The 55272-nt window shown below is 42.4% G+C and overlaps 2 protein-coding genes across 13 annotated transcripts; one reads left to right on the top strand and one right to left on the bottom strand.

Moving 5' to 3' along the window:
• The first annotated feature begins 9338 nt into the window (after positions 1–9338).
• On the top strand, positions 9339–20405 carry ccdc65 (coiled-coil domain containing 65). Its single transcript, XM_041180374.1, has 9 exons — positions 9339–9397; positions 10993–11144; positions 11796–11963; positions 12853–13022; positions 13293–13431; positions 16929–17126; positions 17845–18063; positions 19323–19475; positions 19938–20405. Exons 2-9 carry the CDS (start codon positions 11013–11015, stop codon positions 20241–20243), a joined length of 1485 nt encoding a protein of 494 aa, XP_041036308.1. The 5' UTR covers positions 9339–9397; positions 10993–11012; the 3' UTR covers positions 20244–20405.
• Positions 20406–27336: 6931 nt separating this feature from the next.
• fkbp11 (FKBP prolyl isomerase 11) lies at positions 27337–48380 on the bottom strand. Of its 12 annotated transcripts, none has more exons than XM_041180420.1 (7): positions 45379–45449; positions 33150–33199; positions 32962–33024; positions 31011–31098; positions 30696–30729; positions 29128–29198; positions 27338–27573 (listed from the first exon to the last, which is right to left on the bottom strand). In XM_041180420.1, exons 5-7 carry the CDS (start codon positions 30704–30706, stop codon positions 27356–27358), a joined length of 300 nt encoding a protein of 99 aa, XP_041036354.1. In that variant the 5' UTR covers positions 30707–30729; positions 31011–31098; positions 32962–33024; positions 33150–33199; positions 45379–45449; the 3' UTR covers positions 27338–27355. The 12 variants fall into 12 exon arrangements, with proteins under 12 accessions (XP_041036355.1, XP_041036354.1, XP_041036352.1 ...); XM_041180418.1 differs by lacking the exon at positions 45379–45449 and adding an exon at positions 38580–38709; XM_041180419.1 differs by lacking the exon at positions 45379–45449 and adding an exon at positions 33750–33899.
• Positions 48381–55272: the final 6892 nt, after the last annotated feature.

Raw genomic sequence — 55272 nt, 5'->3', positions numbered from 1 at the left:
TACAACAATCGACAATGGTTTCATGGTCATCATTAGACTTTTAATTCCAGATTTTTTTTAATTGAATTCAAATTCCACCATCTGCTGTGGTGGGATTTGAACCCAGATCCCTAGAGCATTATCCTGGGGTCTCTGGAATACCAGTCCAGTGACAATACCACTATACCACCGATCACTGAACTGCATTAATTATCATCTTAACAACGACTTGCATTTATGCAGCTTTGCAAAACACCCCAGGCGTGTTAGCAAACACAATTTGACACCGAGCGACACAAGGAGCTATTAGGACAGATGACTAAAAACTCGGACACAGGGGTAGATTTTAAAGAGCAGCTTCATAGATGAGAGAGAGAGGCGGAGAGGTTTAAGGAGGGAATTCCAGACCTTAGGGCCCTAGGCAGCCAAAGGCACGCCCGCCAATGGTGGAGCGATTAAAATCAGGGATGTGCAAGAGGCCAGAGTTGGAGAAATGCAGTGATTTCGGAGGGTTGTGGGGCTGGTGGAGATTAGGGAGGGGCAAGGCCATGATGGAATTTGAAAGCAAAGGTGAGGATTTGAAAATCGAGGCTGGACTCGGGTCATCCAAGAACTCGGAGAACCGCTTTGTACACATATGACACTGCATATTCAGCTGCTCTGCCTGTCAATGGCATTTATGCTCCCTCTCCAATGTTCTGCTTTTCTTTCTCTCACAGCCACATCTCTGTCTCTATCCTTGTTTCTCTCTATTCCCATTTTCAGCTTGTCTACTTCAGTGGTTCTCCACTTTTTTTGGTTGAAGGACCCTTTTTCAAATGGATTAATAATCATGGACCCCTCCAAAGTAACTTCTAACAGTATATATATTTTTTAAAAATTATTCATTCATGGGATGTGGGTGTCACTGGCTGGGCCAGCATTTATTGCCCATCCCTAGTTGCCCTTGAGAAGGTGGTGGTGAGTTGCCTCCTTGAACCGCTGCAGTCCATGTGGTGTAGGTACACCCACAGTGCTATTAGGGAGGGAGTTCCAGGATTTTGACCCAGTGACAGTGAAGAAACAGCCGATATATTTCCAAGTCAGGATGGTGAGTGGCTTGGAGGGGAACTTCCAGGCGCTGGTGTTCCCATCGACCTGCTGCCCTTGTTCTTCTAGATGGTAGCAGTCGTGAGTTTGGAAGGTGCTGTCTAAGGAGCCTTGTGGTGAGTTGCTGCATTATAAAACTCATAATGCCATATAATACTCATCAGATGAAAGTAATGTATGCAAGGAGTGTTTTATTAACGCTTTTAAGAATTCACTTGCAGATTACTTCCAGATATAGTGATCTTTGTATCGTACTCAGTCACCCTTCCTGCACGTTCCTCTCTTACATGAGACAGTCTCCCCACTCTGCGCTGCAGACATTAAATCTGCGCTCCACTTTCATCTCCAGCCACCCTCATAAGACTGGTTCTGGTCGGTAAACACTCCTGGACCCCCTGGAAAGTCTCTGCGGAACACCCCAACCCCCGCAGTGGTCCGTGCACCCCAGTTTGAGAACCCACCTGCCTTTTTCCTCTCTTTGCCCTTATTTCAGATTCTGCCCTTCCTCACTCTATCTCTTTGTCTGGTTTCTTTCTCTGCTGGTCATTATACAGAGGAGCTAGGAACATGTGGCTGTGGCCACAGCAGTTGCCACAAGCAGCACATGCCCCTCTGATCAATATTGAAGTGCCTGGTTAACCCTTCACTAAATCTAAGAAAAGCTGCTGTGTGGTTTGCCATCACTGTACAGATTTTCTGCTGGGAAGAATATTCCATTGTATTGCTTAGGCTGAGGCTTGTTTCTTCAGTGCAACAGCGCGCTTTGCTCTGCTTAGACTGGTAGCTTCTCTGATTGACCTGTGCAGGTCTAAGAGAAAGGAAGAGAATGTGAAATAGTTCTTTATCTCCCAACCTTTTCTTTGGTCCTCTACTAAAGATTTTGATCATGCAGTTCTACACACCGTCTGGTAACAGATAGTGAGTGTTAGCACCAGGCGTTACTTCATTAATTATTTCCCTTCTCTAATTTAAGAGGTCACACAAGTGGGCTATCGACTAACTGGCTATGTTATGATTGGAAATCAAATTGAAGCAGCATTTTTGTTGTTGTTGTTGCCCGTGGGTTAATGAGCTATTTTGGAAGAAATAGCTTTTGGACCAAATAAGCACACCAAACTTCAGTCAAAAATCACACCATCCAACACCGATCCACTGCCGACCTCGGAGACACCTACCTCTGCGGCTGGAATACGAAGGAAGGGCTTCGGCCAAACTTCCCTGGGACGTGCACGATCGAGTCGATCAGCGAGCTCATTGTGTGGTCATTTCCCAACCTCCTCGCACTGCTCCCTTCCCCAGCCTGTCAAGGGCCAAACTCAAGCAGTTAGCAAACACAGCAGAGCAGGGGATACCGTTGGAAATTACAATATTCTCTTCGCATTCATTTGCGTCCAAATATTGAGAAAAGACCACGAGGAGGATTGTGATGCAGAATTTGACCCAAAAAAACCTCCTCAATCCTTGCCGGAATACCACCCTCACCATTTTCTCATGACATCGCCCCTACTGAACAAGCAGGTTAAATTATGAAGTTATATTGCAACTTGTCTAAATGAAGAGTATATTTACCTTGATCACATCTTTCAGTGGGCGGTTCTGGTTGTGCAGAAGCTCACCATAACTTTCAGCCCTTGGAAGTTAAGTACAAGTGTGTCTGCAACACTGCAGGTACCAATGCAATCCTTGCATTGAAAACAGTATGGACAGGGGTCTGTAATATGTACTTAGCGTTTAAGGGCATTAGGAACATGTATCGAATACAGCAGTGACTACCTGCAATACATCTCAAACATTACAGAGACACCTGGATGTTGCTACAGAGTTGTGACACTTTACTATGACAATAAGGAACTTGTGTTTTTAGTTGTGCAGATTCCATATTGATCACACTTGTCCTGACCATTGTGTAGTGTAGACAAGTGATTTCAAAGTGTAGCTGAAAGATGAAATGCATCAACTATAATGAACATCAGTCAGTAGAACAATCTGGTTTTTTTGTGTGTGGATGTGGACAGAGATCGCGCTGCACTCCACACAGACAACAGGGCACTAATTTGGACAGCTCGCCTAGCGCTTTCAGGAATAGATCTGCTGTCTAATGCAGCACTGAGACCCATGGACCCGGTGGCAATTTTAGGACTGCGCTGGGTTAGCTGAGCTCATAAAGAGCAACCACTTGACCAGTAACATTCGTCATAGGTGCCCTCTTACGTCCTACGATCCCTCGAGAAGAACAATCCGCTAGGCTGCCTGCTGAGGATTACTATGAAGAGGCCTTTGTATTGCTAAAAAGAGACACAGCAATACTCAAGCTCTGTGCTACCAAACGATCATTTGTATACCAGAGACCTCTCCTGCAAAGTGGGGACAGTCAGTCATATAATATTCTTGTTCTTGTTGTGCTAACACAGAATATTTTCAGAGTCTACCGAGGTAGAGAACATCAGCTTCAATGGAACAATCTCCTACTGTGGCTTCCTTGCCAAGAGGTCAGATCATGAGACAGTGCATCACTTCCTGTGATGATGTGTACTATGTCTCATTAGCATATCACGCAGTTAGAATGAACCCCTTATACTACACCCCCCCCCCCCACAAGTCTGTGATTCTCCCCATTATACTACAGGTCAGGACAGGGTTGGCTTAGTTATTGCTGACACATTCCCAGGGAGTCACACTGGACAGTGGGGTGGTGGGGGGACACCAGTTGGACTTTGAGGCACAACAGTGCATTGCTAATTCTCAACCTCTGCTGCCTTTGGCAACAAAAAAGAGACATGCATTTCTATAGCACCTTTCATGCCCTCAGAAGGACAGTTGTCAACTTTTTTTTGGATGTATTCCTGGAGGTTTTACCAGGTGACCTCCACTTCCAACCACCCTGGCCAGTCGTACGATCATTCACCCCCGCCCCGCCCCCTGCATATTCCATTATAATTAATACAGGAAAACGTTCAAAGGAAACAGAAAACCACACAACATTGTAATGTCCCTGTGATTTTCCTCCCAGTTTTGCTCGCAGCAGCCTGCATGAGATTAATCTTTAATTCCTGGAGACTCCAGGCAATCCTGGAAGGTTGGCAACCCTACGCCACCACCCAACCACTGCCCCGCACCCCACAAAAAAAGCACTTGGCAGCCAATGAAGTACTTCTTTTGAAGTGTAGTCACTGTTGTAATGTAGGAAAAGTGGCAGCCAATTGGCGCACAGCAAACTCCCACAAACAGCCACATTGCTGATCCACCAGATAATCTGAGGGATGAACATTGGGCTCGACACCCGAGGGATGCAGGTGTGTTTTCCCCGTGAGGTGAGGGCAGGCGACCTGGGGGTGAATGGCAGAGGCCAAGTACCCCAGAATAAGGCATGCAGCAAAGCGACTTGTCATCACACTCGGAGCATTCCCAGAATGGAAAAGGCAGACTACACTCACTGGGGTTTGGAAAGGGCTTCTTACCACAGCAGCCAGGATTCTACCGGGGAGACCGTCCTCATGATCTGCTTGATAGATAGCTTCGAACTGCCCTTCTTCAGTGCACCTGGCCAACTGCATGGAACCCAGCACCAAGGAACAGACTAGGAGCATTTTACTGTTCATCGTCGCGGGCGGTCGAATGCTGAAGAGGTGTGCTACTGACTTGCAAACGCTCCCAGCCTGCCTTTTTAAACAATCTCTTGAACTCCGCAGGGGCAAGTTTGCAAATGTAAAAGGCAATAAAGCAAAGATGTGATGCAAGCACAGGAAAGCTTCTTTCAGTGTTTAGGAGGATGATTTAAATGCGAAAGTGGGTACAACCGCTGTAAATGTGTTGCCATTAAGCGATTTAAAACAAGATAAACGGCGCACTGGGAGTGCTAAAGAGTTAGAGGACACGGACTGGGGCATCTGAGTCACATTTCCGTTTGGTTCGGGATTCGTTTGGTGTATTATTAGCAGAATGAATCTCACAAAGTGGTCCCTGAGGCTCTCCGAATCAACTGAAGTTAATCTGCTGTCACTGTCGAAAAGTAAATCATAAAAACTAACAGAATTTTCTAATGCACATTTCCATTTGTTACTCTGAATTATTCATTGTAACTGACCCCCCCCCAAATAAAAATAGTGCTTTTTCCAACCTTCTAAATATTAATATACATTGTTAATTGAAAGGCTTCAAATTCAAAATGTACACATTTCTCACAATTATCTTGTGCCCTGAAGCTAATGGTGATTCGAGAAAAGAAACTCCACTTGACCAGACATTGTGGGGAAGGATTTGGACACTGCAGAGAATAAAAGGAGGCGAGGCAGTTACCCACCCAACCTGGGCCTGACAGGAATCAGCCACTCTATCCTGGCCAGATCAATCGCTAGTTAATTCTTTTTCGATATATTCCTTCATGGGATGTGGGCGTCACTGGCCAGGGCAGCATTTATTGCCCATCCCTAATTGCCCCTTGAGATGGTGGTGCTGAGCTGCTTTCTTGAACCGCTGCAGTCCCTGTGGTGAAGGTACATCCACAGTGCTGTTAGGGAGTGAGTTCCAGGATTTTGACCCAGCGACAGTGAAGGAACGGCGGTATATTTTCAAGTCAGGATGGTAAGTGGCTTGGAGGTGGTGGTGTTCCCATGTGTCTGTTGCCCTTGTCCTTCTAGGTAGTTTGGAAAGTGCTGTCTAAGGAGCCTTGGTGAGTTCCTGCATTGCATCTTGTAGATGGTACACACTGTTGCTATGGTGCATCGGTGGTGGAGGGAGTGAATGTTTGTGGATGTGGTGACAATCAAGTGGGCTGCTTTGTCCTGGATCATGTCGAGCTTCTTGAGTGTTATGGGAGCTGCACTCATCCAGGCAAGTGGGGAGTATTCCATCACACTCCTGACTTGTACCTTGTAAATGGTGGACAGGCTTTGGGGAGTCAGGAGGTGAGTTATTCACCACAGGATTCCCAGCCTCTGACCTGTCACAGTGCTCTGGAACCCTGCAACAATTTATAAAAAGTGACTCCCAGACCCTGAACACCCAGAAACTCTCAATGAGCAAGTAGCCCCAGGCTTCTGACTATCCAGGGTCATAGGTCAAGCTCTTCTTCTGACCAGTTCTCTGAATCATCAGCTTTGCTCATAAAAAGGATGCCTAAACATTCAATGTGGATGCCATCCCTTAACAATGCATAGCTTCTATGATTTATAAAGACAAATCATGTGTCAACTGTGGCTTGGTTGGTAACACTCTTACCCCTGATTTACAACATTAGTAGGTTCAAGTCCCACTCCAGGACTTGAGCACAAAAATCCAACACACAACACTCCCAGTACAGTACTGAAGGAATGTGGCACTGTCAGATGTGCTGTTTTTCAGATGCGGTGTTAAACTGAGGCTGCATCAGCCTGCTTGGGTGGATGTAAAAGATCCCATGGCACTGTTTTGAAGGAGAGCAGGGGAGTTCTTCTCGGTGTCCTGGACAATATTTATCCCTCAATCAGCATCACAACCAACAGATTATCTGGTCATTATCACATTGCTGTATGTGGGAGCTTGCTGTGTACAAATTGGCTGCTGCGTTTCCTACATTACAACAGTGGCTACACTTCAGAGGTACTTCATTGGCTGTAAAGTGCTTTGAGATGTCTGGTGTTTGTGAAAGGTCCTCTAGAAGTGCAAGTTTTTCTTGAATATTTTCCATTATGGTTCATAATTTTAATGTAACTTTTTCCCAGTAAATTATTCCAACTCATCTTGAACAAAATCAAAGAATGTGTAAACAGAAAAAATAAATGTGGAATAGTTACCAGAACAAATCATTACCACTTCGTACTGATGTCTGACAGTGCATCAAACCTTCAGTTAAAAAAGCAAACATGATTGATGAATAATTTAATCTCTGATCTGTGTAATGTCACTTTGTGCACTGTGTCAGGTTGAATACAGTTTTATAACATTTATTTCGCTTCAAGCATCAAATCAGACTCTTGTTGCAAAGAAGAGCCTTAGATGTTGCCCTCTGAGGACTAGTAGATATATTTCAGAACCTGTTCTATTGGCAGGATCTTGAGGCAAAGTCTTTGACATAGTGAACAAACTGCTCTTAACTCAGACATTCTCAAGGTGGAACTATTTAGACTGAAATGATTTGGTATTAAATTGTGGGCAATGCTGAAGCAATTTAGAGAGGTAAGTTTGGAAAGAAAGTCAGGAGAATCACCCTAGGGATGTATTTACTGAAGCACTGAAGCACAGTGGGGCTCCAATAGACAGCAGTTGATGCTTCTTTTTTTAAACAAAGTTACGTCTAGCGGGTCTAATAGTGGTGGTCTCCGTACACAGGTAGGGGGTGATACTGAGAACTACAGAGGAATCTCTCTGGTAATAGTTGCTCTTTGGGTTGTCATGGCTGAGGGTTGAATGGGGTGCACGGGGAAGGGCAATTGGGTTTCAGGCTGTGAGGGAGCAATTGGTGGATGACCCTGCTCCTCCCAGCTCCATATTCAGGTTAAGTCAGGGGGTCCTTCCTGCTGTGCGGCTTCATCAAGTGGTGAGTGAAGTGTGAGGCTTTCGAGGATCAAGAACGGGTCCTGCAAAAAAGCACAGAACCCCAATTTAAATAAATTATGTCCAATTTTGAATGTTCCCAGCGTGCACTCCTGACGTACACAGCTCAACAGTATCCAATAGGATGGGTGCTTCTAATTGGAAATGCGCATGCATCCTGCAAGCCATACTAGGGGCCTAGGAGGTCATTTAGCACCTGAATAATGGGTGCTAACAGCCAAATTCCCAGACTACTGGTGGTTATGACAAGCTTGTGTCCTGCTGCACTCTCAGTGTGACTACTTGTTTTGACTTATAGGTAAGCTATTTTTCATAGAAAAACAGACCAATTGTGGCAAATATGATTCTCAGACACTGAAATCATAACTCAATGAAAACATCATTTAATTTATTCCATCACCATAAAGCAGGCCTATGAATTATGACTATATTCAGGCTGCTTTATGAATTATTCATTTTTTCAAGGCTGTAATTTTTGCTTTGAAGCTGTTTGACAATTCTTTGCTAGTTTTCTACGTTTTCAGTTGTAAGATTTGCTTGGTGTTGACGGCTCTGGGGTTTCTGACACTATTATTTCACACAATTTTGCCAAATGTTTTCCTCAGGCATATTATGCAAAATTATTTGCTGCATTATCCTTAACCCTCAATGTCTTTTTAAAAAATATTTTGATGACCTGTATGAGGTACTCTTTGTGATTTGGATTTGACTTAAGTCTTTTCACTATTGATTTGCTTGCAGAGTCAAGATTGTGCATTGATTTTGTCCAAAACAGGATTAAATGCAAAAGCAAAATACTGTGAATGCTGAAAATCTGAAATAGGAAGAGAAAATGTTGGAAATAGTCAGCAGGTCAGGCAGCATCTGTGGCGAGAGAAAGGGGGTTTCAGGTTCATGATCTTTAAAAAGTTAACTCTGTTTCCCTCTCCACAAGTAACTCACCAAGACTCTGTCGACAACACCTTCCATGACCACTACCATCTAGAAGGACAAGGGCAGCAGATAGATGGGAACACAACCACCTGGAAGGTCCCCTCCAAGCCACTCACCATCCTGACTTGGAAATATATCGGCCGTCCCTTCACTGTCGCTGAGTCAAAATCCTGGAACTCACTCCCTAACAGCACTGTGGGTGTACCTACATCACATGGACTGCAGTGGTTCAAGAAGGCAGCTCACCACCACCTTCTCAAGGGCAATTAGGGTTGGACAATAAATGCTGGACTAGCCAGCGAAGCCCATATCCCATGAAAGAATTAAAAGAAATGAAAGCAAAATACTGCGGATGCTGGAAATCTGAAATAAAAAACGAAAAATGCTGTAAAACTCAGCAGGTCTGACAGTATCTGTGGAGAGAGAAATAGAGTTAATGTTTCGAGTCTGTATAACTTCTTCAGAAAGGTCCACAGATGCTGTCAGGTCTGCTGAGTTTTTCCAGCATTTTCCGTTTTTATTTTATATTAAAAGATGAAGTCTAGTCTGCTGAGCGTTTCTAGCACTTTTTTTCTTCTTATTTCAGATTTGGACTAGCTTTCAAAATCATCTTAAAACTGCAAATTTCCACGCAGGCAGATTCAACGTTCGACTGAGAAAGGAAAAGAAGTCCTCCAAGCCTAAGGGTGGCGCTGCTGGGGGCGACGCCGGTGCGCTAGAGACCATCTTGTTCCCGCGGCTCCTTGTTCGCGGTTGCTGTGGCAGCAGGAGGGCGAGGGGTTGCTAGGTTACCGTCAGGCAGCAACAAGGCTCCCGCAGAGGGGGGGCGGGGGGAAGAAGAGGAGGATCGAGGAGGAAGAGCGGGGTGAGAGGCTCCTACTGTCTGCAGAGTCCGGGCCCAGCTCCCAGGCGACCTCAGGGACAAAAGGCCCCGGAGCTTGGCCTGTGGCAGCGCAACAACGACAAGCATTTCTATAGCGCCTTTCCCATCCTCGGGATACCCCCCCCCCCCACCCCAACCCCCATCCAAAGCGCTTCACAGCCACAATGAAGGAACTTTTTTTTTAAAGGAAAAACGTGATAACTGTTTTGCAGGTTAAAAAAGCAGCCAATTTGCGCACAGCAAGCTCCCATGTTAGGGAAAAGAAACACCCAACTCACCTTGATGATGTTGGCTCGGTGGGGTGGGGTGGGGTGGGGGGGGGGTGGCGGGAGGATAAATCAGTTTGTTGGGGTCTTTTCCAAGACAACCTGACATTTATATACTGCCGTCCAGACCCAAAGCGCTTTTTGAAGCGTTGTACATTACAAACACTGCTGTAATGTAGGAAATGCAGCTGCAAACTTATGCACAGCAACGTTCCGCAAATGGCAACATGATAATGGCCAGATAATCTGTCTTTGTGATGTCAGTTGGCATCCCCAGACCATAAGCCTGGACCTCTGGATTACCAGTCCTGTATCATAAGACCACCATGTCACCACCTCCCCTTTGATATATCAGGCCTGATTTTAACTCTGTGCAAGTGGATGGGTTTTGAATGGATTAAAATTGGGCCCATCACTATCCAAAGTTAGGCTGCAGCCAGAATTCTACCAATGGAATATCTGGCCATATCTATTTGGTAAAATCTGGGGTATCGCCTCCTTTTAATTTGCCACGATAAAGGAAAATAAAAAGGCTTGCATTGACCTGCACTGCCTTAAATGTGTCCACAAACACCTCATGTACAGTGAATTACATTTAAAAAATGACTTGTATGGGAGTGCATCCAGTAGCTTGGTGTTTATGGTGCTGGACTAATAACAGACCCTGAACTGATAGAAATCAAACTTAATAAATCTGGTCGTTTGCAGATTGACACCACGGAAGTGGTCAAAGAGGGTGTGTCACTTCTAGCCACTAATATGTACGTGCACATTTCTTTCTATCGGGCCTGTTATCAGGCAATTTATTTATCCACTGATAGATAATTCTTTCATGGCATTAATCATGGTAAGTAAAGATAGTTTATTAGGATAGGGGAACTGGGGAATCCTCAATTGCTTCTTGGGATGGGGTTGATTCAGATTCTTGGCTGCAGAGGCTTAAGGTTAAAAGCTTGAAGTTGAGCAGGTCTCCAGTAGTGAGCACAGTGTCACAGCACCAACCTGCTGTGAAGATCAGAGCTGGGAGGACTCCATCAAAGGCAAGTATAAATCAGTATAGTTTAGTCGTAATCTAAATAGCCATTACAGGTACATGTTACAAGATACACAAAACATGTAACATAGATTATAATAAAGGGCACTGACATTATAAAATGGAACTTGGAAGCCATTTTCTGTTGTTACATGTTCTAAAATGGCAGAGTTGTAAAAGTCAGAAGTCAGGACCCAATCTTTATAAAAGATTGCATTCTAACCTTGTATGGGTGGTCACATGCTTTTTTATGTTGGTAACTTGAAAATCTCCTTCAGAGTCCACAGATTGAGTCACCATGCCGAAGAAGAAGGCTAAAAAAATGGCCAAAATGACTGAGGAGGAGCAACTGCTGTACATGCAGCAGAAAATGCTGGAGGAGGAAGAGATGCAGAAGAAGAAAGAGGACATGTTGAATCAATTCTTAAAGGTGCTTCTTGTTTCAAATCTAAATGTTTTTCCAAAGAGTCATTTTTCTTTTTATTTGTACACGGGATGCAGGCGTCGCTGGCTGGGCCAGCATTTATTGCCCATCCCTAATTGCCCTTAAGAAGGTGGGGGTGAGCTGCCTTCTTGAACCGCTGCAGTCCATGTGGTGTAGGTACACCCACAGTGCTGTTAGGGAGGGAGTTCCAGGATTTTGACCCAGTGACAGTGAAGGACTGACGATATAGCTCCAAGTCAGGATGGTGTGTGGTTTGGTGGTGTTCCCATGCATCTGCTGCCCTTGCCCTTCTTGGTGGTAGAGGTAGCAAATTTGCAAGGTGGTGGTGGAGGGAGCGAATGTTGAAGGTGGTAGATGGGGTGCCAATCAAACGGGCTACTTTGTCCTGGATGGTGTCAAGCTTCTTGTGTGTTGTTGTAGCTGCAGGCAAGTGGAGAGTATTCCATCACACTCCTGACTTGTGCCTTGTAGACGGAGGACAGGCTTTGGGGAATCAGGAGGTGAGTTACTCACCACAGGATTCCTAGCCTCTGACTTACCCTTGTAGCCACAGTATTTATTTCGTGGTTCGACTAACACAATTGTGGCATGATTTACCTTGCTCTTTCTGCCTAAACATTAGTGTTCTTCTTACAGGATAAACTATCCAAGGAAGAGCACAACACCCGTCTCAACACACTGAAGCTAAATGAGAAGTGGCGCACTGTGATGCGGGAAGCAAAAGCCACAGACCTACGGAAGGACATTGAGATCTTGAGCCAAACCTTTGAAAGAATTGTAGACCGGAAAGACGGTGTCATCAGGGTGAGATGAGGAGAAGCTGCTGTTGTCCTAGGATTGTGTCAAGAGATGTAACTGTAGAGTAAGGAATTAAAGTGGGACCAGGCACAAACATTTTTCCCATTTTCATTTCTTTTTAAGATACAGGCCAGCCGCCAGTTAGACTCTGCACAGGTACAAAGGTTTTAGCACTTCTTACAAGTGTGACCTACTGGATACACTAGGTCACACGATCGACCCTAATGGCTTTGACAATGTCAGACCTGTGTGCCTTAATGACCATGTTATTTAACAATTCATGCTCGATATGTGACATTGCGCACGCGTAGGATCGTCAAATAATATTCAGATGTGAGTGAATATTTGGTGGATGAAGGCTGGAGTGGTGAACCATCTGTAGGGAGACTGCCTTCCTGTTAAAGTGAGAGATTTCCATGCTCTTGGAGGCAGTGACTTGCTGGCTGCCATTCCCCATCATCAGCATTCAGATTGCTGATGGCCACTAAATCCTCCCTTCAACATCATAACCAAAACAGCTAATACCTTTGCTTTGTTTTGCCTGCAGCACATCCCACGCACTGGCTGACAGGACAAATGGAACATCTGCAAAGCCTTGGCCACTGTTGCACTGCAAGCACCTGCACTTGCAAAGAACATCCCAGGGTGGTTTACCTTTCACCATGTCCACTCAATACCCTGCACTGATGCTGCTGCTGCTGCGATTGGGAGTGAGGGATCTCAAACCTGGATCTTATCCAGTCTGCAGCTTTTGTATTACAATAAAACGTTTCAGCTAATGTCAGGGTATGGAACTCAAGTTGCTAGATCAAAGAGGATGATGTTGCGTGGACTATTTAAATTCACTGAGCCATCTGCGGAACCAGTAATATATTTCCAATGCCTCTTCTTCCAGGCTTTAACGAAGGATTTGGAAGAGGCAGAGGAGCAGTATGCAACAGCCCTGCGGAACCATATTCAGAATGTAGATAAGCTGGTGGAGCTGCAGCGGAGTCGACTGCTCTTAATAGAGAATGAATTTGAGGCAGAGTTGGCTTCACTGAAGGAAGAATTTGATGCTGAGAGGTCAGTGTTCAACTCGCATGTTTACTGACAATAGACTTGGGATGCAAAGAGAGGTTGGCATATGCTGAACTCTGAAATGTAAGTTGTAACTCTTCCCTCAGTTCCTGTGGTCCATATTCACTTTGAAAAATTAAATTGGTTTTCAATTGCCTAACGCTCTTTTAAAATTATGTAACTGAGCAAAGTGTAGCGGGAGTGATCTGTTTAATGTGTTGTGGTTAAGAAGGTGGCTGTTATAGTAATGGTTGAATTCAATCTGCATCTCATCAGACAGCAGATGATTTTGCAGCATGAACAAGAGATGGCCAATCTGGAGGATATCATGTATGCCATGGACCAGATCTTTGGGGAGGTGGCAAACGAAGCACGACAAGAATTCAACAGCACGAGGGATGACCTCAAAAACAAGGTAAGGAAGCTTGGTCACCATCAGTGAAACAGGGCTATGGACGCCATGTGATCAAGTGCTATCAGTAATATAGGAAATAACTGAAAATCAACAAAATATATCATTTTGAATTTTTATCATTATGAGCTTTATATAATATGCAAAATTGAGGGAAGGCGGTGCCATAGCGGTATTGTCACTGGTGGTATTCCAGAGATCCAGGGTAATGATCTGGGGACCCAGGTTCAAATTCCACCACAGCAGATGGTGGAATTTGAATTCAATAAAAATTTGGAATTAAAAGTCTGATGATGACCATGAAACCATTGTCGATTGTTGTAAAAACCCATCTGGTTCACTAATGTCCTTTAGGGAAGGAAATCTGTTGTCCTTACCTGGTCTGGCCTACATGTGACTCCAGACCCACAGCAATATGGTTGACTCTTTAATTTCCCTTGTTCAGAGGGCATTTTGGGATGGGCAATAAATGCTGGCCTAGCCAGCAACACCCACATTCCATGAATGAATGAAAAAAAAAATTAAACCTTGAGTCAAGTTTGTGGGCGGTTGTTTCTGGGGCTAAGTGTTATTACAGAACTTTGAAGTGGTAAATGCTCTTTCATTTTCATACTGAAACTGCCATCCTCTTCTGAACACACTGCCTTACTAAAAGCATGCATTCTTCATGTGTGAAGCCCAGCAAGGCTTGGCAAGCTATTAAACTGTGGGGGTCCAATTCTGTTCTCTCCCAATGTGTGCGCACGCTTACTTTCCAATGGGAGGTTGTTGCTTAATGTTACTGGACCAGTGACCCTGGCCTAATGATTTGGGGCCATGATTCAAGACCGACCATGGGCACAAATGGGGAATTTAAATTCAGTTAATTAATAAAACTGGAACTTAAAAAAGAAAGCTACTCTCAGTAATGGTGGTCTTAAAGTACTGGGATTGTGTAAAAACCCATCTGGTTCATCAATGTCTTTTTTAAACTGTAAAAACCCATCTGGGTCACTAATGGCCTTTAGGGAAGGAAATCTGCCATCCTTATCTGGTCTTGCCTACCTGTGACTCCAGACCCACAGCAATGTGGTTGACTCTTAACTGCCCTCTGATATGGCCTAGCAAGCTACCTAGTTGCATCAAACTGCTACAGAAAAGTTAGCACAAGGGAAATTAGGGATGGACAATAAATGCTGACTTTGCCAGCGACGTTCACATCCCATGAATGAATAAAAAATGGAAATCAATCAGGATCTGGACACAGACTGATTTTTGTCTTTCCCAGCTGCCCACGGAGTGAAACAGCCAGGACATGGACCTGGGACATCCCTGACTAGTATGGCTCAGCTCGCTACAGACAGACCTTCAGGGAAATCTCAAGAAGATGTCTGAGGCTCGGATGTAAAGTCCTACATTCAAGCAGCTTGCTAAATATCACTGAAGAATGGCCACTAAGGTGGCAGGAACAGAATCTTAGCGAGAGCCAACAGCTGTCTAGACAGAGTAGATAGGGAGGAACTGTTCTTACTTGTGAAAGGATCAAGAATGAAAAGGCACAGATTTAAAGTAATTGATAAAAGAAGCAAAAGTGATATGAGAAAAACAAAGCGAGTGGTCAAGGTCTGGAATGCACTGCCGGAGACGGTGGTGGAGGCAGGTTCGATTGAAGCATTCAAAAGGGAATTAGGCTGTTATTTGGAAAGGAAGAATGTGCAGAGTTACAGGGAGAAGGCAGGAGAGTGGCCGTAAGGGAATCGCTCATTTGGACAGCCAATACAGACACAATGGGCCAAATGGCTTTCTCCGGCTCTGTAAAAAATCTGTGACTCTTTAATTGGGGAGTGGGGAAATTGGCAAGGAAGGAGGAATTTTAAAAATAAATATTTTGAACCGTCCAAAGAAAACCATTTCACATGTACCTTCGAGGGCATGAGATTCAGGGTATTCTGATGGCAAACAGCTCCATTGCTTAGGTGGTGGAGTCAAACCCCTTGACCAATATTAAATTCATTTTTTGTATCTTTTCACTATTTCAAAAGGTTCAATTTAAAAAGTGCAACAAACAAACAAGGATAGCCATGCTAATGAAACACCCAGCAGCAACTAGCAGACCAAGAGATCAGAAGATAGCAAACTACTCCTGCACTTTGTAGATCAGCAACAGTTCAGCCATACTGAATCGATTTTCAATCTGTTCATCATGTGCAGATAAAAGGGGCCATTTTATCAGCCTGTTGATCAGGAGCCTTGCCCTCTGGCAGGACGTAACCAAGATTTGGGTGCACGCTGAAGCAAAATGGTCAGAAAATTGTGGGCAGGCATGGCCTAACTTTCCAGAATGTGCTGCCAGGGATGAGGCTTCTCCCCAATCAGTGGAGTCAGTCTATAATTTACCACTTTTGAAAAGATAGTGAATGACAAATATTTTTGGACCTTTAATGACCACCATTCAAAATGGTGGATGAGTGCAATTTTTCCATGGCTTATTTCATGAAATAATGGCAGAAAACTGGCCAACCACAAAGGGTCTATGATAAACAGAGCTTGCCCATCTTCAAGCAGCACACAAACCAATGAACTCATTGAAATGATGATGAAGGGTTTGACCATCCAGTTGTGGAACATCCATGTGTGTCAGTGATGGCTCAGCACCAAAATGTGGAAAGACCTTTTCACCAAGCTGGCCGTGAAGAAACGGGATGTGCTTTTTGGTGAGTTGCACAGCCCACAAGTGCACCTCATAATGTGGCATTATATCGCAGAGCCTCTGAACTCTGCATTGACCCCTTAGTAACAAGGAATGAGGTCCAGTAAGGTGTATTTTGTCTTGAAAAATAGCTGCAAGCTGAGGAAGAATGTGACTGTAAAGTAATAGCCGAGAGTTGCTATTTCTGCACTCTCTGTGCCGTCTACATGTCCAGAGCGCACTCTCCTTCTGTTTCTGCTGAACTGCAAGATCTCAATGGGCAGTGCACCCAGGCTTTGAGACTGTAAACTCCTCCGTTATTCACTTCTGTTAATGCTGTGGTGATGTGACAAAATCTTAGCATTCATTCTAACTGGCAGTAGGTTAGCGCCCTGTTTTCCCCACCCCTATGAAAATCCTGCCTTTAAAAAGTTCTTAGCGGCCCTTATTGCACAGGTGTTTTGTTCTTTAGATTTTACAATGGTAGCATAACACCCATAGCTGTAGTACAAACAGATGAAGTCCATTGACACTTCCTACTGTTTATACACAGAGGCTTTTTGATGAAAATTAACTTAGAGCAAAATATGGCCTAAGATCACTTTCCTATTAAGACCGATTCATCAGTACTAATATTGTACTGTAGAAACTAAGACTGATTATTGTATTTTTGTGAATCTTACTAGAGTTGCTATCAAGCCAAAATTACTGCAGAACCTATGATTGGTTGACTGCAAAGACAATTATTTGTCATTTCTATTATTTCCAAATCACATAAGCAAACAGCACCTGAGAACTTGATGAGAGTTGTGGTGTATTTTGCTGCATTTAGAGCCTGGAGGAGAAGCATTCACTTCGAGTTAATCTGGAGGGGCTAGTGGAAGACTTGTGGCTGCAGTTTCAACATGCGTTAAAGAACTATATCGACTCAACTGAGGATCGGAAAATTGCATTTGAAACACTGAAGGCACGAGACGAAAAGAGTGCAAAAGAGATTGAAATGCAGATGAAAAAGCTGCAGAGAATGCAAGTAGGTCTAACTAAATACTGTACCTGTTGTACTGTACCATGATTATTGCAGAGATTAATTTGACCATATTTGAGAAGAGATGCCCAGTTATTAACTGAGAATTGTTACAGCTGCAACTTTCCTCAGGTTGAATTTGTATGCTGTTTCGATAGTTATTGTTTAGAATATTAACAACCCTCTTTTTCTCTCTGTTGTAGCCTTTCTTATAGCCCCTCAGTGTTATGAATAGTAGCTCCTCTGAATGTTCCTCTGTTGGGCCTTGTAAGCTCCAAATACACCATCTGACAACATTGTTCCCCAATAAATCCTCGCTGTCGAAATTGACGGGCGGATTTTACGAATGAGCACTGCCAGCGTGGAACTTAACAAATTGGGAAGTCACAGGCAAATTCATTTTAATGCATTAAACATTGTGAGGGCAAAAACCCTGTGACTGCACACCAGGTGCTCCTAGTGGAAAAATTTTGGAGAATGATTGTACAGTATCAGCACCTCAAAACTGTGCAGCTCTCTGCATCTGTCTGTGTACAGTCAAACTCAAGCTTGGTGTCACCTAATCACTACTTCCTGATTTTCTTTGCGTTCAGTCCTACACTTTTCAGTCTTGGTATGGCCTGTATTTATAGCCCTTAGTTCTCAGTTTGAAAAAATCAGTATAAAGTTTAATCCTTTCGCTGATAACTGGAATTTGGCTGTTCCATTTATTTTTTACTTATAGGATACAATAGCAGTGCTGAAGATCAAGATAGCAGCTAATTCAAGGAAGTGTGAGGCACAGAATAAAAAATTACGAGACGAAAAGGAAGCAATTAAGCAGCATTTCCTGATGCAGAAAAGCCAGATGAATTATCTCCGAGCACGTGAACATGAGCGGCTCATCAAACTAACCATTGAGAGCAATGCTGCGATCAAAACACTGAAGAACGTCTGTGATAAGGTAAAGTCGCAGGCCCCTGAATGAAACTTGTTAGAAAAAAGACTCCGATTCACACCAATGTTATCTATTAACAAGAGTGGATGGAGGAAAGTCTACCCGATTAATCTGCACAGGTAACAGGAGCCAGATTGTAATTTATCTGTTCCTTGAGAATCTCCTGTGGCCCCTTGTTGGCAGGGAGTGATGATAGTTTGGGATGTCCCCGACATTGGCAGAGCAGGTCTGTCTGCATGGTAAGACTGAGAAAGATAGAAGCAGGAGGGGGGGGGACTAGGGGAGTTTTAGTTCCAGGCTGAAGTCACCAAGGACGCAGAGTTGCTCAGTGCAGAGGCTAAGGAAGATGTTAGAATGAGGCTTGGGTTTATAACTGAAAAAAGATTTTTAATAAGGGACAGGAAAATAAAATGCTTAAAGGAAGAGTAGTGGGGAGAGACCAAGAGAGTGACTTGGCTATTCTGAAAGGTAATTCAGCAAATGGGGGGGCTGATTGGAGTTGGCTGGATGGCCATTGTGGATCAGATTGGTGTCAACAGCACAAGGTTTGATCCCCGTTCCAGCTGGGGTGGATTTGGGACCTGCCTCCTTGCCCTACCCGTCATGGAGATCATGGCACTGTGGGTTGGACCTGCCTTCAGGCAGAGAACTGAAGAACAATCAAGCATAGCACCAGAATATTTATCGTATCTGCACATTGTCAAATCTGCACATTGCCACAATTCACTTTGTAAGATTACTTATTATTACCTGATACTGGTTCTGTTCAACTAATTTAAGAATTCCCTTGTCCTTCCTGCTAAATCTAGCCTACTTTATGCACACTCTAGAAGCAACTACATGACATGATGTGTGATGATACCTGTGTCATTGTGCACCCTGTGTAACTTCAGCATACCACATCTTTTCAAATCATGTGAAGAAGAACTCAGTAATTTATCGCTTACCATTTTATTAATGTACCAATCCTCTCCAAACGAATTGTCTCTGTGTTTGAGTGTTGCTCCACTGCCCGAGGCCATGTTCAATGTTTCGTTGGCAAATTACCACCTCTGGTTACCAATGATTGTTGTATCACCTTGTTTATTGTACCTTGCTTCCACTCTGTTTAATATTTGTATAGTAGTAGGATCATGAGCGGTTAAACTTCAATGACCATTGTCACTGATCCCAGTGAGTTGTTACGAATGTAATTCTTTTGGAGTCAAACCTTGAATATTTGTCGTTCTTCACATGGTGAATGCTAACTCCTTTGATGTGTCCAGGGTGAACACATTTTGAAGATGGCAGAGATGTGCAGGAAACTGGAAACAGAAGAAGAGAAAGTCCTTCCATTCTATGCCTCCTCCCTGACTCCAGAAGAAGAGAATAAAGTTCAGCACCTGATGATCATGAGGCCATGTGAAGAGCTTGTTGAGGTGAGTGGTAAACAACTTCTAACGCAAGAACAAGGCTAGCTTAAGTTGGAATTTATTGGCAAGGTGAATTGACTAAAGTAAAGATGTGGATGAAGTTGGATGTGTCTCTGTTGGGTAGGAATGGGTGGATTAAAGATTGGATTTAGGATGAGATTAATTGATGTGAGAGGAGTTTGCCTCCAAAGAATATGTCTCTTGGAACCTCCCTGAGTTTCAGGATATGATGACTGTCCAACCGGATAGCAAACTAAATTCTGCATCATTGTAACTTTCATCATGTTGTAATGAAATGAAGGGTGAAAATTGAATTCTAGCTTACCTTAATTGGCAGCATTCCTGCCTGAAATGGATCCAGAGTGAGATCTGGATACAAAAAGCTGCAATTTTTCTTATATGGAGATATCTTTCCCAGATCTACTGCAAGTGATTCTCTAATTCAGTAAATATGCACTTTTTTTTAAGATGATGGTGGACTATGTGGCTCTGGAACAATTCTGGAAGCGCTATAATAAGGTTCTCTTGGACCAGATGGTTTTGCAGCAAGAGAAGTATACCTTACTACAGGAGAACAGACGTCTCCGGCAACTCCTGAAACAGTACTTGGATGGAATCTCTGTCAACGAGGAAATCCTGTCAAAACTGAACCCTCTCATTGTCATCAACAACAAAACAAATGTGAAAATGAGTATGCCTGTGATAGGATCTGCAGCCCCAGAGCCAGTTTACAATGTGATTGAAGCTGCGCATATCATTAATCATACAGTCTAATAATCACTGCAATTCATGTTGAAATGCCTGTTCTGTCTTTTACTTTGCTGACCAGTGACTAAACTGTGTCACCAAATGACAATTCCTTGCCTAGTTATTAAGTTAAATATCTACTCATCTGATCACTTAACATTCAATAAACAATATATAAATCCACAACTACCCCAATTAGTTGTCAAATTTTCGGTAGAAATATATATGCATAGCTATTGAAACAAAGCAAGTTTATTCAACAATGCATGTTTAAAAAAATTGTCTACCAAATTATCTTTCTTCTCTCAACTTAACAAAACTGCTTAATGTCCAACTCAGTAGCAGATTTACCCAACCTGTTGCTAATGGTTAATGTGAGTATAATAATAATAATAATGAGGGGTTGATGCAACATGGACCATATCTAAGATTCATAATGACCAAATTACAAAGTATTATCAGTGCAGAAACAGGCTATTCAGTCCAACTGGTCCATGCTGGTGTTTATGCTCCACATGAGCCTCCTCCCACCCCTCTTCATCTAATCCCATCAACATATCCTTCTATTCCTTTCTCCCTCATGTTTACCAGCTTCCCCTTAAATGCATCTACGTTATTAATCTCAACCACTCCCTGTGGTAGTGAGTTCCACATCCTCACCGTTCTGAGTAAAAAAGTTTCTCCTGAATTTTACAGTGGACTTATCAGTGACTGTCTTATATTTCTGGCAGCTACTTCTGGTCTTGTCTGCAAGCGGAAAGTCCTTTCATAATCTTTTGAATGGTGCAACAGAGGTGGCCACCCTACTAAGTCAGCTGACGGCCAGATACACACCAAGGGGAGAGCAAGGACACAGAGTAAGCAATGAAAATTATCTTTTTTAACTGGAGCGATATATGTTTCCCATCGCAACAGCATAAATCCTGCCTTTGCTGCTTTTAGATCCAGCTGTACCTAGACCAGCTGTCTTAAAAAATCACCTCTCTTGATTTCCGCAAGATTTGTGCATTTTTAAAATTCTTTCACAGGATGTGGGCTTCGCTGGCTAGGCCAGCATTTATTGCCCATCTGTAGTTGCCCTTGAGAAGGTGGTAGTGAGCTGCCTCCTTGAACTGCTGCAGTCCATGTGGTGTAGGTCCACCCACAGTGCTGTTAGGGAGCGAGTTCCAGGAGTTTGATCCAGTGACAGTGAAGGAATGGTGATATATTTCCAAGACAGCACTTGGGAACTTGTGGTGTTCCCATGCATCTGCTGCCCTTATCCTTCTAGGTGGTAGAGGTTGAGGGTTTGGAAGGTGCTGTCGAAGGAGCCTTGGTGAGTTCCTGCAGTGCATCTTGTAGATAGTACACACTGCTGCCACTGTACGTCGGAGGTGGAGGGAGTGAATGTTTGTGGATGGGGTGTCAATCAAGTGGGCTTCTTTGTCCTAGATGGTTTTGAGTGTCTTGAGTGTTGTTGGAGCTGCACTCATCCAGACAAGTGGAGAGTACATACAAATTAGGAGCAGGAGTAGGCCACTCAGCCCCTCGAACATGCTCCACCATGGCTGATCTAATTGTAACCTCAACTTCACATTCCTGCCTACCCCAGATAACCTTTCACCCCCTTATCAAGAATCTATCCAGCTCTGCCTTAAAGATATTCAAAGACTCTGCTTCTACTGCCTTTTGAGGAAGAGAATTCCAAAGACTTGCAACCCTCAGAGAAAAAAAAATCGCCTCATCTTTCTCTTAAATGAATGATCCCTCATTTTAAAAATAGAGATCTCTAGTTCTAGATTCTCTCACAAGAGGAAACACCCTCTCCACATCCACCTTGTCAAGACCCCTCAAGATCTTATATGTTTCAATCAAGTTGCCTCTTACTCTCCTAAACTCCAGCATATACAAGCCCAGCCTGTCCAGCCTTTCCTCATAAGACAACCCTCCCATTCCAGATAAACCTTCTCTGAACTGCTTCCAGCACACTTACATCCCTCCTTAAATAAGGAGACCAATACTGTACACAGTACTCCAGATGTGGTCTCACCAATGTCCTGTATAAGTGAAGCATAACCTCCCTACTTTTGTAATCAATTCCCCTCGCAATAAACAATAACATTCTATTAGCTTTCCTAATTGTTTGCTATACCTGCATACCAACCTTTTGTAATTCATGCATTAGGACACCCAGATCCCTCTCCACCTCAGATCTCTGCAATCTCTCACTATTTAGATAGTAAGCTTCCTTTTTATTTTTCCTGCAAAATGGACAATTTCACATTTTCCCACATTATACTCCAGATTTTTACCCACTCACAACCTATCTATATCCCTTTGTCGCCTCCTTATGTCCTCTTCACAACTTACTTTCCTACCTATCTTTGTGTCATCAGTATTTCATCACATTCCTAACCTGTGCCTTGTAGATGGTGGACAGGCTTTGGGGAGTCAGGAGGTGAATTAATCTCCACAAAATCCCCAGCCTCTGACCTGCTGTTAGCCACAGTATTTATATGGCTGGTCCAGTTCAATTTCTGGTCAGTGGTAACCCCAGGATGTTGATAGTGGGCGTTTCAGCAATGGTAATGCCATTGAATGTAATGTTGGAGATGGTCATTGCTTGGTACTTGTATAGCATGAACATTACTTGCCACTTGTCAGCCCAAACCTGGATATTGTCCAGGTCTTGCTGTATATGGGCACAGACTGCTTCAGTATCTGAGGAGTCATGAATGGTGCTGAACATTGTGCAATCATCTACGAAGATCCCCACTTCTGACCTCATGATGGAAAGATGGTCATTGAAGCAGCTGAAGATAGTTGGGCCTAGGACACTACCCTGAAGAATTCATGCAGTGATGCCCCAGGACTGAGATGATTGACCTCCAACAACCACAACCATCTTCCTTTGTGCTAGGTATGACTCCAACCAGTGGGGAGTTTTCCCCCTCAGTTTTTCCCCAATTCCCATTGACTCCAGTTTTGCTAGGGCTCCTTGATGCCACACTTGATCAAATGCTGCCTTGACGTCAAGGGCAGTCACTCTTACCTCACCTCAGGAGTTCAGCTCTTTTGTCCATGTTTGAATCAAGGCTGTAATGAGGTCAGGAGCTGAGTGGCCTGTTGGAACCCAAACTGGGCGTCAGTGAGCAGGTTATTGCTGAGTGAGTGTCGCTTGGGACCACTGTCAACGACCCATCACTTTGATGATGATCGAGAGTAGACTGATGGGGTGGTATTTGTCCAGGTTGGATTTGTCCTGCTTTTTGTGCACAGGACATATCTGGGCAATTTTCCACATAGCCGGGTAGATGCCAGTGTTGTAGCTGTACTGGAGTGTTAGAAGTACAGCTTGGCTAGGGGCACAAGTCTTCAGTACTATCGACAGAATGTTGTCAGGACCCCGTAGCCTTTGCAGCACCCAGTGCCTTCAGCTGTTTCTGATATCCCGTGGAGTGAATCAAATTGGCTGAAGACCTGCATCTATAATCTTGGAACCTCAGGAGGTGACTGAGATGGATCATCTACACGGCACTTTTGGCTGAAGATTGTTGCAAATGCTTCAGCCTTATCTTTTGCATTGATGTGCTGGGCTCCCCCATCAATGGGGATGGGAATATTTGTGGAACCTACTCCTCCAGTGAGTTGTTTAATTGTCCACCACCATTCACGATTGGGTGTGGCAGGACTGCAGAATTTAAATCTGATCTGTTGGTTGTGAGATCGCTTAGCCCTGTCCATCACTTGCTGTTTCTGCTGTTTGGCATGCAAGTAGTCCTGTGTTGTAGCTTAACACCTCATTTTTAGGTATGCCTGGTGCTGTTCCTGGCATGTCCTCCTGCACTCTTCATTGAACCAGAGTTGATTCCCCAGCTTGATGGTAATGGTAGAATGGGGGATATGCCGGGCTATGAGGTTACAGATTGTGATTGTATAAAATTCTGCCCACAGCGCCTCATGGATGCCCAGTTTTGAGTTGCTAGGTCTGTTCAAAATCTATACCATTCAGCACAGTGGTAGTGCCACACAACATGATGGACACTATCCTCAATGTAAAGATGGGACTTCATCTCCTCAAGGACTGTGTGGTGGTCACTCCTGCCAATACAGTCATGGACATACATCTGCATCAGATAGATTGGTGAGGATGAGGTCAAGTAGGTTTTCCCCTCACCACCTGCCACAGACCCAGTATCGCAGCTGTGTCCTTTAGGACTCGGCCAGCTCAGTCTGTGGTGTTGTTACTGAGCCCATCTTGGTGATGGACATTGAAGTCCCTCACCCAGAGTACATTCTGCGCCCTTGCCACCCTCAATGCTTCCTCCAAGTGGTGTTCAAATGGAGGAGTACCAATTTATCAGCTGGGTGGGGGTGGGTGGCAGTACGTGGTAATCAGCAGGAGGTTTCCTTGCCCATGTTTGGCCTGATACCATGAGACTTCATGGGGGTCCGGAGTCAATGTTGAGTACTCCCAGGTCAACTCCCTCCCGACTGTTTACCACTGTGCCGCCACCTTTGGTGGATCTGTCCTGTCGGTGGGGTAAGACATACGTAGGGATGGTGTTGATGTTGTCTGGGACAGAATCATACCTTACAGGCATTGTCAGGCTGTTGCTTGACTAGTCTGTGGGACAGCTCTCCGAATTTTGGCACAAGCATCCAAGTAAAGGGAACTTTGCAGGGTCAACAGGGTTTGCTGCTGTCGTTTCCTTTGCCTAGGTCAATGCTGAGTGATCTGTCTGGTTTTATTCCTTTTTGCAAGATTTGGAGCAATTTGATACAACTGGGTGGCTTGCTAGGCCACATCAGAGGGCAGTTCAGAGTCAACCACATTGCTGTGAGTCTGGAGTCACATGTAGGCCAGACCAGGTAAGGACAGCAGATTACCAAATGGTTTTTACAACAATTGACAATGGTCACTTTTACCAAGATTAGCCTTCGAATTTTAGATTTATTAATTGAATTCCACCTGCGGTGGGATTCGAGCCCGTGTCTCCAGAGTATAAGCCTGGGCTTTTAGGTCACTGGTCTGGTGCTATTACCGCTATACCTGTATATGAGCTGTACAATTTTAACTTCTGTAACCTTTCTCCTCTGTCAAAGATATACTTTCTGATTTTACAGACACTGTGCAACATATACTGAATTAATAAATCCTACTTCTCCATCTACTGCAAAAACTCATTAAATAACACCAACAAGAATTGAAAACAAGGCTATATAGTAATATCTAAAGAAATCTCCCCAATTCAATGGACCAATCTGAGTGACATGTTAGAATGTTAAACCCTGTTGGTATCCTGGTGCCCTCCAAGCTTCAGCATTGCGATGTAGCAGATGATTCATTTATTCCCCCAGCTTCCCAGGTCTTTCCTAACAAAGTGGCAACGCACAAGTCCAGACAAGGCTGGATAGCTATATGTTGACCTGAAAGAGCTGCTTCTGGTCCTCTGGTCTTGGTGGCTTGTTTTCCCCTCCTGGTGAGGAATGTTTTGTTTCTTGTAGGCATTAGCTCCCTGTCTTGGTTTAGCATTAGCTCTCTGTTTTGTCGCATTTAATTTTGACTACAAGCTCCATTTTCAAAAAACATTTGAGCAAGTTCTTTGGGCATTTATTTCTCTTCAAAAGTACCTTACTGACTGTCCTTGTCCTGTGATATTATAGTTAACTAACTTTGTTGGTGGTTCTGCATCTTGATGGCAATTGCTTGAAGCAACCTATTGTTGAGCTGGTTAACCTTCAGTCCAACGTTTCCATGTGATGACAGATGTCACAGTTGAAATAATGAAAATACTTGAAACAAATCTATTCTGCACTACAGGATCCTGTCACCCGTTTCACCACCCCACCCCCCCCACCTCCACTCTCTCCCCCCTCCCCTCCCACAAACCCTTGCCCTCCCCCACCTATTGTGCTGTTAACACAGCTTGAGAGGCGAACACAGGCCTCATTGCATACTGTCACCAGCTTGCCGCTGTAGGTTTGCCGATTTTCGTGACTTTTGCGGTCAAATTGAAGAATGTTACTGCTGAGGAAATGAAATACTTTTCTAGCTTATATTTCAGCATAAACACTCTTGGGCTCCAGTCCAGCAAAATAAAGATCCCTCTCCCCAGCAACTGTGCTTTACTGTAATTTCAAGCAACTCTTGCCAGTCTGAATTTCCATTTCTCACACCAGCTGTCATGTGGCCTCTTGCAAGTAGGACTCACAATTCAGTGCTAATTTGTGCTGAATTATGAGCTGTTTTTATTCCGTATTCACACCCAGTTGAAACTGCTCTAGGCTAACTCCTTGATTCAATTAAATGTTTTGATTTGAACACTGACTGAGTTTAGACATCTAAGCCTTGACAAACGTGGCAAATTCACTTCTCCTTGGAGGCTTTGACCCATGTAAAAGGATGGGAACGTTCTCCATTGAAATAATAAGAGAAATTTGTTAAGTATTTGTACAATAACATCACACGCTTTTTTTTGGTCTCTTGCATTTTGTATAAGCTACACTGGTCAGTTGTGAGTTTCAGAATTGGCTTTAATGCAGCAGCCCACCTCTGCAGATGCAAGATTGCATGGAGATGCACCACTGCAGAGATTTAAAAATTATGGTCAGGTGGTGCAGTGCTCATACACCCCATCTCCCTAACAATTTCTGATCTCTGAAAGCTTCTCAGTATGCTTCTCAGTACGCTTGGCAGTACCACCATAACCTGTTTTCAAAATTAAGATTAGTATTAATATTCTTTATGAAATGCATGTTTTAAAACAACAATCTTATATAATTGAGACCTGGGCAGGGCCAGCATTTGAGTGAGGAATACCCCCTCAGTAACAGCAGAAGTGTAATGAGATACATGGTTTGCTTACTATTATGCTGATTAGCACTGCTGCTTAATGCTCGTATTGCTTCTCTTTCACCTTTGCCCTGCTGTCTGAACATGTAACAATCAATTAAAGCAACACTCTGAGTCTGACCTAAAGCTGAACCTGTGAAGAATTACTTGAAGGCAGTAATGATCAACTGTCTGTAACCAAGTGATTATTCACAGATGCCATTGGTAGAACAGGAGGAAAATCCCATGACACAGAAGAAATCAAACCAATTCTCCCATATTTACAAAATAAAACCACACGAGGTTGAACAGTTTTGGAGAAAATTTATTTATTTTTTGCTTTGCTCTTTTTCTCCTCTTTGAGTTTCCGTTTGGAGGTTTTTGGCACATTTGCTTTTAGGTAGAGGTAGTAGCCTATTAGACACAAAAGTCCAGGGACCAGCAGGAGGCAGGCGATTGGGATCACATTGTCCATCATTTTCTTCCAATATGTCGATTTCACTAAAGTCACCAACTCCGTCTCAAACAACAATACAGAGTCTCCTGAAATACAGAAAACAAACTTTGAAACTCAATATCCAGTCACACTTGAATATTGCAGCATTTAAACCACATGCAGTCATATAAAATACCAGTGGAATATGGAAGAGAAATCCAAAGTGCTACCATCCTCATAAGCCCAGAGTAAAGCTTGTGTAATTTGTTCAGTATTGTGACAATGGGTTGTTGTACTTATCTGGCCCTCCTTTGACCTCCAGTGAAATTCCAACGTCTCCAAGAAGCGTAGCTCTCTTTTTTGAGCTAAACGTTTTCCCTGTCAACAATGTTTAACTGTGTAAAGCAAAACCCAGAGCCCTAGGAGGCTCTTATAGCCCCTGTCCCACATTCTTTGGCAAGACACCCAAAAACACTTGCAGTTTTATAGGTGATCTCAATCTGATTTCCAGCTTCTAAGTTCTGTCTCAATTGCTTCTGTCCAACACCACTGATTGCTCCTTGGAATACTCCTGCCTGGTTCCAAGATATGACATCCTACACCATTGTCCCTTCTCCCCATGTCCTCACTGTGTTGAAAGCAAAACTCTTCTGATAGCCTCCCAGCCTTTTCGGGAACACTTTACCTCCCTCGGCCTACAGGTTTTTAAACCCACTCTTGCTGTCACTTAATCACTTCTTCTTCATTTACCCTTATCCAATATTGAACAGTTTTCAACTTTTTAAACTCTCATCTAACCTTTCACTCTTTTCAACTGTCAGCATGGTTTCAAAAAACCCTAGTTTTCTTGAGTTAAAGATTTAACTATAGACACAATTACGAAGGACCTGAAATAGCAGTAGCTATTCCAAGGACAATTGTAATCATTTATATTAAAGACACTATATTCTTCTTCAGTTCTCTGCTCAAAGTCAGGTCTGATCCACAGCACCATGATCTCCACCACAGGTAGGGCAAGGAGGCAGGTCCCAAACCCACCCAGCCAGAACAGGGATCAAACCGCATGCTACTGGCAGGAATCTCTCCTGCTCTTACCACATGCTACTAGTGTATGTTGGAAGGATTTACAAGTTGATGTTCAACTAGTTTAGTTGTGTAATGAACACATTTTTCTTGACCATCAAGTCCTGAGGTGGGACTTGAACTCAGAGGTTCTAGCTCAGAGGCAGGAATGCTACCCACTGCGCCACAAAACCTCCACTAAAGCCCTTGTATCAATACAGAATTGTTGATTGAGATTGCTGCAGAGTCCTGAAACACCACTAACTTAAAAAAAACATGCTACTTAGATCAATGTTTAAAGTGTGCAGCTGAGATTGGAGCAGGAGATGGTGGGGAAAAGGACCATCAAAATTTGTGGGTTTGTCTGACTCGCTGCAAATCAGGACCGATGTCAGAGTTAAACTCAGTGCAATGAACAAATTTGATCAGTGATGCCTAAGATTGAGGAAAACGAGCAATTGAAAATTATAGGTGCAAATCCAGTTGGCAGAAGATTGACATTCTTGTCCTATTGGCTGAAGGAAACTGTGAGGAACAGGTTTAGAATCTACCTTTTCCCTTTCCCAAAAGGAAAATTTAAAAAATAAAAGAATACGTGCCTGGGATGGAGGGTGGAAACCCACGTTTCCCATATGCAAGGTTAGAGGGAACCGTTAACTTCCTCTTCTCTCTGTAAATAAAAATACTTCTCATCACTCTCTGTAAAAATGAGAGGGAAAAAAATTATCTACTAATCATTGAGTCAACCTCTGAAGCTTAAAAAAATCCTTCCAAAAACAGGGTTTGACTTCTACGTGGAGTATAAAATGTGAACCGCTGGGGTTGGTGTAGGTGGTTGCCATTTTGGAATGTGAAGAAATTTCTGCTTGTTAGTCACCGTACACAATCTGCTCTCTGTGGGCATGTCTTAAACTCCCACACATCATCTTAGCAATATGGCCTGTGTGTTCCGCTTGATCCCATGCACCGACTTATAAGGTGGGTATAACCCTAAACATTTTTCTGAGCTGAAAAATTGAGGCCAACTCCTAATGTCAGTATAGCCCTAAACATGCATTTATTGGCTGAAAAATGAAGGGGGGAGGTTTGACTTATATGCCAAGTACAGGCCTAGACATGCATTTTGGTGCCCAAAAACAGGGGTCATCTTATACGCCGGGTCAACTTATAAACCACGATCTATGGTATATTGATTACTAACGGGCACAAGATTCATAGGTTTTTTTTTATAACCAGTTAGAACACTATGGTTCCATTGGTGAAGTTGACTCATTATTAATCAACATGCCAAGGTCACTGGTTCAATCCCTGGTCTATGCTGAACATGACTCAGCACACTTAGGCTAAGAAGGGGAAAACCAGCCATGGCACATTTCAGTTACTCATCCTGGAAATTGCGTGGACCAGAAATGCTCAGTTAGAGTGCCTGTTGTTAATCACTGTCTAGGTTCACACACAAAGAGGAGGCACTTGACGGTGGCCAATGCCTATGGAACTGAACTCTACCAAGGAGTCAACAGCTTCAGGATAAGAAAGAAACTGCTTACAAATATAAATTAAATAAATTCATCACACAAAGATGCGATGGTTTGGGCCGTTACATACCAAGTATAGGATACATCCTTATGCCAGCTGTTGTTACCAACTGGCTGTCACTTCAGCTGTTTAGAGCCTTTCTATAATATATACTGTATAATTAAACTCATTGATGTGTAATCACTACAACATGCTGCTATGTAGTGTTATAATTAAATTAATTTTTTACATTTTTTGTAGTAGTGGAGTGGGGGGAGGGGGACAAAAGCCAATCAGCCAAGTTTCCTTCTCTTGCTCTTTATCCAGAAATCTCTGCTTAGTGAGTGAACATGTAGGGAGGTTGGGAAAAGACAATCAAGCTTGACTGTAATATCACCCACAGTAAAAGTAAAGATAAACCTATTTCCAGAAACTAACTGTCCAGCATCACATGAAGAATGGGCACTTGAGCGAACAACTGGAGGGTTGGTGGTGCCAATGGGACCACAGCCCAGCAAAAGGACTTGAGAGGACAACAGAGGGGAACAAAATCTTAACCAGACACAGAATATTAGTAATTTCGGAACTTAAAACCAATTAACATTACTGCATTTTACTTCAAATAGTACTAATTACAGTCACATTGACTTACCCAACACACATATTGAGGAGGCCCTGTTCCAAACCTATCAATAGAAACAAAGTCAGATTCAAATTCTTTTTAAACACATTTGCACTAATGGTTTTAGAATTGGAACTATATGAAAATACCTGAATCAAAATGTGGCTCTGGATCTCAATAAAGATTTTTGTATATGGATTGAAGTCAACATTATTACTTTAGCGAGAGTCAAAATTTATAGTACCAAACTAGGGCAAGTAATTGACTCATTCTTGGATCAATCTTTGTAACTGTATGGAGGATGCATTTCTTCAGCAGTTTCATTCCGGAGATTATGTAAAATACCTGGAATAACCTGTTTTTTGCCCAGTTCTACCACCAGAGGATCTCGGATTAAGGAATTATCAAACAAGGTCCCATCTTCCAGTTTACCCTGAGAAACACAGTAAGGGAAGAAAGCACATCAACTCTTTAGTGTTGACATCCATAGCAACTTAGATCTATCATTCAGCCTTACTTCAATTTGTAACCTCTAATATTCAACAGTATCCCACATTCAGTTATCACTCTCTGCCACACTGGGTAACCTCCCAACATTTGAAATAGCCCAACATACCATGATCTCCAACATAGTCCCAATCTAATCTAGTCAGTACTCCAAAATAAATCAATTTTAAGTATTCCCAATAACTCATACTCACCTTTTTTAGAATATTGCCAGTAGTTATCACTGATTTTATACTAGGGTTGATAATAATGGAATTGACAGATGACATTTAAAGTGATATTAAATGTCCAACAAAAGATAAACAGATAAGAAATAACTGACATCCACAAATATCATGCCCTTTTCAAGACCCACATACTTAATGCGGCCAGCAATTCTCAACACCATTGCACAGGGATGTGATTTACATCAACAGTCTGGTGTGGCACAGCTGAGGATAATTGTGTGCATGAATTCCAGGCTCAAGTGAATATTTAAGATTAGTTTCTGCCTATTAACAACCTCAGGACATCCCAAAGCACTTTACAGCCAATTATTATTTGAAGTGCAGTCACTGTTGTAATGTAGTTCAACATCCTATTGGCTTTCTTGTTAACCACCCTTAAACATTTGCCCCCTCCACCACCGACGCACAGTAGCAGCAGTGTGTACCATCTACAAGATGCACTGCAGGAATTTACCAAGGCTCCTTGCCGGCACCTTCCAAACCTGCAATCTCTACCATCCAGAATGACAAGGGCAGCAGATGCATGGGAACACCACCACCTGCAAGTTCCCCTACAATTCACACATCATTCTTACTTGGAAATATATTGCTGTTCCTTCACTGGCGCTGGGTCAAAATCCTTGAACTCCTTTCCTAACAGCACTGTGGGTGCCGATTCACCACCACCTTCTCATGGGAAATTGGGAATAGGCAACAAATAGTGGCCTTGCCAGTGACACTCATCCCAAGAATAAAAAAACTGCACTGGGTGAATATTTTGAACATGGAGTCTAAGTTTCGTAGGTCTCAAACTTCAAGCTTTGCTATTTCTACATCATTTGCTGAGTACACACCTCACTTATTTTTCCATCCTATACGCAATGCTTTGCACTCGTCTATAATTAAATCAAGTTGCCAGCATACTTATTTTTTTTTAACCCAACTCACTGTAATTTCTGAGCTGCCTCCTCTGGTCCACTGCCCTTCCCAGTTTGGTAGCGGTAAATTTGGCCACTTTACATTGAATTTCTGATTCTAGGCCACTTATATAATCCCAGATAGGGACAATTTGGGTGCTGCAAAAGCAGCGATTTAGCTATAGAGCTTCCGAATTCAAAGGCAAAAATACAAAATAAAATTAAAGTGCTAATTTCCTAAACGCAAATGTTAATTTGCTTCCACAAAATATGGATGGAATATTGCATTAGGTGCCTGATTGACACGAGGGTTTACGTGTGTGAGTTTCACATACTGACGTGTCCATTTGTCACTTCCTCTAGTTATCTGGCCACTAGGTGACAAGCTTTCCCTGCTCCGACATCCCCTCAATGTGGCTAAGTGACCATTAGTTTCCAAGTGGAAATGCACCTTCTCCTCATACCTTCCCTGCAAATTGACGAAGGGGTATATCTAGTGGGTTAAGGAACTTTATTGCTGACGTGTTAGTGCAACCACAGCCTCCACACATGCAACAATTCCCATGTTTCTTATTTCAAATACTGTACAAATCTCACAACACTTCGAATTTACTGTTTACACGAACATTTGTTTAAAAGAAAAGGAAACTTTGCGGCGTTTCTTACAGTGTAGTGGATGTGAAGAGTGTCTCCAACTGTCGACAGCTCGGGACAACTTTCTGGTTTCAGCTGGGAAAAAACACTTGGAAATCAGAATAAATACAAGCAGGCGCTGTGCTTCTTTATAGTTGTCAAATTTTAATGTGAAAGTGAAAGGCTTCCAGGAAAGATGCTGTTAAAAGAAATCTTCTCACCAAGACTTCCACTTTAAGTTCTTGTCCTTTTTCATCCTGGCTGGAGATTCCTTTCAATGAGACAAGAATCAGCGAAAGGAGCACAGCTCTACTCATTCTGACCAGCAGACCGATTGAGTGAGTGAACAGTCAACACACACCTGGATCACAACCTAATCCTTCCACGGCGTTGGAGACAAATTTTAGTCCTCCACTATCCCGGCAGTCTTTGCCCCCCCCCCCCCCCCCCCCCCCCTTTGAACAGTAAGCACCGCCCAGCTCCACTGGTGAATATTAATTTCCCTACACTTCAGGTACTACAAACAGCTGCAATTTCTAACGAAGAAACTTACTATTCGTTCTCCTATTGGTCTAACGTATTTCTACACCCGTAGTGCCAGCTATGACTCAACTGGTCAGAAAGTTGTGGGTTCAAATGCTGCTTCTGAGCACAACGCTGAGACTCCATCGCGTAAGGAGTGCTACACTATCGCAGGTGCCGGCGTTCCAACGAGACTTTTAAACCGAAACCCTACCTGCCTTCTCAAGGACGTACTATTTGACCTCCTGTTTGTTTAAACATTTGTTTAAAAGAAAAGGAAACTTTGCGGCGTTTCTTACAGTGTAGTGGATGTGAAGAGTGTCTCCAACTGTCGACAGCTCGGAACAACTTTCTGGTTTCAGCTGTTTTTTTTAAGAAAAGGAAAAAAACACTTGGAAAAATAAATACACAGAATAAATTATGGCTGATCTGATAATCCTCAACTCCACTTTCATGCCTTTTCCCCATAACCCTTGATTCCCTTACTGATTAAAAATCTGTCTATCTCAGCCTTGAATATACCTAATGACCCAGCCTTTACAGCCCTCTGTGGTAAAGAATTGCACAGACTAACTACCCTCTGAGAGAAGAAATTCCTCCTCATCTGTCTTAAATGGGCATAGCGCTTCCTGTTGGGCAGGCCACTTAATTGGCCCACCCACTCAATCAGAAAGCAGAAACAGTAGCACTATTTGAAGAGCAGGGGGATTATCCCCAATGTCCTAATCAATATTTACCCCTCAACCAACATCACTAAAAACAGATGATCTAGTCATTATCACATTGCTGTTTGTGGGAGCTTACTGTGCACAAATTGGCACCCTATTTCCCACATTATAACATTTCAAGACTTCTTTGCCTGAAATCAGAGTCCTCTGGTTTTTGCCAGTGGAAACATTTTCTCCTTACTCTTATAAAAATCCATTACTCTCTGAACCCCTTTGGTCCTCAAAACAGCACATGATATTGTTAAGATCCCCATAAAGATAGATAACTTTTTAAGAGTTTTGAATTCCCAGTGACCGACTCAAAGAATCACACAAGATTTCACATTTAAGCCTTTTACTGCACAAACTAAACATTAGTGGACAACTAATAAACTAAACCACAGAACATATGCCCCCCTTTACTTCCTAACACAAGCAAAATCCCCATGCCACGTTTATACATTACAATGCACTCTCTGCAGATTTTTAGAGTTACTCCCATCTTCTAAAAGACTCGCTTCTCCCTGTTTTGCTGAGTCATAACATCTAGTGTCCATCAAAAGTCGTTTTCCTCAGTCTTGAGAATCCCCAAGCCAACTTCCAGCAGTATGACCCACTCCAGTGACTACTTCTCTTGGCCATGCCAGGACGAATCTTCCAGGGTCCTTAAATCTCCATAGATTCCATCTTCTTGACCAGAGAATGAGCTCCCACCAGTATCCTGCCTGGTGGTTAACAAAACAAGTATTTTCCTCTGCTGTTCACCACAGCTGCTGTTTTCCATTCACTCTGTCCAGAGTCTCTGAGCCAGCAAGTCTGGCAGCAGTAAGGTCTACTGCTTTTTCTGTTGTCTCCAGGTGTTAAAAAAATTGGCACCTTGCTTTCAATAGGGCTTGACCCTAGTCCCCATGGCAATCAGGTTCACATGCTCCTCTCCACTATTACATTTTACCTTGAATTAAAGGAGAGCTTAAAACATAGCCATTTTATAAAACCTCACATTTGTAACAATATTCTCAATGTGGCCTCACCATAAAGTGTTAAAGTGAGGTGCTTTAGAATTTAATCAAATGCCCTTGAAATGAATTCTCATGTTTGAGTAGCGTTAACAGTAGCTTTGTGCTGTTACCACTTAATGCAAGTTGTTATTGTTGCTAAGTTGCTATGAGTCAGGGACTACTGTGATCTATGGGATAAAAACAAAAAGTGCTGGAAAAACAGCAGGTCTGGCAGCATCTGTGGAGAGAGAAACAGAGTTACCGTTTTGAGTCTAATATGACTTTTCTTTGGAACTGTGATCTCTGGGACCTTGTTCACTTGCCTTCAGGTCCCATAGCTTTTAAGACCATAAGATGTAGGAGCAGAAGTAGGCCATTCAGCCCATCGAGTCTGCTCCACCTTTCAATGAGATCATGGCTGATCTGATAATCCTCAATTCCACTTTCATGCCTTTGCCCCATAACCCTTGATTCCCTTACTGATTAAAAATGTCTCTCTCAGCCTTGAATATACTTAATGACCCAGCCTCTACAGCCCTCTGCGGTAAAGAATTCCACAGATTAACTACCCTCTGAGAGAAGAAATTCCTCAACTCGGTCTTCAATGGACATAGCGCTTCCTGTCAGGCAAGCCTTAATTGGCCCACCCACTCAAAATGGCGGCGGGCCCCGTTTTGGCGGCGTTCAGCTGCCCGCCTGCCGCTGAGCCGTTGGGGCCCACCCATCAAGGTAAGAATTCTGGCCTATATTCCAAATGCCAAGTTTTTGCCCACTCACTTAACCTGTCTATATCCCTCTGTAGACTGTGTCATCCTCATCACTTGCCTTCCCACCTATTTTTGTGTCATCCGCAAACTTGGCCATAGTACATTCATTTCCCTCATCCAAGTCACTAACATATATTGTAAATAACTGTGGCTCCAGCACTGATCCCTGTGGCACTCCACTAGTTACAGGTTGCCATCCTGAAAATGCCCCTCTTATCCCAACTTTATCTTCTATTGGTTAACCAATCCTCTATCCATGCTAATACACTACTCCCAACACCATGGACTCTTATCTTATTAAGTAGCCTTATGTGCGGTACCTTATCAAATGCCTTTTGGAAATCTAAATATATTACATCTACTGGTTCCCTATTATCTATCCTGCCTGTTACCTCCTCAAAGAATTCTAATAAATTTGTCAGGCACGATTTCCCCTTCATGAAGCCATGCTGACTCTGCTTGATTATATTATGCATTTCTAAATGCTCTGCTATTATATCCTTTATAATAGACATTTTCCCAATGACAGATGTTAAGCTAACTGGCTTATAGTTGCCTGTTTTTTTGTCTCCCTCCCTTTTTGGATAAGGGTGTTACATTGGCAGTTTTCCAATCATCAGATCCAGGGGACTTATCGGCCTTTATCCCCATTAGATTCTCTAGTACTTTTCTCTAGTGATAGTTATTGTATTTATTTCTTCCCACCCACTGCATTTTGCCCCTTGATTATTTCGTATTGTCTTCTACCTTGAATACTGATGCCAAGTATTTATTCAACTCCTCTGCCATTTCCTGGCTTTCCATTATTATGTCCCCAGCCTCATTCTCTAAGAGGCCTATGTTCACTTTGGCCTCTCTTCCTTTTTATATATTTAAAGAAGCTGTTACTGAGTGTTTTTCTATTACTTGCTAGTTTACCCTCAAAGTTTATTTTCTCCCTCTTTATTTTTTTGGTCACCTTCTGTTGGTTTTTAAAACTTTCCCAATCCTCTGGCTTAGAACTAATTTTTGCCACAAGGTATGTTTTTCTTTCAATGTGACACACTCCTTAACTTTCTTGGTTAACCACGGTTGGTTTATCCCCCTTACTAGAATCCTTCTTCCGCACCGGGATATATCTTTGTTGGGAGTCATGAGCTATTTTCTTAAACGTCCACCATTGTTCATCAACTGTCTTTTCTGCTAAACTCCTTTCCCAGTCCACTCCAGCCAACTCCTTTATAATTACCCTTATTTAAGTTTAGCACAGTTGTTTCTGACCCAAGTTTCTCACTCTCAAACTGAATGCTAAATTCTACCATGTTATGGTCACTGTTGCCTAGGAGATCTTTTACTCAGCTCATTTATTAAACCTGCCTCATTACACATTCCCAGATCTAAAATAGCCTGATCCCTGGTTGGATCCACAACATGTTGGTCTAGGAAACTGTCCTGAATACACTATGAATTCTTGCTCGTGGCTACCTCTGCCAATTTGATTTTCTCAATCTACAAGATTAAAGTCACCCATAATTAATATACTGCCTTTTTACATGCCCTTATTGTGCCCTGATTTATAGCTACTGTTATAGCTTATAGACTACTTCCACTAGTGTCTTCTTTCCCTTGTTATTTCCTAACTCCACCCATATGAACTCTACATCTTCCAATCCAAGATAATTTCTTGCTATTGTACTTATTCCATCTCGTACTAACAAGACTACCCCACCGCCCTTTCCTTCCTGCCTATCCTTTCGAAAAGTCACATACCCGTGAATATTTAGTTCCCAGCTTTGATCTTCTTGTAAATATGTCCCTGTAATGGCTATAAGATCATATCCATTAAGCTCTATTAGTGCCATTAATTCATTTATTTTGTTCCAAATACTACATGCATTTAAGTAAAGAGCCATTAATTTTGCCTTTTTACTATTTCCCCTCGCTCCCCTCCCTTTGGCTCTATTTGCTGCTGTTTTTTTCTTGAATTGGCCCGAGTTTTCTTTGCTTCTCTCAGGAGTTAGTGTGATAGCGTGGACAAGATGTGGGTGAGTAGTGTGCAGAGTTGCACTGACAACTGGATTAAGCAAGCTTGATGGCCATCACTTATAGACTCTGCAGTCTGTGGGGAGAGAAGAGATTTTCACCTCAGCAGTCTAGAGTGAATCAGAGTTAGGTGCCCAGGTTAAAAGAACAGTATTGTAAGCCATTGCGGCAGTCAGGCCCTGATCTAACTTTGTAATCTAATCTGATGTAGCTGTTTGATTTGTATTCCAGAATTAGTTCATAACAATGTTGCGCTGACCAATACAATACATAGAAGGGTCACATAGACTCAAACTCTGTTCCCCTCTCCACAGACACTGTCAGACCTGCTGAGTTTTTCAAGCATTTTCTGTTTTTATTTCAGATTTCCAGCATTCGCAGTATTCTGCTTTCATATTACAATACACAGAATCTCAGGGTGCACACACAGTACTGGAATTTTTTGTTTTATAAAGAAGCTATTTGTAAGTTATAAACTCAACTTTTACTCAACAAAAACTTGCTGCCTCAAGCTGTAAGAGACCAGAAGCTACTGAATAGCAGAGACCTAAGCAATAGGAGTGCAGAAATGCACCATTGTAACCCTCAAATGGACAGGTTGCTTTCGCAGTCACCAATGCTGCAAAGTTACTTACCTGGCAAGTTACTGAGTAGAATTTTCCAAATTGATCCTGATGGCGTTACACTCAAAATTTAAGAGTAACTTCTTAAATGCACTCCAAATGATGTGATATAGTCGTGGCTCATTGTAGCCTCGAAATTACTCTGTAGGTCATACAAGCAGGCAAATGCTTTAGATGGTCAGCTGACATTCATTAGCTATTTTAACTGAAGTCTTGGCACATTTAAAACGAATGGGTTAATGCCTCATTAAAATAAGAGATTGAAGAACGTTATAAAAATCTGGTACACCATTCATCCATTTATATCATCAGATTTGAAATCTGTTTACATTTCCAATTGGCTCAAGCGCATGTCTACTGCATGGAGTCACAGCTAGTGCATGTACATTTTTTTGCCACATTTATTTTTTGGCCCTCTATAAAGATTTTAGGTCTCTCCTTTCTGAGGTTCCTTCCAGTCATGCTATAAACTAATCTTCTAGATAGGGGAGTGCAGGCCTGGACTGGTGATATTCTAGAGCTGGCCATTAAAAAACCGTGCACAAAAAATACACTTTAGACCCCTCTGCACAACCAGCCCCAGGGTGCCTCCTCTTAATGCTGTGGTCAAGGCCTATACTCCCTGGGGAACTCCTTGTGAAGCCAGATGCAGTAAACTAAAGTTTTAGTAAGTAATAAATGGAAAGATACTTCCACAAAGCTGATGTGAAAGGGCTGACCTCATTTTCTTTTCATGAAATTTAAATTTGATTTAAAAGAAAAAAAATCATTGATTTGCTTCCCGCTCAGCTTTAACCTCATGTTGAAATCAGCCTTGTTAAGTATCCCAAACTAGAATTCTACCTCCAGTTTAATCATTTTTTAAAAAGCACATAAAGGAAAATGTGCTGATACTGGAGGCACTTTCTTTCCCACTCAGTGTGAGGGCAGCAATGCAAGACAGAGCAGGAGGTTTTATCATTCACAGAGTGAAAAGCAGAAACTAATCCAGGATTAATGTCAGAGGTACAGAGAGAGGAAATGTCCCAGGAGGATTTAGGATGTTCAAAACTAATTTAAGATGGTCAAAAGAACTGTTTAAAAATTCAATTAAAATTGTACATTCTTGAACAGGACATACAAAAGGGGAAAAAGCATTCTCCTGTCCAGATACCTTGATGGGAAAGTTAACGTACCAGAGGGATGGGCTTCAATGGGCACTCCTCATCCTTGACTTTTCTAATGTTCTCAACTGGACTGTTCATTTTAATTGGAAAGAAAAAAAGTCATGTACAATTTTCATTGTTTTTCACCTGTTTGTCCCAGGTAAAATACTTTAGTAACTTCTCTGCACTGCAATCTGATCGATATTAGAGCCCATTGTGTATATTTCTTGGCCTTTTGCCAAACCTTTGCAATGTTTGGAAGGTTCTTGTGAAGTACAGATCAGGCAAACAATTCATTTGCAATCTTTGAGGAAAAATAAGTGGAAGTATAATTCTGAATGGGTGTAATATTAATGAGATATCAGATGATGAGTGTGATTTATTGATTTGCTTTCTCAGACAGTCTGCTCTTGCTGGAATTTCAAGTGCCTCAGTGACACATAATTTCACAAAGTGTAAACTTGTTGAAGCATTAGCAATGCGCAATAGCAGAAGATGATCACGCAGCCAGGCAAAGGAGTTTAGTAGGGGCTTTGTTACTGGCATCAAGTTAAACCAATTTTGAATGACTAAAATGTTCTGATCGCCATCTGGAATCATATCAAACCTCATGCTGGAATTTCTCAGAATTGAATTGGAGGGTGCTGTCTTTCGAGATCACTAATGATTGGCCATGTTTAACTCATCCTTCAAGCTGACCCCTTTTTTAGGCAGAGTGATACAGCAAATCCCCCTCAAATATGACATGCCAGTAAGTATAATTGACTGAGATTGACCTGCACAATATTGTATTATTCAATCATTCATTGGAGAGATTCCACCGAGGGAGGTAAATTACATAGTATTTACAGCACAATCAGCCCAACTGGTCCATGCCAGTGTTTATGCTCCAAAACAGCAACCTCCCACCCCTCTTCATCCCACCCTATAAACATATCCTTCTATTACTTTCTCCCTCATGTATGTATCTAGCTTCCCCCTTAAATAAAACTTCCTGTTAAGTTATCAAACAAAAGATGTTGACTGAATATACAAGGCCACTTGTCAGTTTATAGCACCATTCATGTTTCAATAGGCTGCCAGTTAAGTGAGAGACATTGTGTTATCCATCTCAACTATTTCTGAGTTAGCAAATAAAATCCTGCCAGACAGTAACATGCCAAGAGGTGGCGACATTCCACCACAAGGATAGCAACAGTTCTTAATCTGCCACCCTCAGTGCCTGGTGATACTCACTCTCTGTAAAATAAACTTGGATCATTTACAACAAAAACAATACCAGAAAATGAATGTACCCAGTATTCTACTCTAACATTACTGTCACTACTGTACCCCATTTTGACAAATTCATTTAAAGTTGGAGTTTAAATGTTAGAATTGTGAACTTTCATTCTAGAAATGAATCTCCCATTCTAACATTACTACTTGAAAGCCTTGAATCTGATGTGATTTTTTTTTATGCTTCCACTTTTCCAGAAGTAATAATCACTTTTTGGAAACTTGTATATTTCCTTGTTCTTTGGAGGATCAAGACCAGTGTTTCCTCTTAAGCTGTGCAGCCGCACAGCAACTCTAAAGCTCCCATACACTTAAATGATTAGGCTGTGCACAACAAAAGGAAAGAAGGGAATGTTGTTCAGGACCCAGGTAATTTGGGGTCATAACACTTTCCATAGTGAATGCAGGTGGATAAATAAATTTGTCTCCATCGTTTAAGTTAAGTCTCCATTAAGTCTCTTATGGGTGAGGGCAGAGGGAGCAATGTTTTAGCCAGTCTATCTGATGGGCACTCTGTCCCATCTAGTGACAAATCACCCAGTCCAGCCTCCTAGACAGACACAGTCTCCTGGCATCACCTGAGACTGAAGGAAGCAGCATGTGATTTTAAAGTTTCCATTTTTATTTCGAGTACTATTAGAGTTGTAGAATAATGATCACTAAATACAAGAATAAACCTCAAGTTTATTTCAGTCTTTTCTTTTGACCATGACTTTGTGTTAAAAGGATTTTGCTTAAATAATTATGCCCAAATATAGGACTTTTATGAAAAGAGGTTTCCAAGAATGGTTCCAGGGATGAGAAATTTCAGTTATGGAGAATAAATTGGAGAGGTTGGGAGTGTTCTCCTTGGAGAGGAGAGATTTGATAGAGGTGTTCAAAATCATGAGGGAGCTGGACAGAGTAGGTAGGGAGAAACTGTTCCCGCTCATAGAAGGATTGAGAACGAAAGGACACAGATTTAAAAACATTTGCTTCTTTTGCAAATCACATGAGAAAAAAAACTTTTACACACAGCGAGTGGTTTGAATCTAGACTGTATTAGCTGGAAGTGTGGTGGAGGCAGGTTCAATTGAGGTATTCAAGAGGGCATTGGATGATTATTTGAATAGAAACAAAGTGCAAGGATACGGGGAAAAGGCAGGAGAATGGCACTAAGTCTTGATGCTCATTTAGACAGCTGGTACAGGCACGATGGGCTGTAACAATTCCGTGATTATTCAGAAACTTTCTCCAAACTTCAATAATGGTAACAGTACTCCCAGAACTTACCTGGGACCTAGGAATTTCTTGATGAAAATAGACCAAAATCCACCTAGGTCACCTTCTGTTATCCTGGTGGTTGTACAATGCAACTATTCTTTTTTCCTGATTGCTTTGAGTTCTCTCTCAAACTCCGGTAGATAAAAGAAATGCAGCTGCCATAATCATTTAGAAAAATGACAAAACATAATCACAATGAAACAGTACCAAATTCCAAAATAAGGTGCTTTCTTTGACACACACACCACAGAAAAATGGTCAGCAAAACCCAACCCAGTAATTCAAACTCCCACACAGGAGTCATCAGCAGCAGCTGTCCCTTGATTTGCAGATGATGTCTACTCAGGGTCATGAGTTTCTGCCATGGATCTTCATGTGACTAAAGAGAGTGATTTTCAACCCACAGATCTTTGGGCATATGGGGCCATTTGAGAGTTGAGAAAGCAGGACCTGGCAGGGGAGACACTTTTCAGGCATCTGGACATTGTGGCCAGTCCACTGAAGTTGATTTTGCAGGAGTGAGTTTTGTCTGAATGATTGTGGAGCTGGCTTCAAGAAGGACACTAGCATTTGTTCGATGATACTCCCATTGAATCCGGAGATGTGGTGGAGGCCTTGCTGGTGGAATTTCCCTGGTAGAAGCCTGCGAGGGAGTGTGTTTAAAGTGGGGACCTTGGGCCATGCCATCATTGCCCATACGATCTTGACAGGATGGTGGCCAGATTTCAGTAGCGTGGCAAACCGCAATGACTGGGACAATCTTGCCGCTGCAGCTGGTGAGGCAGAGTCTTCCTTCGCCTGTTCTGCCATTGAGGGCTTTTTGGACCGCACTTTGTCTGGCACCTCCCCCTGACCTTGCTGCTATGGCTGGCCCTATCAGGAGCAAGGAACTCCTGATGGCATTGCTCAAAGGACCATCAGAACACACAAGCCTCTCCACCATATCAGGGTGACGATCCATGGAGAAGGGCTCTGAGAGAAATCCTGCTTTTAATGATTTGTGGCTCTGTACCCCTAGATCTCTTTGTTCCCACACTCCACTTAAACTTTTATTTTCCAAAAAGTGTGGCCTCCTTAGTCCTTCCTACCAGATGCCTCGCACTTATCTATACTGAAATCCATTTGCACACCCATTCTGCAAGTTTATTAATGTCTTATTTATTTGCAATCTTTTTCAATAATAACTATTCCAACAATTACAAGAACTTGCATTTATATAGTGCTTCCAACATTGTAATACAACCCAATAACCCCCATTTGGTGTCATCTGCAAAGTTTGAAATTGTACTTCTGATTCCAGAGTCCAAATTATTTAAGTAAATCCTGAACAACAATGGTCCTAGTGCTCATCCTTGTGCTATATTAAAATCTGATGGCATATTTCAAACAGCAGTCAGGAAGTGGTCTCTTGACTGACATTCCTTTCTCAGCCACAAGTGATTCACCTCCCTGGTGTCTGAGATCTCTTGCTGTTGGCAAAATGGCTGCTGTGCTTGCTTCACAATAGTAACTGCACTCCAAATTACCTCACTATATATGAAGGGCTTAGAGACACTGGGGGAAGTGATAAGATCTTATATAAATACTTCCCTTTTCTTCCTCTATAAATAATGCCATGGTAGCTAGTTTACAAAATAAATACGAAGCACCCTTCCCCACCCTGCCCGATAAACCTTTTGTCAGAGATGCCTCTAAATAAACATTTAGGAATGTGAATCTCCACTTTTGGAATGACAAAGCGAAATAAGTTGAAGATTGAACAAACTTTCAGGGCTCACTGCGTCATTAGTGGTAAACTCAAATCATTTCTGCTGAATGAGAAGCAAGCTCCATTTTAAATCAATAAAGACATTTTAACAACATCTGAATACACGAGATCTTCATTTTACTGGAAATGTCTCGGGGAAAGTCAGAGAGGTGTTGGCGAGCTCTGCATCTATGGCAACAAGAGGAATCTGGACAATTCTTCACAGGGACTGCTGCTGTCTATTATGCCAGCCTTCAGTCTTTTGTGCACTTCTTCCTCGATTAAAAAAAATGCAGTGTTTCCCCACTCTCCCCGCTTACATACCGCTGTCAGTTGCTGTGCATTTGAAAAGACAGAATGGCTGAATCCTCTTGTGATTTAATGTGATTACTGCCTGGGTCAACACTGTTGTGACATGTGATGTGGAGAGGTTGCACAGGGAACAATGTGAACAGGCTGAAAGTGAGAGAGAGACAGACAGATGAGTGATGACTCCCCTGAATAGGCCAGAGATGGGAATGGCTCCCAAAACCCCTGCTCACTCTCTCTCTGCTTGTACCAGGGAGGGATGGACACGAGCACCATTGGGACCCAACAGCTGATCAAGGAGACTCTCGGTGTGGCAGAGCGCTTTTCTAACACTTCTGTCACTCATCTGCAAAATGAGCCGGATTAGCAGAGAATGGGATTACTGGTGACGAGAACCCAAAAAGAGGTTTCCGGTTTATTCAGCCCTGCTCCTCAAGGCTAGCTTTATCTAAGCCCCCCAAGTCATGCTGTGCTAAAGTGCATACAGCATAGCGAGAACCAGCCGTGCAAACTAAAGCAGTAATCCCCACTCCTTGGAATTAAACAGTTAGATAAATGACTCAACCCCAGTGAAGTCCAGACAATTCCATCACTTCCCACTGTTGGGTGCTGATGAGCTATTCAGGGAAACCCGGTGGTAGAATCAGCTCAAGAAACATGAATAATGTAGAAAGAGAAAAGTGGGTGACCATCTGCATGGGCAGCAGTGAGAGGCAGGAATTGGTGGAATCACAAATGCAAAAAATGCCCAATGGATACACAGTGCTGGACAACTGTGAAGTGGGGAGTGACCATTAACTGAAAGGAGGGTAGTTATGAACACCCAAGGGCGGAGGGCACGTGGGCCACAGGACTAGGAGAATGGTAGTAGTGAGAAACTATAAGCAGAGCACTAAACAAACAAAAAGCCTTTTTTTTGGCAAAGGTGACAGAGATCCAAAGGGTAGCTGTGTCCCTGATGCCAAAGTAAAGGGTGTCATGGGCAGAAATATTTCTGGGAAGCCAGGAAGAGTAGTAAGATAGCCCCAGTGAGAAAGCAGAACCACCTCTAACTCTGTGGCTCATTTACCTGTTTGTTGGCAAAGACGAGTAGAACAGCATCTCGCAATTCATCCTCTGCAAGCATTCGCATCAGTTCCTCACGTGCTTCAGTCACACGCTCTCTATCATTACTGTCAACGACAAATATCAACCCTAAAGAAAAAAAAAAGGAAGTGAACTACAGACAGTTAATATTTCTCCCACTCTCATCCTCTTCTTCACACCAATTTCCTTGCCAAGGGCAGGAATTAAATTTCTTTCAAGCCTCTCTCCATTGTACATAATAAATTAGCCACCAGGAGGCCATTAGTTAAGACACACAGCTCTTTCTATTCAACCCAAAAATAAAAAGGGATGAAGAACTTACCATGTAGGGAACTGCCTTCCCAAGCCCATCAGTTACCATGCCAATGAGTGACATTAGTACCAAATCACTCTGCCACCAAACACTTCATTTGGTGCATGCAGAAGCATCAGTAAGCAGCTTTAGACACCTTTCTATTGACATGTAATCAATTCTACACTCTCAGTTGAACATTCCACATCCAGTGTCTTATGAAACAAATGTGTGGGGCAGGGGGAGGGGGAGGTGGAAATCAGAAAGAGAAGGGAGGACAGAATGTACAAAATACTCTTTGTTCCTATTTGGCTACAAGCCTCAATTGTCTGATTGGAATTATTTTATTGCTGCAATTGGTTAGTTTAAAATAAATGGGTTAATGTTGGCATTGAAAGAATGCTGATGGTAAAATCCAGGTTTCAGTGTCCAACTCACAATGCTTACTTTTACATTCATTATCCATCTCAAAAGGCATCAGGGGCCAGAAATCAATCCAACAGATGAGCGGTTTTATGGAGTCACTCATTGACAGACTCACTAAGCGTGTCCCTGCTGACAACCCATCCTTCTCTTCGCCCCCTCCAATAAAGAGGGAAGCCACTAAAACTATAAAGTGGCTAGGATTTTCACGACGGGAATTGTGCTAAGAGTTTTGTGAAATTTCTGCTCCTGAAGGTGGAGAATGTTAGTACAGGAGAATTGAATACTTTCCATACCAGACATCCAAGGGGCTATAATAAACCCATCTACTTTGCTCCAACAATTCCTACATTACAACACTTCAAAAGGTACTTCATTGGCTGTGAAGTGTTTTGGAACATCCTGAGGTCATGAAAGTCACTACATAAATGAAAGTCTTTTTTTCAAATTCTTTCCATGACGAAGACCATTTATTTCCACTGCTGCAACATTGCTCACCTCTACCAATTCAGCCAAACTGCCTCCAAAAGCCACATTCCTGCTTTTGTCACCTCCTGACTCAATTACTCCAAACCTGTTTGCTGGACTCTCACCCTCTACAAAGCCTAACTTGTTGAAAACTGTGCTGAACATATCCTGTCCCACTTGAACATATATTGGCTCCTTCTCTTCATTAAGTTTCTCCATGTACATGTCCCACTACCAGCTCTATACCCCTTAGCTTGCTGTGGCAGAACTTTCAGAAAACTTAGTCCCTAATCTCTAAAATTCTCTCTAAAATCGCTCCACAACTCACTTTTGGCCTTCAAAGAGTATCAAAACCCATCTCCTTGACCAGACTTTTGGTTAGTTCTTCTAACCTCTCCTTTACTGGCTCGCCACTTGTTTTTCCGACATATTTCTTTGAAGTGCTGTGGAATTTTCTTATTGTCAAAGTTGCTGATCTTTTGTGTTCTCTTCAGCTGCAGCATATGAAGAGCTGCAGGACCTGATTGCCTTTCAAGTGACACTGACCCGCAGCACATCACAAACCACAAGCAACTCTCCCCACAGCAACAAGGAACACAAACATGTCAACATTCTTAAAATGCAAGTTACAGAAAATAAATTATTTGTGACAGTTCAAGTAGCACAAATACACCTGAGATACATGAGCTATGGTATCTAGTGTGTGTTGATTAAAGCTTTTCCAAACATGCGTTCCTTACGTGTCCATTAGGTGGGAAGAATTGACATCCATTTATTTGAAGGGCAGCTCCCCTTAACCTGATCTTAATCTGCAGTGCTTCGGAAACAGGGCAGAAGAAAGGAGCAGGTAAAAAAATTCAGCTTTTTACAAATAAAAGCAATGCCACACTACTTAAATAGCTGGTTTCCTGTCTATTAGAAGGTGACCATTTGGCCCATTGTGCCTGTGATAGCTCTTTGAAAGAGATTTCTAGTACAGTCCCTATTGCACACTGGCAAAAGCTTCCTTTACAGGAAGGCAACAAGTAAATTATAATAAACAGACATTTAAAAAAGAATCTCTCAGGATCTATTCAGTTCATTTTCTTAGATGCACACAAATGAATTTAACTACAGAATGAGTTCCCTTCCAGTTTCTTATTGCAGGTGTTTTCTCACTGAATGATCTTGCTCAAATATGCTGCAGTCAATTATGAATGAACTATTCAGAACTGCATTCTCTCCAAATAACAAACTGCTCTCAATTTAACAGTACATCACAGTCACTGTGCCTGGTGGTGACATTCAGTATGCACTCCACAAGAAAACAAACCTCAAGACATTGTAACACTTGTTCAGAAGAGATAACTAGCTTCAGTTTACACACAGCCAAAATCACAATGTTTAAACTGAAGTGTAGTAAGTTACAGATAGTAAAAAGAACCTAATAGTCATGGTCAATGATCAGATAGCCTCAAATTCCTTTACACACGTAATGATGTGGTCTGCAAATAGCACACTGATAGGCAGAGACCAGTTAAAATAATATTTAAAATAATAAAGCAGCAAATTCTCCACCACGAAAACAACGAGGAGACAGATGACTGCTCCCTCCATGTACAGACATGTTAATATTGGCTATCTGTTAGAGATGCAAATCTTTCTGGATTTTGGTTCGACTCTTACCAACTTAATCCACAGCAGGATAAGCCAGACAGCAGACATCAGTACAATAGTGGCTCCAGTCTGAAAATAGATTGATGAGCTTTTAGATCTCAGAAATCACAGGCTAGAATTCCCGCTTTGGGCTCAAATATTGATCTGGATGCAAAATGTGCCCATTTGGAGAAGTGTTTTCTCCCCTTGAGTTTGCACTCAAACTTATTTGCATATCGAATGTAAAATCTGCCACGAATAGGCACAATTGGGGAGCGTTTTAAAACTTAACTCCAAAAATAAATTGCATTTGAATTTTAAAAAAAATATTTGTGTGTTTATTTGTAGAGTCTTGTTGATACAGCTGAAAATGGATTTATCACAAAAAAGTTATTAATCACAGAGTCAATCCGCCACCTGTGAATAACCCAATTTTAAATGATTTGCAAATGACCTTTAAAAATACACAGAATCAGTTACTAGTTATATTGGATACAGTAGTCACATTCTTAATAAACTAAAAACATACATGCAAAAGCTTTTAAAACGTGCCTATTAGAGTCTCTCCTTCTAAATCAAAGCTTAATTTTTGGCACCTCCTTGGTGACCTGCAAATGAGTGCAGTTAGCAGAAACTCACAACGGTGATTAATTCATCCTGGGGATGTAGTCAGTTTGGTCAGTGAGGTCAGCCCCTAGTGTGATGATTTTTAAACTAGTGCAAAAGGTTAAGGAAACAGAATGTAATTTGCACTTAAAATTCCACAATTCTCTTGCGCTGATTTTGTTGATTTTGGATGAATTGCACAGGGAAAATAAAAAGTGCACTCAAGGGGAAACGCCAGGCCCACATCTCTAGGGATCAATTCTATTAACATTTTTGGAATTGAGCAATACAGAACATCACAATGTAGTGAGACAGTTTTAATCACACCTTGTCACAATTGCATTTTGCATCTCTGCACAGGTCCTTTGAACTGGATCACTAGAATCAACACTTCAAATATCATTCAAGAAAATTAGCAAGCGATTAAAAGGATATTCAACCTAAATGACGACCCACAATTTTTAACAAAGCTTATGTTTGCTTTTTAAAATCGCTGAAAAAAGACATATGCTGTCAAAGCTTTTCGTCTTGCACTCACCAGGACAATTCCCAAGAATACCAAATTGTAAAGGGAACAACAATTTATACTGCATGAGAAGAAAGTGCTGATTGGTTGGAAAGTGGACTCTGGTTGGTAGAGGCGTTGCCATGGCCAATGCACGAGTTAACTGAGAATTGACAGTTAGCTACCAAGCTTTGTTTAAATTCAAACCAGGCAGGTTAACTCTGATCAGTCAAGGCATTGCCCTGTGGAATGAACCAGGGAATGGCTGTCGTCTATCTTGTTTAGTTGGTGCATCTGGGGAACTTCTATGATGCAGTCCAATAGACACATTTTATTGTAATTCCATCAACGATATTATTTCTGAAAAAAAGTATGGAAATGAGATTTTTAAAAAAAAATCTGCTCTGACATCCTAATTTAACACGAAAACCAAACGGAGAGCATTGCATCCATGATATCATGCTTTCCTGACATCATGTATGTGTTGTGCAAGTGGCCTAAACCTGGCTTTAGCAGGAAATCTTGAAGGTCAGCGTTGCTGTTATATGGATTGCTTCATTCAAAGAAAACACAATTGTTTTAACTTGGTTTTATTGCAAGAGTACAGGAACTTTCTTTTCATTTGACTTTGCTGGTCAGGGCAGACAATAAATGGCATTTCTGTTGTGCAGAGCCCCAACTAGCAAGCCCACTAAATTCCTTCATTGGAAAAGGGGTTCCACTTCCTAAATTTTGAAATGGTGTGCAACCAGCAGCAACATATTTGTTTTATTTTCAGTCAACCTAAGGGACAAGACAGGGAGCCTGGAATGTGCTACTGGCTGGGAGAGTAGAAGCATCATGTTAGCTCTCTCCAGCCAGGCACCAATGTACCCGAGCTATTTACACATCTGGTGGAATACACATGGCTGGTTGCAGGTTGCAATAGAGCTGCCAACTGCTATCCACAAGGAAAAATATCCTTCCCTTGATTTTGTTGCGAGTGAGGGAATTTGGCTTTGCCATAACAGCCACAGCATTTAGGTGTGATGTTCAAACATCCTTTGTTAAAGCAGAATGCATGAAATGGGAATCTGCCCCTTCAGGTGAAGGATCCCATCTCCACAGCTTCCATAAGATGGCAGAGTCCTCTTCCAGGTCTTTAGCTACCTTCTGCTGCAAGTCTCCCTAATTCCTCATCACTTATCGACCCCAGGAGAAAGTCTCTATGCTGGTGAGTAGGAAAGAAAGGGCTAGTGCTGATGTGAAAGGCTGCAGTCTTGGCCAGAGGGAGTTGATCATCATCCTGCTCTATTCTCCTTAGCTGCAACTGATTGGTGGAAGAGGATAAAAAGGAGCCAGGAATCTACAGGAAGGGTCAAGGTAGAGACCAGCTATGCTCTGGCTACTCAATTAAGTATTTCAGCAGGGGAAAAAAAAAAACTTTACACACAACCACCTCAAGCTGGAATTGGCACACCAACTGTAGGCACCAACAGTCAAAGCACAGAACCTCCCTAGCAGCTGTTGACCGGTCCTTATACAGAGCAAGCTTCTGGATATCAGCAATACTTCACACAGACCACACCCTCCCCACCCCAAATACCCTATCATTTTTTCTTCATGTGTGTTAAAGAGAACCCTGCACCTGAAAAACAGAGCTTCTATACTTCACCCTTTTTGGTACCAGGGAGAGGCGCTGGGTGTACTGGCTCATCAGTTGAAAATATCACAAAATAACTGGGCACCGGAACAATCCGCTGCCTGCTCTATAAAGTTTTGAAGAAGCATAAGAAACTTGCTCAATACTCCATGAGGCACAAGAAACCAACAATAAGCCAGAGGTAAACACTTACCTGCTACCACCTTAAGTCACTGCAGCAAACCTCCTGCCCCTCACATGGGATTTGTGCCAGTGGTTTGTTGTGAGGTATGCAAATTCCTGCAGGTCCTCCCTTATTGATGCATCAATCTTTAAAAAGGCCATGAGGAAATTCAGAGCTAGGTTTAATTTTCATGAGTAATCAACTGATTCACTCAGGAAATGTAATAGATCCAAAAAAAAAAATTACACACACCCTTATGACAATTGCATACCAGTTACTCTCCCACAATATTGATTTGTGCAGTAAATGAAGCCCATTCAGATACAGAGTGTTTGGTCTCTTTAGTGCATGTTTAAAAAAAGTTGCTTCATGCAAACAATATTTTTGCAGCTTGAAGTTCCTTTAACTTTTGCTGTTCCACAAAGATAAAAAGCACTTTTAAATACTTCCTTGCAGATTCTGGCCAGGACGTTAATAATAAAACAAATTGACCTGGGTAATTTACTCCTACGCAATTTGAATATTTCCTGAAGTAGTGTGTTTCTACAGCTGATTAGGGGAAAGAAAATGAGCAGGGCATACAGTATTTTTATTTTTGCCCAGGAAGCAGTTCACCCACTGCAAATAATTAAAGTACAAAACTCCCAGCTCCAGCAACTCAGATATTTTTCCAGACCACTTGGAAAGGCGAAAGTTAGAAACAGCTTGCAGCACTTTATTGCCCTCCAGCCCGAACACTAGAACCAGTGCCTTTCAGTAGTGCAACATGAGGCAGAAAGGAACAGAAGTAAATGCTGATAAAGGTGGGAGAAGGCTCCCACGGAGCATGAACTCAGTACCATGATTTGAATGCAATTCTATGAAGAAATGTGATTGCTGCCTTGTTTTGAAAAAGATGCTGAATATTAAAAAAGGTGCCTTGGCCTGTACTATTTTTTACTGCTCCATTTTAATAACAGCACTGCCTTTGTGCTTTGATTAGCCATCAACATGTTGCTATGCTGAAAACTTCATTTGTAAATTACTGCATACTGAATAGAGCACACTCAGGTTACAAGCTTGGATTTAGTGCAAGAGAGACTGCTTGCTATGCAGATGATTTGTTGAAATGCTTCCAACTGCACTTTGCTGGATTGAATGCAGTTGGTGCATTTGGTAAAACATGCTGCTTCTGCACAAATGCCACATGAAGCTGCAACCTATAACACAAATAAAAACACTTCAAACTGTTTTAAGTTTACCAGTTTATTTACTTTTTTTTTCCTCCACCTATATTAAAATCAGTTGCTGCAAAGCTGTCTCAGTATGAAACTCAAGATGGGTGGGGGGGCAGGGAGAGGGAAGAGAAATAATCAAGTAGAGATTGCAAACCCCTCTGTGCAAGCTTGTTGGAGATTCACTAATTCACTTGAATATGGAAAAACATCAAGGTGCTTTGCAGAAACAAAACAAATCAGACAACTTACACCATGGAAAGGAGTTAAAGGCAGACAGATTTATGGAAGATTCAGAGTTCAGACTGCAGCCATGGTCAGGGACAGTGGGGAATACACGAGATTGAAGGTGAAGCAGCACAATTTTTGGGAGGGTGAGACCATGAAAAGATTTGAATACAAGCCTGAGAATTTAAAATTGAGATTTGGGTGGGTGGGTGGGGGGGGGGGGAAAAAGGGGTCAGGAGCTAGTATAAGCCAGCGAGGGCAGGGATGATGGGTAGGTTAGGATGCAGGTAACAGAAGGGAAGGTGGAAGATTGGTGGCCAGTCAGGACAGGATCAGATCGGATCCCATTCGTGACTTTGGTCAGAATCGTTTCAGTATTGGGACACCTCAAACATGGAGCTGAGGGAAAGTTGCATGAGGATTACAGGCAATAATACATTCAAGAACTAAGAGGAAAGCAAGTTTGGAGATGGGGTGGCAATTTACAAGGACAGAAGGAGCAACCGGGAGGTTATTGGGCAGGTGGCCACAGCATAGCAATGGTGATAATGACAGCAGTTTTGAGAAGGGAAGGGGAAGTACACAAGGAGACCAAGCTGTTTTGCTGGCATCAGGGATAGGAAGGGAAGGTCAGCAGTTGAGTGAGAATAGTAAAAAAACAGGAAGTTGGTCTGATGGCCAGAGCTCAAGACAATAAAAGGGGAGATAACCACACAGCTGCTTTTGTCCCATCCAGATCTAGTGATGAATGGCTAAACTGCCTGCATGCTAGATATATAGACTTGAGGATGCAGAGAAAAGGGCATGGCCATCAAAAGGTAACAATGAGGGTTTGACTGGGTGGATTAATAGCTGAAGTATTGCAGTAAATGGAGGGCCAAAGGTGAGCTCGTTGAGAGTTTGAAATTGTAATTGCAGGGGAGGGAAAGAGATGCAAATCATGAGGGATACAAGGAAGCAATCAGATGACCTTATCTGTGATGGAGGTGAGAAAAGAGAGAGGCGCCAATGTGAGGTGGCAAGACTGAGGGTGGCTATGAATACAGAGAGGTCAGTGGGCCTAGAGAAGGGCAGCAAAGCAAGTCAAGGAGATTGTAATTACTAAGGATAAGGAATGGCTCAATGCAGAGGAAAGGAGTGAGGATCTTCCTGGTGGAAAGATGGGACCCCAAAAAATTATAGGGAAAAACATGGAGGCAATAAAATAAAGGGTACAATACTAAAGGGAGAGCAGGAGTAGAGGGACCTGGGAGTATATGTGCATAAGTCATTGAAGGTGCCAGGAAAGGTTGAGAGAGCAACTAAAGCACGGTATCTTAGGTTTTATTAATAGAGGCAGAGAGTACAAGAGCAAGGAGGTTATGTTGAATTTGTATTAGACACTAGTTTGGCCTCAGCTCGAGTATCACGTCCAGTTCTTTCCCAAAGTGCAGCACCCAGAGGCTAAGGCATTGGAGAGAGTGCAGAAAAGATTCACAAGAATGAAGTTCCTTATCCCTGGAACCAGCTATTGGGGAAGTTGGGACTGTTTTCCTTGGAGAAGAGCAGGCCAAGAGGAGATTTGATAGAGGTATTCAAAATCATGAGGGGTCTGGACAGAGTAGATAGGGAGGTACTGCTCCCCTCATGAAAAGATCAAGAACGAGGGGGGCAGATTTAAAGTAATTGGCAAAAAAAGCAACGGTGACAGGAACAGAAACATTTTCAAACAGCAAGTGGTTTAGGTCTGCGATGCTTTGCCCAAGAGCGGGTGTGGTGGAGGCAGGTTCCACTGAGGCATTCAAAAGGGAATGAGACTTATATTATGTTGGAAGGCAAGACTGATATTTGAACATCTCAAACAAAAAAAAAACTTTCTTGCGATAGGGTGCTCACTTTTAATTTTGATCAAACCCCACTTTTCAACAATTCCACATTAAACAAAGGAGCAGAGTAAACGTAATATAGCAAAAGAAGCCTTGTGTTAAGAACCTGAAAGCAAATCTCTTCCTTTACGGCATCTAAAGAAATATCAAATCCTGCCTCTAAAAGCAGAAAAAGTGATAAATGATACTAGGTCAAGGTGATGTGGCCAACTGTCTCCTCAGGAACAAAAAGGCACTATAGCTATTAAAGCAAGTTATTTTTAAACTATGCAATGCATTTTGAAACCAAAGCCTAGAAACAATTGCAGCAATATTAATAGTGAAAACTTGAGGCACTCAAGTCACCATTGCAATATGTAATAATTCTAAATAGAGTAACTTGTGCATTCAAGAAAGACAGGAATGTCATTGAATGCATGCAGTAAATAGTAATAAAAAAGATTCAAAAATATTTTTAAAAATTTGCAAATGAGGTTATAATTCACCAGAACAGTTAGTGAAGTTCTTCCATATGAAGTGGTGTGCATGCCAGGGAACAAAAGCATGGAAATGCACATTTACTCAGTGGCACAAAGGGTTAACACAGGTCTCCATTTTACTACTCTAGCTGAGGACCACCAATTGGCTGAGGGGAATGAACCTGGGCTCTGCCTGGTTTCTACCATGCAGTCCTTCACTCCTTTAACCAGCTGAAAACAGCAGAAAAGCAAGTTAGTTCACATACTATTTATGAACACCCTACAAACTTTAATTGCAATGAGCAACATCCATACTCTGGTCAAGTTTATGGATGTATTAGTTTAACAAGGGCATTCCCCCTTTACCAAATTCAGTAT

The sequence above is a fragment of the Carcharodon carcharias genome, chromosome X (assembly GCF_017639515.1).
Source record: "Carcharodon carcharias isolate sCarCar2 chromosome X, sCarCar2.pri, whole genome shotgun sequence".
NCBI lineage: Eukaryota > Metazoa > Chordata > Chondrichthyes > Lamniformes > Lamnidae > Carcharodon > Carcharodon carcharias.
Note: the sequence above shows the minus strand (reverse complement) of the source record. Positions and strands in the feature narration are given on the sequence as shown.

Bases quoted from the DNA above. Each gene is read 5' to 3' on its own strand.
- ccdc65 (XM_041180374.1), top strand. From the start codon at position 11,013: ATGCCGAAGAAGAAGGCTAAAAAAATGGCCAAAATGACTGAGGAGGAG. The intron at 11,145-11,795 runs GTGCTTCTTGTT...TTCTTCTTACAG, and splicing joins TGTTGAATCAATTCTTAAAG to GATAAACTATCCAAGGAAGA. The intron at 17,127-17,844 runs GTAGGTCTAACT...TTTTACTTATAG, and splicing joins AAAAGCTGCAGAGAATGCAA to GATACAATAGCAGTGCTGAA.
- fkbp11 (XM_041180410.1), bottom strand. From the start codon at position 33,245: ATGAGTAGAGCTGTGCTCCTTTCGCTGATTCTTGTCTCATTGAAAGGA. The intron at 33,025-33,149 runs GTGAGAAGATTT...GTTTTTTCCCAG, and splicing joins AACTTAAAGTGGAAGTCTTG to CTGAAACCAGAAAGTTGTCC. The intron at 27,574-29,127 runs GCACGTATTCTT...TCTGTATTTCAG, and splicing joins GTTTCCACCCTCCATCCCAG to GAGACTCTGTATTGTTGTTT.